This window comes from Vigna umbellata, chromosome 4 (assembly GCF_029865625.1).
Source record: "Vigna umbellata cultivar VRB3 chromosome 4, Vumbellata_1.0, whole genome shotgun sequence".
NCBI classification, from domain to species: domain Eukaryota; kingdom Viridiplantae; phylum Streptophyta; class Magnoliopsida; order Fabales; family Fabaceae; genus Vigna; species Vigna umbellata.
In genome coordinates, this window is record NC_142168.1 from 1042101 (window position 1) to 1114189 (window position 72089).

Sequence of the window (72089 nt, forward strand, 5' to 3'; positions counted from 1 at the left end):
TACTATTGGAAGAAAAATTGAGAAAAGTGGAGAACAAATCAACCTTAATTTAATTAGTGGGACACTTGTGTTGTGTGGAGAACATGGTTTTCGACAATATATTGAAATTACCTTAATTATGAAACAGAGAGGATATTTTCAGGTTTAAATAATAGGATGAATTTTCAATATACAGTATTTGGATTCATTGAATTGATTATTGGTGGTTTGGTAGAATAAGGTTGCTTTTTGAGTTTTCAAAGATTGTTAGCTTGTTTCAGGAAATAAATTCCGTCAATTCTGCATGGGATATTTATTTGCTTTAGGAAAAGAAAAGAGGATAACTTATTTGTAATAAAGATGGTAAATAGATTCAAAACTCACTATGGATATATGGATTTTATTAGACGAGTTGGGGTTAGAAAAAAATTACTTTTTTAAATGTGGATTAAATTGTAATTTGCTTATTTGATTTGGAGGTTAAATGAATTTGAACGAGGTTAAAAATGAGTGACAATTTTTTATTATTTTTTTATAAATATTTTATTGTAATTATTTGATATTTTTACCGTGTAAGTTGTTAATTTATTTTTTTTAAATAGTATAACGTTGTTAGATAATGTTGAAATAATTTGATTGATTGATTTATTTCCGTAGCTTGATAATGTTTATCTAGATAAACAATTTTATTAGTAATATAAAATAATGAATTGAATCAATTCATCTTAATAGTATATAGTAAATATATAAAATACATTAAAAAAAAAAATTTTTTTTAATGGAGTCAATCTACTAACTCTCGATTCATATTGAGTTGAGTTACAAATTTTTTTATTCATTCAAATATAAGCTGAATTAAGCCGATTCATTTATAACTTAATTTATGATAAGTTAATCCATATTGATTTTTTACATTCATATTTATAAAGTAATTTTTAAATATTTATTTTTAGTCAATTTTATATTGTATAATACAATATTAATTAAAAAAATTATAAAAAGTTACTAACAACAAACCAGTTATTGTTCAGAAGATTTGTTATAAATGATAAATTGTGGGGAACTATTCTCATATTATTGAGTATACTCTTACACACTTAGAATGATATTTGCGAGTACTTGATAATAAAAGTTGCAGTAATAAAACCTTAAAACCACTTTTCAAATAAAACCAAAATAAATAAATAATTTTATATATACGAATATTAAATAAAAATTAAGCAAATATAATTTTGTGACCTACCTTTTATCGTTCATCAAAACTTAGGTTCTCCTATAAAGATGTTGGAGAGTGATGTTTATTTCAAACAAACAAAAACATAAAGGGAATAACGATGAATATATTTTCTTTTATCTATAAATACAACCTATTTTCATGAGAAAAATAAACCGTTTATATAAAAATGTTTTCAGTTTTATTTTCTATATTATCTTTTAAAGTATTCCTGTTTATAAGATTCAATTTTTTTTTTCTACACTTGATGAATTTAACAAGTTATTTTATAAAATATATTTTTGGTATCTCACTCGGACTCTTTCTTGTTGTTGTTTGAATGAGATAGTTACGTTTGCTAAGGAGGAACATGTTTCTAAATCATCGTTTGGTTGTTTGAATAAACTTCTTGTTTGACTTTAAAGGTTCTTTATAACCTGAGCACTGACTGAGTAAAATAATTTGTTATGTATTATAAACTGATTTTTCTGTTCCTTCTCGAGTGATAAACTTTTAAATGTTTCACAATTATAATTGATATTCCACATTCATGTTCTGATTTGTCATCCAAACAATTAATTCTTCTAAAGCAATCAGCCCTATGTTACTTACGAGACATTATGACGTTCAAAGTGAAAAATAAAATAGAATTTTGACTATATTTGTTCTTGTCTTTGAAGTAACAATCCCAATTATTAATACCTAATGCGAATAAAATTTCTTTCACAATATATTTTACTTTTATTTCTTAAAATAATATTATTTAAAAAATAATACATATTTATTAATAATATAAATATTTTATACTATCATATAAAAAAGACTTAATTGCTTATTTGATCTCTACATTGAGAAGTTTTTTTCTATTTAGTATCCGCTTTTAAAACTACATGTATTACGTTCGTATGTGGTATGATTTGTATCAATCAACTCTTTTTTATTAAATGGACAGAAATATAGTTAATTCCATATTGACTTGGCTTTACTTTTTTTTTTCTTTTCTTTGCTCCTTCTGAAATCTTTTTCTCTTTCTTCTCTATTCCTCTCTCCTCTCAACATTAAAACCGTGACAAAAATTTTATATGGATGGTTGTTAATTTCTTTTTAGTATTACAGTTTCCAAATTTACAAATAAAATTTTGTTTTAATGTGTTATATATATTCTCTCTTGGTAAAATTGATTTGACCTTTCCTTAAAATAGATCTCTCTTAAAAATAAAATGAGAGTTTTCTTAGGACAATTTATATTATAATTTATATATGCTCTCAGTGGTACAATTTATATTTCAATTAATTAAGTATTTAAGACTGTAAAATTAATTAGTTACTCAATCTCAATAAATGATAATGACTCAGTTAATCAAAATATAGACATTTTAAATGCTTAATAGAAATTTTTTAATAAAAATTTAATTATAAGTATTTAAATTCATGAAAGAATTAAAATTTAACTAAGTTTTTTAATTTTTTATTTAAAATTAAATAAGTAATTATAACATAAGAGAATTTATGAAAAATATTTGATTAAAAGTATAAAGAATTGATGACTTAATATAACGATTTTTTTAATAGAGTTTCAGTTAAAAGTTATATTTTTTTTTATAAAATTATAATATGAGTATGCGTCATGAAAAAAGAAATAGGATTGCTTAGAAATGTAAGTATGAAAAATAATTTTGGAGAATAAGATCATGTGCAATTTATATTATCAAGACGAAAATAAACTTTGCATACTGTTTTGAATGACTATTCCTCTTATACATGTTAAGTGATGAAAACAAAAACATTTTTAATAGGTGAGTAGTGATGTGATTGATTGCTTTTCTTTTCCCAAAATTATAATATAGAAGTTTCTCTCTTGTGGTGTTATGTATATTCTTTTAATGAAATTAGTTAGAGATTCTAGATTTAATAGTGTAAAGAATCCAAGATGAAATTTAGTTATAAGAAAAAGTTGGACGTTGCAGGAAAATGATAGAAAAGAAAAAGTACAGATTCCTTCACCATAAATTCCTTCACCACATCAGTACGGAGTTTACTCTGTTTATGCGAATTTAAGGGAAGGAACTTGCTATAATTTTTACTCCTTTGGGATGCAATACATGCAGTTTTAAAAGCGAGTACTAAATAGAAAAATTCTCCCAACAAGGACAAGTAAACAATTAAATCTATAAAAATTGTCTCTTTAACAACAACTTTATTTGTTTTAAACTGATTTATCATAAAAATATAAATATATTTCAACTCTATTATTTAATATTTAATAAATTATTTATCTTAATTCTTAAATAAAACTATTAGTTTCTTACATTAAAATCTTCATATCAATTTCAAATTTAATATATCTATTAATAATACAAATTAATTACAATGTTATAATGTTATGTAAAAAAAAATTATGTAATAATTTTATCTCACAAACAATTGTTAATAAAAAAATTATATTTATCATTTTTATATTAAATTAAAAAAAAATTCTTATTGTTAAATATTTTTCATTTTTTTATTAAATAAAAAAATTAAACTGATATTATTTTATAAAAATATTACCATGAATATACATAAAACTTCATATAATATTTTTAATAATTGTATTTATAACAAAAATAAATTTAAAAGATTATAATTAATAATTCATTTCAAAAGTTTAAAATACATATTTATAATTAAAAAGTCATACTTTTTAATATTATAAATTTTGTTTTATATTCATTGGATGTGTTTATATATATTATCATTAAGTGAGTATATGAATATATATTATGATATTGATTAGACTAATCTAGACGAATATAAAAGAAATATTAGACAAAAATAACTTATATATAAAGTATTAATTATTTTTTCTATACTACTTTTTTATTTTTAATTCTATTCTTTTATGATTTTTAATTACTTAATAATTTCATTAAATTAAATTTAAAAAAATATATTTTACTTTTATTTCTTAATATAATATTATTTTAAAATGTAATATATATTTATTAATAAATCAAATTGTTTACCATATCATATAAAAGAATTTATCAAGTAATAATATATCTTAAAAAAATTGACAACAAAAAATTACATTTATTTTTTTATATTGAATTATAATATAAATATTTTTATTCTTGAATATTTTCCATATTTTTAGTATGAAAAGAATTAAAATTTATTATTTAATAAAAAATAGCATTAACTATATGTAACTAGAAATTAGTATAAGATTCTAAATAATTATATTTGAGACAAAATAAATTAAAATAGTGTGCTTAATAGTTAATATATATATATATTGTACGTGTACATGTACGTGTATGTGTTTGATACATATTAAATAAGTTTGTCTTATACTTGATTAAATGAGTATAACAATACATATTATATAAGTCTGAATATACACTGATTTGACGAGTCTAGTAATACATATTATACGAGTATAGCCATACATTGATTAAATAAGTATAACAATAGATATTAGATGTGTTTGTTGATGTATTGAATAAACAAGTCTAACAAATATATCAGACAAGTCTTTTCATATATTGATTACACAAATATAACATAAAAGATACACGAGTCTAACAATACGCATAAGATGAGATTGTTCATACACTAATTAGATCAGTATAACAAACAATATTAAAAAATACATTTCATACTTTAATTAGAAGAGTATAACAAACATTATTAGACAAGTCTAGGATTACATTGATTGGATTTGTAAAGTAAAAGATATTAGACAAGTCTATCATGTATTGATTATACGAGTCTAATAAGACACATTAGACAAATCATTCATTATTGATTACATGATTCTAGGAAGCTACATTAGACAAGTCTTTTCACATATAAATTAGTCTATTAATACACATTAGACAAGTTTGTTGATGCACTGATTAAATTAATATTGCAATACATGTTAAACAAATCTTTTCATACACTCATTAGATGAGTATAATGAAAAAAATTACACAAGTCTAACAATACACATTCGACAAGTTTGTTCATAGACTGATTAGACAAGTATAACAGAAAACATTAGATGAGTCATTCCATACCTTGAAGAAATGAGTGAGTCAGTCCATACATTGAATATACGGGTCTAAGAATACACATTATACGAATATGTCAACACAATAATTAGACGAGTTTTGCAATACACATTAGACAAATTTTTCTATATACTGATTAGATGAGTCTAAAATATAAATTAGACAAGTCTATTCATACACATATTAGACTTTATCCACTATCTGATAAGACGAGTCTTACAATATATATTATACATATTTGTTCATATATCGATTAGATGAGTCTAACAATATAAATTAGACAAATTTATCTATACACTAATTATACGAGTTTAGCAATACATATTATATCAGTTTATTCATACACTAATTTGTACTTTTAGATAATCTACTGTATATATTTTTGCATATTCTTTATATTTTTTTAATAGTGTACTCTATATTTTTGCACATGCTTTATCCTATGACTTTTACAAAGTTTATTATTTATATTTTTACAAACATATTGATTTTCTAAATCTATAAACCATTTCTCACGTTAATTTTACTTAAAATTAATTATAAATTTAATTTTTTTAACATCTAAATCTCTTTTAATAAATACATAAACAAACACCATACACCATACATAAGCACGAGTTTAAATCTTCTTCCTTTTAATATCAAATAACAATAATAAAATTATAATTATATGAATTTTAAAATTATATATGATTTCAAAAACAATTGTTAAACTATGACCACAAATTGTAACAAACAAACCAACTTACCAAAGGGTCAATAAAAAATATAGTTAAAGAGTAATTATAAGATATTACATTATTTTAATTTTACTAAACATGAAGTTAAAAAAATCTATTAACATTCCAACATATTTATTTCATTTCAAAATGTATTTTTTTATAAAGAATCTGTTTTCTATATATAATTGATTTTATAAACTTTCGAATTTGGGAATGATTGTAAATTTTTTATTTTGAATATAATTCTAATCAGAAATTTAATTTGCTAGAATAGAACTAAAATGATTTTTCAATCATTTTCAAATAACGTTACCTTGATTTTCAAAAAACAAAATCATTTTATTTGATGCAAATTGGACACTATATCATCGCAACTATTGAAATTATTATTACTATAATATATATATATATATATATATATATATATATATATATATATATATTAAACTAATTTAGAGGAAAAATTTCAATTATTATCATCATTAACTATTTAAATATCATATTATATTGAGTTAAGTGAGACAACATTTTACAAACAATAAAAGATTGTTTATAAAAAGGTTGGGAATTTTACATGAGAACAATTCTTATCATACAAATTAATTTTGGAAAAATATATTAGACTTAATTCACCTTTTAATATAATATCAGAATTTATTAGATTTATTATGAGTTATCGTATTCATATTTGACCACCTATAAATATTTCGTCATTTTATACATAAAATGGTGACGTCTCAATGGATGAGAGTGGATTAACAAGATATTATGGATTTTTCATGTAAATATCTTTTTTTCTTTTTTAAATTGACTGCACCCAATCAGCGATAAATTTCAACAAATTTAATTTATTTTGAAGTGAAATATGATTAGATTGTATACTCAAATTAGTTTTAATCACAAATTTCACATTAACATAGACGTGAAAAAAGATATTCTTAATAGGAAAAAACAAATCATCAAGATGATTTAAAACCCATAAGAAATGTTTAAACTTTTATTTCATTAAGCCAGGAAACAAGACGTTGGAATATTTTAACAAGAAAAGGTCTTAAGTACATGTAAGAGAAATTTGGTCTAAACACTGATGCTACGAATGAAAGGGTTGAAAATTGATAATGATAGTTTGAGGGTTGAAAGAAGATAAATTTGCAGAAAAGGTGTCGTATCGAAATTTGTAGAAATGCAGCAGCCAAAATGTTAGAGGACTAGGTGGAACAATTTGTCAACTTCCGGGTGTGTCTTTAAAAACTCTTTATAGTTTTTAAGGTTCAGTACCTTCATTTGTACGAATATCCCATCTCGGTCACGTGCTTTCACCTTGCAACTCATCCCATGTCAGATATCACTCATGCATTTAATTTTATTATAATAAAAACCCTTATACATTTGATGAATTAAATTGTTGCAATTCCAAACGCGCCAAAACGACATGGATAGTCAAAAACCCAATGATTACAACAAAATATTATATTATGTCCTTGTCATTGCTTCTTAAAACGAATACTTTAATAGATTGTGACCCGTTACGTAAGAAAGCGAAACCACGTTTACCATGATGATCAGGATCATTGCCATCTAGTGCAACTCTCTCTCCTTAATTTTGTTTTTTGGAGTGATTATGGTTATTTTCTACAATTCACACCATCGTCTTATTTTTATTTTAAAATAATAATAATAATAATAATAATTCAATTTATAACATTAAATAAAGACTTGGTGTAATCAAAATAATTTTGAGACTTTAAACTTATTTCATCATCACATAATTGTTATGAGGACTTTTCTTACTTATAATTGATCTTTTATTCTTGTTTAATGTATGATTTTTAATGTATGCACTTATTTGTGAATTGATGAATGGTGATTCGATAAATATAATAGATCTTTTAATTAATATAGAATACGATATTATATTAACAAATGAGTTTAAGATTAATTCATTATTATAAAATTGAATTGTAAGATAAGATGAAATTTACAAAATTAAAAATATTGACCTAAATTTATGAAACTAAAATAATTTTGTTTTAAATAAATATAAGAGAATAAGTTGATCCATAAATTTGAAATATTTCGAAAAAGTCTTTCTTTTACAACTATACAAACAAAATGATGGCGTCTCAAACATAATGGAAGGTTGAGGAGGGAAGTATAAGCAACACCATGGGCATTTAGTATTTGATAGTGGGAACGTTTCTTTCAATACACAGATGGAGAGAAACATAGAGAAGCTGGATTAAAATAGTTAGTGACGTTTTAGGAAGATAAGAATAATATTTGTGTGAAGAGCATGCGATGACATGAATGAATCCGAGGTAGGAAGTGATTGAGAGATTAAAATAATAAAACAACTTTTGAATCATGTTTCCATTTATTATTTGTCGGATCCTTGAAAAGGGAAGTCTAAAATTTGAATTATATTTAGACATGGACCCTGATAATTTGATACAAGACTAAATAATTATGCATATTAGATACAAACAAAGTTTCACATTAGATAAAATAAGAGATGAACATGTACACATAAAATACTTTTTTTTTAAAAGAGTTTTTGAAATGATAAAAAAAAACAAATGATATCAGAATTGTTAGTTCAGATTTAGTGATCAGACTCAAACGAGCACGTTCTCCATGATAATTTTTGTATAAAGAGGAAAGAAGCACATTATAAAATCTTATCCAGTTGAGAAGTTGGCAAGTACAAGCTCTGTTTTTGCGTCAACTCAATGTGGAATATGGGCACATAAATATTATTATAGATTGATATATGATAGTGTGTAATAGGAATATTGGAATGTCACTCGGAGGTAGCAATACAGCGTGAAAAGGTGAAGATGAGAGCCAGTTGGAAGGCAGAAAGGAGACACAAGCTGCAGAGTCTGTCACTACCAAACTGGAATTTAGCTAACTTTTTTATATTTCACTTTCACATGACCCTAAACCTAGCTCTCAAGTGCTCAAGCAACTAAACTTTTAAAATCTTACGATCGTATACCGTGGTTTGTACTTAGACACATAAAGAAATACTATTACTAGTAGACTTGATGAGTTTGTTTTTGACTCTCTGAAAAGGTGAGTCAAATGGGAAATAATGCATGGTGGCTGCTCCATAAAAATAATATGTTTGTATAATTGGGTGTGTGTGTGTTGTGTGCATGTATATAAGAAGGAAAGAGAGTTGGAACTGTGTCATTGCTTAGTAATTGGTGAGTAGGATGCAAAACGTTGGTGTGCAGGTTACGCAGAATCAACCAAAGTGGCCGCACACCGAAAAACCCTCTTCTCTCACTCGTCCATTTTGGAAATTGACTCATTCCTTCTTTAACTTATTTACTCATTCGTCACCATCACCATTTTCTGTTTCCTTCTTTCTCCTAACGTTTTACTTTGCTTCTTTCTCACCATTTTTTTCCTATTTCGATTACTTCCTTTTTTTTTTTTTTTTTTTTTTTTTTTTTTTTTTTTTTCATGCAAAATTTTAAAACATAAAATAGTTTATCTCGTAAATTATAAAATAAAAAAGTTATCTTAAAATTACAAAATATTCTAACTATTTTTCAATTAAAATGGTTAAAAATTATGACGACCTTTATGAATCATAAAACATTTATTTTAAGGATGTCACATTCTTTATCTCTTCTGTAATTTCTGCATTTTCTGTCATATCTTTCTACTAACTAGTTTTGTTTTTTTGCCTCCTAAAGGGACAACAAAATTTATATTCAATTACTTTTTTCTCTCTACGATATTTCTCTTTTCTTTGTCGATAAAACATTTTCAATTTAGCTCCCATTATGCGTGATATATTGTTTATTCGGCTACATTAGTCAAAATATGCTGACTCATGCATATAGAGAGTATTGGGAAAAAGACACGCATTATTGTACCAAAACAATGGCCCATGTCGTCTCTAAAATAAATATAAATGGTTTAAATATATTAAATCGTGAATTGAATCAAATTGTAAATTGAATTAGTATAATAGTGTATTTTCTATTTTACAATATTTGGATAATCCTTCAGAAAAATACCTATATATAAATGGATTATACATTTTAGTGTTTATATTTGTTTTCCAAATTTATTTTTTAAATATTTTTTAAATTAAAATAATTATTTTATTAATTTTACCATTTTTATCATTTATTTTAGTTTGATAGTTTCTTAAATTTAATTATTTTAATTATAAAACAATCTGTAAAATAAATAAAAAATATGTACAAAATTATAAAAATTACATACATTAAATTTCACATTTATAATAATAAAAATAATAATGATTTTATTATCTTTTATTATTATGAAATAATAGGACACATATTTTATATGTTTTCTGTAACATCCAAAAAATATAGTTTTAAACTATAGTTAAGGGTTCTTACATTTATAATAAAATAAAACAGTTATATGAATAAAATTTAACTTATACTTAAACTAAAATAACTACAAATTTAAAACTTTGAAGAAACTTATCCTACTACTATTACCAGTACAAATCGAACGTTCATACAAGCATCGTATTAGACCGAACGATCTTAAACTATTACAGAAATAGGTACAAGACCGAACAGTCTTACTCTAATAGAAACCAACCTCTTCTGCCAGCGCCTGCTCCAGAATACCTTATGCACACTCTGCTCACACCTACAGGGTGATAATTGCAAGGACAAAACGACCGAACGAACAACATGACAAGACAAGAAAATAAGGGTAAGCTAGTATAATTTAATTGACTATGTTAACATACAATTCAAATACCCACATAATACAATTATACATATACAGAAATCATAAAACATGTTATAACCGACCACTTTACACTGACTGTCCGGACTAATATGAATATAAGCTATGGTCGTTCGTGCACTCGTGGGTGGCAATCTGGAAAACCATCAGTATTACCGTAGCATGGAAAAACCCTTGAGCTTGCCACACAAGGTTAACCCGTTATACCTCACCTTAGGTCAAGGTAATACATACCGTCCAGGCTAGGGTCTCCTGCTATTCTCACCACATGCATCACCATTCTTTACTTGAGACTCAGTGACCATTAGAATTTCAGGATGAACGTCAATACTAAGCTTTTCCTATTCATACTTTTACCACAATACAACCAATCACTGAGACATTCCTCCTTGGAATTCTCTTTTAGATGCATAATATAATTTTCACATCATACTTTTTCATCCATCCCATCTTTAAATAAATATCACACGTAACAGTAAAACAATAACCCCACCTTTGAACACGACCGAACGTGAAAGATCAACATAACCTATGAACAAGACCGAACGAGAGAGCACTCCCAATATGAGAACATGACCGATCGGTCATTTAGAGAATAAGACTCAAGCAGGAGTCGAACACTTGGACTTATATCAAGCACTTATGATTTAGAACGAACAATATTGTCTTAGACCAAACACTATTAACTTAGTACAAGTACGATATTGAGCACTAGTATAAGAACGAGCGCTCATAAGAGACCACACAACTCAATAATACTGATCTTTAACACTATCATAAATACTAGTACCAAACCGAGCACTATATCGAACGAGCGTTGGTCCAAGACCAAGCACTTACCAAGAACGAGCGCTAGTACAAGACTGAACACTACTGAGACCGAGCGCTATCACTAGCATAATGGCTAGTACAAGACTGAGCGCTATCACTAGCCTAACGACTAGTACAAGACCGAGCGCTAGCACTATCATAAATAATAGTATAAAACCGAGAACTATATTGAACGAGCGTTGGTCCAAAACCAAACACTTATCAAGAAGGAGCGCTACTGAGATCGAACGCTTGGTCCAAGACCAAGCACTACTAAACTTAATAAACATGAAGGAATATATATATATATATACACACACACACACAATTACGCCACACTTATTTTTAATGAAAAATAACGATAACATCTACGACTTTACGTATTATAGAATACATTAGCTAAACTGTTTAGGAAACATAAAGAAGAACTATACTTAGACCGAACGCTTACTATTAAACCGAACAACACATAACCAAATTATCACTACGAAGCCTAATACCGCTAAGCCCAAATATATGACCAGACCGAGCGTTCTATACCGATCGATTTTCTACAAAACTTGCAGAACTTCTCAACCACTTCACAAATTTCATCCAAACCCAGAATATTGCATATAACAGTCCACACCCAAAATCACCGAACATCAAATAATTCAATTTCACATACATGCATGATCATCAAACAACAGTTTCATACATCAAAACTAAGTAATTAAATTAGCTAGCTTCCCTTACCTCTTAACGTGACCGAACGTTCACAGAGGCAGAATACGGGTTCACCACTATGGTTTCTTCTACCCTTAAAGCTCACCAATTTCAAAACTATACCAGAGTAAAGGACCAATACACTATCAGAATTAAATATGGGAAGGTGATCAACTCAAGCAGCCAAAAACTAGGCTTGCATGCACAGAAAAACCACTCGGCTGAGAGAGATGAACTTACTAGTCCAGAATCTGAAACTGATCGGAGGAAGGAAAGATGAGAATTTCTTAGAGAGAAGTAAGAGCTTTTTAGAGAAAAGAAGGAAAAAATGGTTTCAAAGATTTGGAGAAGAAAGTAAACATGCAGAAGTGGCGTGAACTTTTGAAAACCCAGAATTTTATTCCTACCGTCATTCGCGAACGTAATAAATCTTATATTGTAATAATCATTACCGTCTCAAATATTGCTACATATTTATATAGGACATAGTAGCTGTGACTGTGAGCTTATATCTATATTAAAATAATACTTACCTTGAAGAGTCTAATAATAAAAACAAAAGTATAAATATAATCAGTACTTATTTAATTATAATGCAAATATGATTTAAATAGATATTGTAATGACAAGTCTTAAATAGTTTTATTGAACCATACATTTAAATGTCTTTTGGATAAGATAGAAATATAATATCTTTTTGTAATGAACTATAATCATACTAAAGATTATTATTAATCGAAATAGTCTCACAGATAATTGAAGTTAATTACTTAATTAGATTTCTTAAGAGGTGAGAGAAAAGAAAACCTAAGGTGAATAAATTTATATAAAAAATAAAATATACTAAGGTCAAATGAGTAAGTGGATATTTTCTATTCATGCTTTTAATTTCTTATATATACAACAATTCAAGTGCTAATTGATTTCCAATTAGTCAATCCCAAGTTCCTACTCACTCGAAGACAGAAATAATGCAAAAATCATGTGGAACAAAATGTCCAATAACGGAGTTGAAATTGACATAGCGTAGCATACGGATTAGGAATTTGTCTAATTGAGAAAATCCCTCAGATTTTTCTAGATCATGTCAACAGAATGCCATTTTTTTCTGTGTTGATACGGGTATTAACTTGAATAATCGACACGTGTAAATTGTCTAAATTTCTGGCAGTCAAGTTGATTTTAATGAATTAATAAAATCACATCTAATTAAAAAATACTTTGACTAAGTGGTCAGATATTTGTTTAGACTACCAAATGCAGTTAACTTTTTTTGATCAATAAATATGTATTATTACAAAAGAAAAAAAAACCACTATCAATTTATTAAAATTTATTCTCCATATAACTTGAAGATACTTAATGTTCATGTATTATTTATTCATAGACCAAAATCTAATTTATTTAAGGAAAAGATTATATATGAAATTACATATCTTACAATATTGATTCTGCATGTGAGAATTCTGAAGAAGAGGGAACATAGTATGGGGTGTTGCTATGTGGTGCACATGGAGAAAGAAGAATAAAATTGTATTTGAGCGACAAGATTGATAGAGAAAATATACTAGAATAGATTATTTTCCGCACCTGGTTTTGAAGGAAGATATATAGAATTTGGATAAACACATTTTCACATTTCAATACAACTCAGGAAGTTGTCTGGGATGAAGAATTGAATAGAGAATTGTGTGTTGCTGAAATTTTTGATGAGGCAGCAAGGACTTTTTCAAGACTAGATGCACCAAAGATTTTAAGATATGGTTAAATGTAATCAACATTTAGTGAGAAAGTAAAACGGTAAATCAAAACAGAAAGTGTAGGGAGTGTTAAACTGATATAAAATAGAAAACATTTCACCATTTATCGTTTCGTACGTAAGCACATTTTTTATATTTATCTTAAAGTATATCTTAGCTTTATCATTGATTACGGAGACATTTTAACTTTTGCAGAGTAATGATCACCCATCATCATTATAATATATTCGAACACATCAATTTTGAAATGCATAGTTTCTCCATGTAAAGGGTTCTCCACCGTTTAGGTACAGAGGATAATCCAACTCCAAATATTCCTTCAATTTATGTGTAAATTATAAAAAATGCAAGTTTTCCAAAGAGAATGTGAGTTATTCAAGAGTGTAATTGGAATTTAAATTTAATTTAATTCTATAAAATCAATTTATGATAAAAAGATATATATATTTATTTATATATTACAAATTTATTTTATCTTTGATTCATACCGTTTTTAATCTACCTCACACACATACATATATGACAAAATATTAATAATGATTTAATAGTAACTAAAATAAGGTTTGTATTTATTCATTTATATAGTATATATTTATCTTATTCTTAATAAATATCAAATATACGATAGTGTAGAATAAAAATTTGATTTTGAGTGAAAATAAGCAAAGTAAACAATGTATAAGAAAATTCTAAAATCTTAATACTTGTAAATTTTTATTGAAAGTGGCATTATGATTCTGGATGGACTCTTGATTAGAAATTAAATGTATATCTCCCATTTCCATATTAAACTCTGAAGCATTTGTTGACCCAGTTTGTACTTTTGTGTAATTAATATTGCTTTGGAAAGAGATAAAGATCTAAAAGTCATAAAAGGATGAAATGGAATGTGATTAATTGATGACAGTAAAAAGTAGTGGTGTGATGATCGAAAGTTAGAAGTAGGTCAAGTTGCTTTGCTAGCAACAACGATCAACCACTCTTTGCTCTAGAATGTGGTAGCTGAGCCGCCTCAAAACACTTTTGCACGTAAAATAAAACTACTGAACAAGACTATTGTTCATTTGCGGAACTCTCAATATTAAGCAAAGCAAAACTCATTTAGAAGTAGTATCTGATGCGTATTTTATAGTAATAAGATTCTCCTTGTAATTTATTTGGCTACCAGAATGCAATGTATGTGTGTAACATATCTCGCAACTTGACATGCGCGCATGCTTTGGAGTTTCGACAGGAACAGAAGAACAATCTTAAAGTGATCATACGGAGAATATATGTAGAGTGAATAACCAACTCGATGATACGCAGAGACAAATAAAGGATAACAGCAAATTAATAGAATTAAAATATGTTAAAGATAGCAAAATCTAATCAGAAAATATCTTTTTTCGTCTCCTAGTCCACTTGCTAACTTTATCAATTATATATTCCATAAACTAAATCAACAGCACAAAAGTACATTCAAATAAAAAATAAAAACTCTTACACTTTACCTGTAATATGGAATACAATTCACCAAAGTTTGTTAATTTATTTACGTTAAGTAAAAAGTAACTATATAATAATGAAACTCCCATGGATAGCCTTAACTACGAGAGACTCTAATATATTAACAACTTTTTCATAAATTTTTTTTGACAATAAATCACGTATTAGTATTTTATTGGTTTGTTTAAATTTATTTTTTTAAAAATATGTGAAACAAATCAATTCAAAGTATTGTAAAAAATTGTTCAGAAAAATTGTTAAAAAATATTTTCCAAATATGAGTAACTAATTGTATATTCTTTTTTTCAATGATATAGGGAACACGCTTCCTCACTCACTAACCTTTTTATCTTGGCAAATCCAAATGGTAAAGAACATATATTGTTCAAATGTGATGGGTAACAACAAAACCTTTAATATTTTGGTTGGTTGAAGTGAGAAACATTTTTCTCACTGAGAAATTTAAATATATCAAAATATAAGATTTACAAAATTAAAATAACGAAAGTAATATGGCGAATCTTATCTGAAGAAAATGATTATATATTAGTATACATAATATAAAATATGATTGTATTATAATATGTAAAGAAAGGATAATTGTTTTTCTAAATTAGTATGTTGAGTTATATTTAAAGTCAATATTCTAAGATGAATTTCTCTCTATTTTCGTTTTCAATTTTATCGATGTAAAAGAGTACAAAAAAATAATATATTATTATTATTATATAAGCTATTTGATAATTATTTAATTGTAAGTAAATGGATAGATATAAGATAACTATCATACATTTTTATAACATACTAGTAAAATTTGCTTTAAAAATGAAATACTTCTATAAAATTATTAATAGTTTTCTACTTAGAAGTTTTCATTTGATAAATATTTAGTTGACATGGGTTTTATCTTCCATCGTCAGATAATATGTATGTTGTAAGGGTTCAATCTCGAATGAAATATTTTGATGACTGTCATTAGTGTGAAAACATTACTACTTGTGTAGGTTACTGTTCATTTCTTCACCTAACCTGACTTAACAATATAAGATGGATATGGTAAATATCACAATCAAAAATTATTTTTATGAAAAAAGAGAAAAATATTTTAAAATGTCAGCCATTAATTACTGGCTACCTACCAATTCAAGATTCATGGACGTAGCTAGGTGTGAGTCATTTCGCCCTCATAATTTCTCAGTTTGATCCTAATCCACTCGTTTTTCAGAAATATAAAAATTGGATACTCTATTCCATCTTGTATTAAGATGCCCCACATACATATTTATTTATTTTTGTAAAATTAAAAAAAAAACAAGAAAATTGCAAGCTCAACTTTATAATTTAAATTTTATAATAATCTAATTATTATAATTACGTTGTGGATGAGTATCTATGTCTCTAAATCTGATCTCCATCTTATCGTTGCTCTATTTTCAGAAATAAAACATGGATATTAGATTCCAACTAAAATTCAAGGTTGTTCCTGTCACGCGATACTCAATGTCAAAACAAGGTTGTGGCCATCTAAGTACAAACATATGGAACAATTTGTTTGTAACTTTGAAAGATCAATTTTCAAGTATAAAACCAAAACATACATTTAGGTATAGAGACTTATTATATGTCAGTATTTGCTATATTATATTTTATCTTCGCTTATCACTAACCGACACCATCTGTGTCCATATTTTTTAAGACGATTAATGGTGCATAACATGTTTGGACTGACTTTTCTGTAAGTTCTTTGAAAAAGAAAAATGAAAAATTCAAATTAATTTCTGTTAAAAGTAATTTATGCATGAATTAAATTGTAAAACCTTTCTTTAAATATTTATCTGTAACTTGCACAGAAGTTAATATTAATTTATGGAAAATTTAATTTTGATGTTTTCTTCTATTTTTTTCTCTTAAAATTATAGAAAATTTCGATTAAACGTACTTATATGTAGAATATTTATACTACTTACAATGTGAGTATGATGTATGTCTCTAAAATAATTTTTTATTTATTTATATAGGAAGAAGTACATTCAGTGAGAGTGGTAGGAATGATTAGAAAGAAGTACATGACAATTAGCATTTGGTGAAAACTAAAGAAAGGAAGAGAAAATGTGTAAGAATAAAGGTTGTTTAACTAAAAAAATAATAACTAAAAAAATTAATTATAACTAAAAAAAGAAATAGATGGAAAAAGGGAATGAAAATTAATAAATAACTAAAAAAATGTCATTATTTATAACTTTTGGATATTACATTGGCAATTATTCTCCTGGCCCTACTCAAATCGCCATCACTTTATTTTCTGGCCCAATGTTTAGGATATGATATACACTCCCCCTTCATGATAAACGCCGAATACAGTATAATTTCATCAAAGTAAGCCACATCACATGTATGTATGTAACTTGTATAAACAGTCATATACTTTTGTAATTTCAAGTAAATCATATACAAATTACATGAGTATGATTATAATAATATCTATTTAAATGAACAATAATACATATCACGAGTATATATATATATATATTGTATAACTATAGGTTAGGTGTTTCTATACATCAGTGATTTATACAACATAACGACGAAGATAATCCAAACGAGCTGAATGCTTGAGCTTCATAAGAGCCTTCATTTCGTGCTTTCTAACCATTTCCCTTGATATATTCAAGTTCCTAGCAATTTCTCCCAATGTTCTGTCACCCTTCCCATCAAGTCCAAATCTCTGTCTGATAACTAAGCTCTCCTTCGGCTTCAGGGAATCAAGCTAGCACAAAAATTATATGTCAGATTAGTTGACAGTGACAATATGGTGTAATCGAATCAGATATGTATAATAATATATTACTTGGACAAAGAAAAATAGATATGTTACTAATTCCCAACTGAAAAGGGTTCTATGGAAATTCTATATACTCTTCTTATGGATTAGAGTTTATTGAAAACCAAAAATATCAAATAGGAATGAGAATAAGATGACCTACACAAATTTGATTTTCAACAAATTTCAACAAATGAATACACATTCAAAGAAGTATACTGGAAAATGTATTTATAGCATTTCCCTTTCCTATGTTATAAAAGATACCAATAGTCTGGTGCCTATTAGTCAGGATCGTCACGAAGAGAAACCCGACAGGAATCATGAAAGAAATAAAAAATACTGTTGACAAGAATATGATTATCATACTTATTTGAACATATGGCAGTGTTAAAACTTGAGTTCTGAAAATTTTCAAATTTCATTTATTTCGCAGATTTCATTGAACAAATACAGTTATGATCATAGCATACTTCAACAGAATGAGAAATGTGGGATCAAATAATGTCTCAAGAGATTGAGTAGTTACCACATCATCAAGAGCAAGCCGTAGTAGAGCAGGTTGCTTACTATTATCACCATTAACACCATCATTATCAACGACCCCGTTAATGAACTCCTCTTGTGTAGTTATATGCCTCGAGTTCAGCGAAAGAATGGATTTTGATGCCTTCATTACGTCATGGTATCTTTCCGGAGATATTTTAGCTCTTTCTATTATTTCTTCCTCTGTTGGTGACCTCTGAAGCTCAATTGTTAACTCAGTTTTAGCTTTTTGGATTTCTGCTCGAACCTGCTCAAAAAGAAATGGAGAACTTACCCAAAGTTGAGACTTCAACACCTAAATTCTACTTAATTTTATATCCAAGCCTTTCTAAATATATTGTCTATATAAAACAATCCTGGATTATACCTTCAAGCAACCACAACAAAAATGGTTGATTAGGAATTACAATTTGTTGACATTGAAAACAAAGTATGATGATATATAACATGGAAATAAAAACTAAAGAAATAAAAGCCATGAACCATATGCTGCTAAACAAAACACTAATCACCATGAATAGTGAGAATGCATACCGATTCAAGTCCAAACGGAACGCGTGTGAAGCTTGAGAGGGTCATTGAACGAGTGATAGCATGTCTAATCCAAAATAAGCTATATGTTGACAGCCGAAATCTTCTGTTCGGTTCAAAGCGATCAATTGCTGTCATAAGCCCCTTAACTCCTGCCTGACAAAGATCTTGAAACCTAGAGCCACTTGCAAAATCTGAAAAATATTTGTTGATAACGAACAAGACAAGCCGGAGATTGTGCTGCAAGAGATATGATAAGTTACACAACAAACTGACAGTAATTTCATCTTCATACGTTGAATTTTTTTTCTACAGTCATGCCGTGAAAGAACTTAACAATTCGAATTACCTTTATGAGTTTGTTTCTTGCAGCTTGACCAACCTCCAATGCTTTCTTTACATGAGCAGTGTTCATGTTCGTTGCATCGGCTACTTCACTATCAGCAGGTTCTCTTTCTAGCTCTTTCTGTAAACCTTCTTTCACTTGAAGTATTGTCTGAAAAACAAACAATTATGACTTAATGTCTGCTACAGAAGCAAATTCTGAGTTTTCCTAACATCTTGAATTTGACAAAGTTATCTAAGAATGGAATTAAATCCTCGAACCCCTGCTACTTGGGAACCAAACAAATCTAAACTAATAGTTCAAGAAAAAAAAATCAAAGTATGGGGACAAAAACATTAGTTGTAATTTACTGATTACCTTCATAGGTTGCATCAATTTGAAAAGCCAAGCATGCTCTGAAGAAGAAAGAACGGGAGGTATTTTCATTCTTCTCCAGTCCATACCTACAAAATCAGTTGATGCGGAATAGTCCCGAATAAGTTCTTCAATCTTCTCAATCCTATTCTTTCTTTTATTTCGAGTGGGAACGACTTCATCCCCGTCTGAGTTCCTCTTTAATGAAATCCGCTCATCAAGATTCAACCGTTTAGCTTTCTTGTTCTGGTTTCTGACCACCCTATCGTCGTTTACATCCTTTTCTTCACAATCGTCAGCAATCTTCTTCCTTCTCCGGGAGATCCTTTTGATTTTACCATCTATACATTCTGCATTATCAGCATCAAAAGCAGGGCTGAGTTTGTAAATATTTTCAAGCATAGCAGCAGCTTCATTATAGTCGACATCCAAGGAAGAAGGAGAATTTTCCTCCGCAAAGGCAACTCTTTCTCTCTTAGGTAGTTTGTTAGCTTTCCCTATCTTTTTCTTCTGCGTCTTGGTGGTCGCAATGGGCACAGGGATTTTCTCTTGAGTTGCAATCAAAGCTGAGTCATTTTGTTTATCCCCTTTAAATGCTATAATCAAAGGTCTCTTCAGACGATTACAGGAAAAGTTTGTATTCAATCCCACTGGAGTCCTCGCAGCTGAGCTAGAAACAGTCACAACTCCCATACCAGGTTACCTAATAATCTGCGTTTAACAAGAAATGGCAAGTTTTTAATGCTAAAGATCTTACACCATCATTAACTTTGGTTCACAAGTAATCCTTACTGAGAATTATCAATCAGTTAGCACATTCTCATGATTAATCATTATACTACAGCTTAAAACATGTATACCAAAATAATAACATATGGACGAGTAAACTTACTGCTCTACCAACCATCAAAAACTTGCCACGATATGATATGATGAAACAAAAGTAATGGAATCAAATGAACAAGTAAATTAATATATGTTCAAAGACAGAGTGAGACCATAACGAAGAGTACCTTTGATCAGCGAGAAGCAAATGAATCCAGATAGAGGAATCTACAGAGAAAAGTTAAAGGATTTGAGTTTTTCTGTATTTAAAGCGAAATGCGTAATTAAGATGACCACAATTTTGGTCTCCGAAAAATCAACGGCCAGGAATTAGTGAGAGTAGAATATGCGGTTAGTGATGGGAACACGTTAGTGATGACGTGGCTAAGGTATGAAGAGGATTGTTCTGTGGAGCTTAAGGTTGACACGTGGATAGCTCCTTCTTGAGGCGAAAAAGATTTCGCCACTTTTTTGTGGGATCGAATTCAAGAGGCCTTTTATTGAATACGTAGCGCAATATCCACCATCATCCTTGCCATTTGCATTTTAACTCGTATATTTAAGTTCCATATTTACGAATAAGTTTTTTTTAAATTGTGAAATACAGAAAAAAAAAATGGAATTAAGAATACTCGACAAAAATAGGTCAAGAAGTTTATGATTCATCATGCTTGTCATCATGGAGCAAGAAACTTTATGAAAAATAATGACATTTTTCGAAGATAGTGTTTTGATATATATATATATATATATTTTCATGGTTCAATAGTTGTTTCTAATATCTTGAATTGAATTTTAGTAATATGGAAGTTTCGTTATAAGTATTTAGAGATCATAATGAACTAATCCAACAAAAACAATTTTGGCAGTATTAACAAAATTCAAAAGAAATTGTCAACATAAAAGGATAGAACATTGTCATTTGTAAGACGAATATGTTTTATAAAATCTGTTATAATTATTTTATCAATTTATTATTTCTCCATTTATAAAGTTCCAAAAGGAATATATAAGTTTATTAGGAAATTAAAAAAAAACTTTTTTTTTCATAAAATGAAGGTAGGAAAATAGCTTGAATAAAATGAAAGAGTTTACGTAAATAAAAAATAGGAAGAGACGTAAAAGTATTGAGTTCTTTAATAAAACTATATTAACCAAATGAAAATGGAGACCAGATAAATAAGAAAACGACCTCTATAAAGAAATTTTGGAATCAAAACATAAATCTTGGAGAGGCTTTTCGAGAAAAGTAAACATAGATTAATATGGTGAAAAAATTTAAAGAAGGTATGCGGGAAGGAGGGAAAAGGAGATAGTTTCACCAAAATATAAAATGGAAAAGTAGATTCAAAGCCTAAGATAAAATTATGGGAAGATACTTGATTAGGACAAGATATCATAAGCCTTAGGCTTATAAGACTATGAGAATTCCATAATTAAGAATAGAGTCATAAAAGTGTTTGGAAAATGAGAGAATGATGAATGAAAATGGAAGGTAACATGAAGAAGAGAATGGTTTGAGTGAAAATTGTCAAAAGTAGACGAATTTAAACAACAATAAAGAAGGAGGATTTGGAAAGATGAGAAAGATACATATTCTGTTAAATTTGGATATGAAAAATACAAAACACTTGTATTGAGGAAAACTCTTATTTGTACAAAATGTTATGGAGTGTAAAGATAACTGTCTCAACCAAATTTTTGCTTGGAGAACAATTATGAATAAAGTATCAACAATGACAAATCTTAGGAAGAGAGAAGTACAATTAAATGATTTGGAGAACAATCATGAATAAGGTACCGACAATGACAAATCTTAGGAAGAGAAGAGTACAATGAAATGATGTATCTTGTATATTGTATGGGTTGGAAGAAGGGTGTGTGAATTAAAATTATAAATAATATATGGGATTATAGGAATAATATAAGGTTTAGAGAAAGAAAAGTGGATGCAAATAAAATATTTACTTTTGACACAACTAAATGTTTGGTTTTAGATAAAACATAAAATTAATTGTTATTTTTTCTATTCTGATTGAATTCTTTGTCCAATTCAATACGTTCAATTTGTCACATAAAAATATAACCTTAACCACACGTTAGAGACTAGTAGGAAACACAAATCTCAATCTATAAAATTGGAGGTAAATATCTTTTTTCTGCATTCTAACCTGACTTGACTTTTAGTGTGAAGCTATGTTTGTTTTTAGTAGTAAATTTAGGATTAATATGAAACACAATATGGATGGTCCAACAATAACATACAGATACTAAAAAAGATACTAAAAAAAATGCAGTCATGCAACAACATGCTCCTTTCAAGCTACACCAGGAAGCAACAATGGAGAACAAAAGTTATCCAGTTATGACAAGTACTATAGGTTGATTTACATCAAGTACACAGATATCATAATTGGTTTTTGATGTAACCATGACTGCTTTACATTACATTAGATGTAACATGTGACTATAGTCTGTTTTGGTACCTTGAACATACAAGTAACTTCTAAATTTTAAGACTATATAATACTGTCTTGAAAGAAACAATGAGATTTCATTACAAATGTGTTGAATGCATATTTAGATATTTTATAATAGTGTTTAATATATATATATATATATATATATATATATATATATATATATATATATATTATTTATTGATAAAAAAAATCAGAATATAACCTGAAAAAGCCCTTGAATTAATCAACAGCGGAAAAATCTAGTTGTGATTCTTGGAAAGAATTCGATTCCAATGTTAGTAATTACTAACTGGTAATTTATTTTAAAAATTATTTATTATTTATTTTTTTATTTTGATAAATACTAAATTATATTATTTGTTAAATAGGAATAATTAATAAGTTATTATTAAAATTATTAAATTCTTACAATTTTTAATTTTGTTATCTCCACAGGAATGAACTACTTCTCCTATCTTTGTTCAAATTTAACGAAAAACAAATTACATTGTTCTTTTAAAAAATATTTGTGTTAAAAAATGTTAAATCTACATTTTATCTTTATAAAGTTTTGGTTTTTTGAACTATCATAATTCATACATTCTACTATATAAATTTGATAAAGGAGTACACATAAGTCAATTAAATAAAAAAATTAATTTTGGTTACTTTTACTATGTGTTAAATTAAATTTATTATATTTAATAAAAATATATAAAAGAAAAGTGGATACAACTTGTGTATATAAACTTTAGAATTAAAAAAAAAGAGACGTGTAGCTAATTTAACCTATTTTCTGCTAAAGATTTTATCATCATAATTCATTTTGGATTAATTTTAATTATAAAATACTTATGATATTGTACACTATATGATTCTTTTATTGAATAAAATTTGATTAAAATTAGATAAAAGATTGAAAGAACTAATTGTCACAATATATATCTTGAAACTATTAGAATAATGTTAATTTCCTGCTAATTTTGTCGTGGAACTTTTTTTTTGCAAGAAATTCCTGAGAAATTTTTTGCTGGTTCACATTTGCAAGAAATTTGTGACTATTTCTGTGAAAAATAATTTGCAGTAAACTCATAAATAACTCTGCTAAAAATAATCCGTTAAAAATCCTGGTAAACCTTTTTCCAAGATGTATTCAGCAGGAAAAAAATGTTAAATTTATTATAACTTGGTTAAATTTTGTTAAAGAGTATATTAGAGGCAGAATTTTATGAGCCTTGTATATTATAAAAGAAATTATCTTAATTAATGTTCTGTTGAGTTGATGGATTGAAATTCATTAAAATTATATCTAAATAATTGAATATGGCTATGTTAAACCTAAACTCGCATTCACATGCTCCTTCTTTTAGATGTTTCTAATTTAGGTATGTTGATTCTATCTTTTCTACTATCATCCGTTCCACTCCTTATTTTTCCCTTTCAAGATTTTTTGCTCTCTCCCGCGCCTCTATGATCTCTTCTCATGTACTTTCCTTATCTCCAGGTTCCAAATTATTTTCAAATTCATGCCTTATTTTACATGTTTTGTTGTGATTGTTTTCGTTAAGCACAATCATTTTGCAATATTATCTTTATGTTATGAGTGAGTTGAAGACGGTGCCTTCCACATGTTTGATGAAATGCAACACTAGGACCACTTCTCAGTTGAAGTGAAAATTGCTACGACCACAGTTAGTAGGTTGATGCATGACACCTAAGTGTTGGTATCCTTCGTACTTCGCCCGTGTTTGGTTTAAAAACATAATATAACATTTTGTGGAATTCATGTAGATAGAACATAATATATTTGTGGTTTCATTTTTACTGTCTTAAGTGACTAGGAATAATTAGATCTTATTGTTCAAGCTCAATATTGGAGGTTAAAGGTATTATAATAAAGGCCCACTGGTTTAAAGGCCCACGAGAGATAAAAATATCTCGTGTTTAGAACCTGAGCCAAGAAAGGCAGTGCTGGTCCGCGAGGAGAAGGAGCACGAGGCTCACTGGCAGCATTCAGGCATGGCTTCTGGAAGGAGAGAGAGCAGATCGGCGGAAAGGCTTTATCAGAAGGTATGAAAAAACTGAACTTTCATTATTACTGTATTGTGTAAGTTTCTATGATATTACAGGATGGGGAAAAACCCTAACCTTTAAATAAGTTAGGGAAAAGGGGGCGAAAACCAAACTCCTAACAGATTACTACTCCTAAGTAGTAATCCTAACAGATCTTACTAATAACAAACATCAATAGTACCAATAGGACAATACTAAAAGGTCTTTTTCAATTGATTTACTGTGTTAATATTTCATTGTTAAAAGTCTTTGTCGTTAGATATGTAAGATAGCATCAACATCATTAATTAGATTGCAACACTGGATTTCATATATTAAACGTAAAATACACTTTTAATGTAAGTGTAATGATCTAATTTTTTTAAATAAGGTTAATGGTCTACTTTTTTTTTTTTTATAACACGTGCATTTTCTACTATTTTGACTTGCAGGCGATTGTAGGTTTCAAGATCTGCCTCTTACATGAGGATCTGTGTCTTTCATTGAGGCTTTTCTAATGGTAATATCTCCTTCTCCTTTACCCTCTTATTCTCTCTGTCATGTGTTCTGATATCCTCTTCATTTATTTTCTATATTACTGATATTTCTGTCATTATCAATCTTTATAGCCTTACGATTTTTTAAAGTTTCTTTGTCAGTTTAAAATTAATATTTCGGACATTACCATTGTGTTTGCTTCTCCCACAGTGGTGAAGATTTTGAAATTTGTCATTGTTTCTGTTGAGAAATTAAGTTGCTTACGAAGTGTATGCTGAAATGCCTACATTCCTAATGTTGAATTATTGAGTCCTAGTTGGTTTCTGATGTACCGCAATGTAACCTTGCTAATGAAGAATATCCCTGGCAATCAGCCCTATGTGGGATCCACGTTGCCCAGGGTACAACGTATATATGTATGTCTTTTTTGCTAATATTTTTCAGTTTGTGTGTGTTCCCTCTAGCTTAGAATTCATAAACAATATCCGTCATAGTTTCTGAATAATAGGGCAGTTTGTAATGCTTTAGCTGTTTAATTTGTTTATAGCAGTGTATTTGTAATGGAGGAGTTAAGTTTGGAGATCAATCCTACCGTGATATATTCAAACCTGCAGTTTGGTGACCAAGATGGAATAGACTCTGATGGACTTCTTCAACATCCATTGGGGATTATGTGTGGAAATGATGGTGAAATTTATATCACATATAGACACAATCACAAGGTAGACAACTCACACCCAGGTAATTTTGAATTGCCATGGCTCTGCCATGCGATATATCTTATTGAAAACACTGACTGAATTATATAACTCACTAACGTATCTCAGTTCAAAAGGCTTTTTTGCTATGCAAAAGTACGGGGGAGGATTCTATATAGCCTTACCCTTGCATGTCAGAAACGCTATTTCTGGATTTGGATCCACGACCAGCTGAGTTATATATATGCACGCACGCACACACACCAAGAAAAGAACGAATTTTTAGAATAAGTTACATGTTCCTTTTGTCTTTGCATACATTTTCCAATTTCTGTCATTGCTGAAATTTCCAATTCTTGCTGGTCATCCGGCTGATTTCTATGAAAATTTGGGTGTCGGGCAGGTTTAAACTCTTTTAAACATTAATTAGATACTTATTTTAACCTTTTATGTCAAATTTTTCGAGGGTAGCCAATTCTTTTTCTACATACCTTATTAGGTCATATACGTGATTTAATTCTAAATACTATCGAATACTCAGATTTATGTCATCAAACTTATCTTGGAGCTTTGGAATCAAACATGATACACCTTACTCTGACACAATTTAATTAATTGAATGGTCAGACTTTAGTTCCATTATCCTCACTGACTGAATTTCCTATTCTCCTTCCTGTATGTTTTAAATTATCAAACTAAGAAGCTAGATCTTACTAGTAAAAGAGTTAACAACATTGCAGGAACTGGAAAAGCTGTAAAAGCTTAGGCTGGTAAAATGTTCTATGCCGTTTTAGATAACATGAATAATAATACATCTTTATAGACAAGTATTTAAACATGTGTATAAATTAAGTTGTATAAAATTTAATGTAATCCTGTTAACATTTACTTATGATTATTGATAACTTATTTTTCACTGATAGTAAAATATTTTTTTATTTAATCTTAATAGAACATATATCTTCAAATTTAATTGTAGGTCAAGTTAGACTTTTTAAAAAATACCTACAACATATAAAAACAAAATTAAATTTGCTTTTTAAACAAATAAGCGTGCCAAAATTCTGTCTCAGCTTACATTTATCTGTCCCTTATTACTACTATCTTAGTGTGAAGGGAATGTGTAACTATATAGATGAGTACAAATAAAAAGATTCCATCACTCCTAAATGTTTTTCTTTTCCAATCATCTATTTTATTGTTTCAACATAGAGTAAAGCTAAGAGATAAAGGATTATTTTTGTAAGTATTTTATATTTGGTATTTCTTGTTTTCATTATTTTTTTTTGGTTTTGCTTTTATAATAAATAAAAAGCATTATTTAAAATGAATCTAAGGGTGTATTCACTTTAGATGATTGATTTGGGAGAGAGTGAGTGAATGAATTTGAGAAAATTTGAGAATGAATTGAATTTTTTTATGAAAATTAGTGTAGAATTTGATTGATGTGATAGATAAACAAAATTGTTTAATTGGTAGAAATTAAAAATTATCAAAATGTTTCTAGTTATAAAAGTAATATAAAATAATAATTGTTGATGTTATATATAATTCTAAAAATATTTATAAGGAGAAAACAAATAAAAATTAATTTTAAATTTAAAAAATGGTAATATAGTAAAATGAAATAATTAGTTTTAGAATATAATATTTTTTAATATAATTCATTGTCTAGTGGTTTGTATTTTTTTGTTATTGTAATGAATTTAATATTTATGATGAAACAAATAATTAATCTAAGTTACAATATTACATGACTTAAAAAAGTGTTAACATAATAAGATACAAATATATTTCTCACAATTTATGATGAAGTTGTTTTAGTTAGGTTTGTAAGTAACCTATTTAAACAATATTGTATTATCATTTTTATTAGACATATTGTATAGAATGAATTTGAAAACAGAATCTCGAAGACCATTTGAATAAGTTATCATCTTGAATGATCATAGTCCTTAATAAATTATAATTTCTTCTAAAGTATGATTAGATAATTGAGTTGTGCCTATTAATAATGCATTTTGACGTTCCATGGCTTGTAGTTGTCTTTGAACAATTGCATATAGTCTTCTTGTTTTAGTATTTCCCTTTTCCAGTTTATTAATTATTTGAGAATTAGTCTAATTTACAATTCATTAAGGTGACATTCACAATAAATAAAAGTATGATAACTACAAGTAGAATTGAAATATAGTTAATGTAAGAAATTAAAGACATAAGTTAATGAAATATAATAAGTCATGTAATACAATTATCGAATAGTAAATAACTTAATTATCTAAATGGTGTAGAATTAAGTTAACATTATGGTTGAGGTTAACAAATTGTTGACTCATGTCGAGGGATAAGTTGGTCAAGTTATCCTCAATACGCTGAACCCGCTTTTGCATTTATTCCATATCCTGTATTCTGTGTTGTAATTCTTGTATGTCTTCCACATTTGAGTCATCATATTAGGATTTAAAGGATAGGAAGGAGGTTGCAAAAGGTGGTCATGTTGAAGACTATGATGTCGTGGTTGCTCTTTGTCTTCATTATCATAGATGTCGTGCTGCCAAACACTATTGAAGTTTACAATGTTCAACCTCTTCAAAAAATTAGTTGAAAAATGTTGTCTGATTCCAAATTAAGTGTTGGCATTTTGCATCAAGATGTACTCTACTATATTGTATGATTTTGGTTATCAAGATATCGAATGGTAAAGGTGTGTCTCCGACCATGTGTTTAAGCATATGTCACATGATGCAATGAGGTCAATTGATAGTTATATTATTTTTAAGCACTCATAACATAAAGATATATTTGTGTAATAATTTTACAAAATTTTCAGGTCATGGAGTCAATCTATGAATAATAACATATGCAGAAGTCTCATTAATATTCAAACAACTAACGGTTTTAACACGTTGACCATGCATTTCTAGTTTGACCATAATAATCAATGTCATCTCCTGATCATAGGGAAAGTCATATGGGATATTTGTAAAATACAATTTTTGTCCCTCGTACTTGAGATAAGTAATATTCAACCAATTAGATGAATTAAATCTAATTGTTCTCTTGTTTACCTCACTAAGAAGATATCCATTTGCGAAATCTTTAGATTTGAATAGAACGCTTTGATCAAATCTAATGTCACAAAATCTACCACTCCTTGAAATACAAGGTGATGTCGAAAATATAATTATGAGGTTGGAAATGATTCAAAATTCATAATTTTTGTAACCATTATATTTCTTGTGTAGAAATTAATAGTGTAGTGTTCCATTTGATGACTATTACTAAAGAAACGAAGCTAATCTAATACTTATGCAACAGATGGCCTTATATGTAAGAGCTTCTGTCTTAGTTGTTAGTTCTTTTTCTTTTTGACTTTTTTGTTCTTTTGGATGATGGTGATGCCATTTAGCAATAACACAAAAAATGTCATAAGAATAATTGAATATTAATAATAATATTTTAATTTAGAAAATGTCATAGCCATTATAAGAACATTGAACAATGGGTAAATACCAACAATATTAAATTACAATACAAATTCACCTAAGAACTAAGACTATTAAAGTGTTGTAAATGTTGTATTGCAAAATATTTGCTTCCTTAGATTGTGGGTGTATAAGACTCGGATGAATGCCAATTTTGTAGAATAGTTTTGGCCAAACCGTTATGTGCACAATAGCCTTCCAAGATTTCGTGCTTTTAGGTCTTTCGTAAGAAAGGATGTTGCCAATGTTTTTTTTTAATTTGCAACGTTTATATTTTGCTTACAACGTTTTAATTTATTAAAAAAATCTTTTTCTTAAAAAATCTTTTGGATCATGGGCTTGGTTCACCAGCTCTATAAATAGAGCACTTCATTCACTCCAAAAATATCATCAGAACCAAAAATATCATCAGAAACTAAGAGAAGATAAAATGAGAGAAGAATAGTTTCTAATGATGTTTTTGGAGTGAATGAAATGCTCTATTTATAGAGCTGGTGAACCAGATCCATGATAAAAAAGATTTAAAATATCTGTCAAAGTATCTTTTGAGAAAAAGATTTCTTTAATAAATTAAAAGGTTGTAAGGAAAATGTAAACGTTGCAAATTAAAAAAAGATGCGTTGGCATCATTTTTTCTTGCGGAAGACGTTGGAAGCACGAGACCTTGGGAGGCTACTATGCACATAATAGTTTGGTTAAAACCATTCCACAAAATTGACATCCATCCGATTCTTCTATGTCCACAATCTACAGAAGTAAATCTTTTGCAATACAACATTTACAACAATTTTTAAAAACCTTGAGGCAATGTGTTAATGGGTCTTTCATCTTTATATAGTGCTTTACTTTCTTATTTCTATCTAATGTGGGACTTAAACTCACTTTGATTCCCAGCATAAAGACACAGGTGGACTCAGTCATCATCTTACATAACTTATTCCATCTACGATGTGGGGACAATCTCATTAACCTTTTTGTGCAAGCATGATTTCCATAGAGGAAATCATAACATTGATCCATAAGGCTTTCATTTGAATTGTTCATCGCACTCAACATCTCCCATATGTCGCCCTCTGTGTATTGGAATGTAGGTTTGCGATGTAGGATATCTATTTGGTTACTGAGAATTTCATTTCTCTTCTCCATTACAATCACTTGTCGTTCAACCATGTTTGAAATTTTTTCAAAATGAATATTGGTACATCCCATCACATTCATGAAGCCATCTAGCCTGGTCGTCAATTTATCAAATTGGGCGCTATTACATCCACCATAGGTGTCTTCATCTACGATGCATGTGGGGGTAAAATGTCTCTGAATGGGACGGAAGACACAAACTGAATTTGTCCTGGATTATACTCGTCCATAACTAGAGGGGATGGTGGAGTGAGGGTTGTAAACCCTAGATAGATGAGCTCTTGAGGAATGTATTTCATGCTCTCATTAAGATCAACCTGTACACGAGTCTTCTACCGTTGTCGAGGTGCTTGCAGAGCAGTCTAAACTCCACTCCAGTAGCACAATCCGGTGCCCAAAGCTCCACCATTAGATCATATCTAATGATGTTAACCCTCCACTTGGCCACAACTGGCATTGCCTGAAATATAATGCAGAAACAATTCATAATTTAATAAAGTGTTCATATTTTGTATAACAAATTCACTTTTCAAGCATATGTAATTAATACCTTAATTAGGTCATCCTAAACTTTATCCTCTGCTTCAAATCTCATTATTATGTCATTTCAGACAAATCCACTCAATAACACAAAAAGGTCATGTAACAAACATCACTTGTCTTTCAAAACCTTTTATCGATTATTTACATTGTTTTTACTAATTGCAACATACCCAAATGTGTAAGGGTTATCAACAATATTACTGTAAGCTTGAGTTGTCCAACTTTCATCAACCCTATTCCCTAAATGTGGTTCCTCGAGCATGACATGCAAAAGTTGTGTGTCCATGTCCTCTGTCCATTTTATAAACTCTCTTGCACCACCAAACAACTTTATGACGACTCCTTACCTCTGTTCATTTTAAACATATTTCATAAACAAAATGGTAACAAGTTAAGTTTAAGTAATCATAAAACCAATTTCTTGTCATTACAAATAACATAGTCATACAAAACAATTAATTACAAGAACTAGTTTTGATAATCTCTCCACATTTGTTCTGTCCTTAATACTATTACCAAGCCGATAATCTTCGTCACGAACTTGAGGTGATGTTGTATGGTCTTGTAAGGTTATCTAATCCCTAATATTACTACACCACTTGAAAAGCACAATTATGACACCATATAGAGGCGTCAAATATCACCTTAAAGAATTTACACGTAAATGACCACATAATCCATGCGAGCTTTTTATCTACCGTCATTCATCCTTGAAAAATGTTATTGAAAGGACATTTGATGTGTTGAAAAAATGTTCTCTATCATTGCAAGTGACATTAAACCACATTATAGGTTGGAAACAATGACATCCATTATATTAGGTTGTTGTATCCTACATAACTTCTTTTGTGGCATGGATAATGATGTCTCATTATTTGATGAGGTTGATAATGAATTGAATGATTGGGAAGACCATACAACATTATCTCAAGTTCGTAAAGAAGATTATAGGCTTGGTAGTAGTATTAGGGATTCGATAACAAAACAAATGTGAAGAGATTACCAAAATTCGTAGTTCTTGTAATTGATTGTGTTGTATGACTATGTTATTTGTAATGAAGAGAAATTAGTTTTACGGTTATTTAAACTTAACTTGTTACCATTTTGTTTATGAAATATGTTTAAAATGAACAGGGGTAAGGGAGTCGCCGTGGAGTCGTCTAGTGGTGCAAGAGAGTTTAAAAAATGGACAGAGGATATAGACGCACGACTTTTGCATGCCATGCTCGAGGAATCACGTTTGGGGAATAAGGTTGATGGAAGTTGGACAACCCAAGCTTATAATAATATTATTGATAACGTTCACACCTGTGAGTATGTTGCAATTAGTAAAAACAATGTAAAAAATCGATAAAAGGTTTTGAAAGACAAGTGGTGTGAGGTACATGACCTCTTTGCATTATTGAGTGGATTTTTCTGGATGAAATAAACAATGAGATCTGAAGTGATGGATGAAGTTTGAGATGACCTAATTAAGGTAAGTGGATTTGTTATACAAAATATGAAGACTATTAAATTATGAATCGTTTTTGTATTATATATTTCAGGCAATGCCAATTGCAGCGAAGTGGAGGGTTAACACCATTAGGCACTATGATCTAATGATTGAGCTTTGGGCGACAGATTGTGTTATTGGGAGTGAAGTTTGAACTACTCAACAAGCACGTCGACAATGATAGAGGACTCATGTACAAGTTGATCTTAATGAGAGCATGAAATACATTCCTAAAGAGCTCATCTATCTAGGGTTTACAGCTCCAACACCATTCCCTCCAACTGTGGACGAGTATAGTCCATTACAAACTCAGTCTGTGACTTTTGTCCCATCCAGAGGCACTTCATCCTCACGTGGTTTGAAGAGGAAGGCACCGATTAATGATGTAATGGACGCTTAATTTGATAAATTGACGACTAGGCTAGATGACTTCATAGATGTTATGTGAACTAGCAATGTTCATTTTGAAAAAACTTCAAACATGGTTGAGCAACAAGTGATTGCTATAGAGTACTACTACATTCCAATACACATAAGGCAACATATAGAAGATGTTAAGTGCGATGAACATTTCATATGAAAGCCTTATGGATTAATGTTATGATTTCCTATGTGGAAATCCTGCTAGCACAAAAAAGTTGATGGAACTGTTTCCACATTGTAGATGGAATAAGTTATGTAAGATGATGATGGGAGGTGATTGAGTCCAACTGTGTCTTTAATAGTCTTAGTTCTATTAATATTTCAGCCTTAGGCGAATTTGTATTTTGCAATTTAATATTGTTGGTATTTAATATTGTGCAATGTTCTTGTAATGATTATGACATTTTCTGAATTAAATTGTTACTATTAATACTCAATTGTTCTTATGACATTTTCTATGTTATTTTTTATTTTGTTAAAGTTATTGCTAAATGACATCATTATCATCCAAAATGATACAAAAAAGTCGAAAGGGAAAAGAACCGACAATTGAGACATAAGTTTCTGCATATTCGAGGCCATATGTGACAAAAATATTAGATCAACATTGTTTTTTCAATGACAGCCATCATTTGGAACACTACGTTACTGACTTCTACACAAGAAATATTGTGGTTTCAAAAGTTAAGAAGTTTTAAATCATTTGCAACATCGGGGCTTATATTTTTAACAGGACCTTATATTTCAAGGAGTGATAGATTTTGTGACATTGGAACGACCCTTCCATCCATATTTGATCAAAGTGTTCTATTTAAATTTGTGAATTTCTGCAAATGGATATCTTCTTAGTGAGGTGAAGAAGAGAAGAATTAGATTGAAACCAAATGATTTGTTTAATGTTGTTCATCTCAAGTACAAGGGTCAGAAATTGTGTTTCACAAATATCCCATATGACTTTCTTTATGATCGGGAGATGACATTGACTATTATGGTCAGACCAGAGTTGCAGGGTCATCGGGTTAAAATGGTTGGATGTTTGAATATTAATGATAAACTTTTGCATTATGTTATTATGCATATGTTGACTCCACAACCTGAAAATTTTGTAAAGTTATTGCACGAGGATATCTTTATGTTATGGGTCCTTAAAAATAATATAGTTATCAATTGGTCTCATCACATCATGCAACATATGCTTAAATGTAAGGTTGGTGACACACTTTTATCATACGGTGTCTTGATAACCCAAATCATGTAATATAGTGGAGTACATCTTAATGTAGACGCCAACACTCAAATTGGGACCAAACAACATTTTTCAACTAATTATTTGAAGATGTTGAACATTGTAAACGTCAATGGTGTTTGACAACATGATGTCAGTGATGATGAAGATGAAGCGCAACCACAATATCACAATCCTCAACATGACCACCTTGTGTAACCTCTTCCATGTCCTTTAAATCCTAATATGATGACTCAAATGTGGGAGGGTGTACAAGACTTGCAACACAAAATGCAGGATATGGAACAAATACAAGGGCGAGTTCAGCGTATTGAAGATAACTTGGCCAACTTATCCCTCGACATGAACCGACAATTTGCTAACATAAACCATAATGTTAACTTAATTATGCATCTTTTAGATGATTAAGTTCTTTATATTAGATGACTGTATTACATGACTTATAATATTACATTAACTTATGTTTTTGATTTCTTACATTAACTATATTTGAATTCTACTTGTTTTGACAACAATGATCATATTTTTATTTATTATGAATGTCACCTTAATGAACTGTAAATAAGATGAATTATCGAATAATTGATGAATTGGAAAAGGAAAATATTGAACCAAAAAGACTGGGTGCAATTGTCGTACCATATGTTCCTACCTAATACTTAAAACTGTCCAAAAGTTATGAACCAATCCTACATTGGTCTTTACTTTCTCAACGAAATCTTCCCTCTATAATGTTTATTGCAACCAAATGCAGGTTAGCCTCCCTTTATAGGAAGTGACCATATTGTGATCCTTTGCTAATGACAAAGTTGATTAGGCCTTTTGGAAATACAGCCAAGTGAAAAATTAATAGACTGTGTGCAGTTAAGTTGCAGAATTATTCAATGACAACTACAAGCTATGGGGTGTTGAATTGATAACTGCAATTGTTAATAGCCACAACTCATTCATCTAATCATATTTTAGAAGAAATTGATAATTTATTAAGGAAAATGAACATTCAAGATGGTAACTTATGCAGACGGTGTTTCGAGTTTCTATCATCAAATCCATCATATACAAGACGTCTGATAGGAATGCTAATACAATAGTTTGATTAAGTTGTTTAAATACCTAATCGAAACAACTTCATAAAATATGAGAAATAATATTTATCTTATTATGTTTGCACTTTTTTTGTCATGTAATATTGTAACTTCGGTTAATTATTTATTTGACCATAAATATTAAATTTCACTTCAATAACAAATAAAAACACTTAGCAGGAAATTATATTAAAAAAATATTATATTTTAAAAATAATTATTTCAATTTACTAAATTTCATTATTTTTTATATTTTAGAAATTAATTTTTTTCTCTTTATAAACATTTTTACAATTATATATAACATTAAAAATTATCATTTTATATTACTTTTATAACTGGGAACATTTTGTTAATATTCAATTTCTACTAATTAAACAATTTTTTTTATCTGTTATATGGATCAAATCTTACATTATTTTTTATAAATTTTACTTTCAAATTCACTCTCACTTACCTTCAAATTCACTCATAAAAAGTAACAATCAATTCACTCTCATATATCTTCAAATCTATTCACTTATTCTTCCTCCGATTAATCTTCTAAGTGATCACATTCTTAATCTTTCTTTTAAGAAAAAGATAACACATGGTAATGATACAACACGTGCTTAGTACAGTACCATTGGATTTAGCTTTTAGTATATACGATGAGCATGTCGTTTCCAAAATTAAAAGCTTCATTCTTCTTGTGCTTAAATTGTTTATTTGAATTTTGTGATATTCCAGCTTTCATATTATAATTTTTAGAATTACTTTATTTTAAATAATTAATTCTAAAGTTGTGGTTTGATTATTTTACAATTACTTGGAGCTGATATGAAATTGTGCACGATATTTTGGTCAGAAGCAGATTATTGATGAGTTTAAACTTCCTAAAACTTTTCTGGACAAGTTTTATATTGAATTTTTATCTTTTAGTTATATTTTTAGTTAGGTTTAATAGCCAATTTAGTCCTCATTTTGGTTGAAAAATCTCAATTTAGTCCCTCGTTATAAAAGTGTTTTGAATTAGTCCTAACTTTTAAAATAGTGGGTCAGATTGGTCCTTTCTGTTAAATATAAGTTAACAAAATTAATGGATGATGATGTGACACAACTTAAAGCTAATGAGGGACAATCTAACACATCAGCTTTAAGCTGTGTCACATCATCATCGATTAATTTCGTTAACTTATATTTAACGAAAGGGACGAATCTGACCCACTATTTTAAAAGTTAGGACTAATGTAAAACACTTTTATAACGAGGGACTAAATTGAGATTTTTCAACCAAAGTGGGGACTAAATTGGCTATTAAACCTTTTAGTTACTAGTTTTAATTGTTAATCATTACACAAATGTGAAAATGACACTAATATTTGAGTTTATGGTTTTGTTTTTGTCCTTGAAAAAATATAGTGTTTCGGTGTACATTTTCCTGTGTGTCTTTGTTGCTCTTGACTGTCTGGGTTGCTTGCTGGTTGTCTGGGACGCGTGCTTTTCTCCAATCATTGTTGTTCTTCATACTCGCCAAAGGAGGGGGAGGTACCTGCAAAGATACTCCGACGCTCAAGTCAGATGTGAGTTATGGAGCTGAAGCTCTCAAGAGAATGATTACGATACTGCTCTGAAATATTATTCAGGATCTCTAGAGCATAAACAGAACGTAGAGAGAACGTCCCTGGACCTTGGCCCTGTTATTGTATTTATAAGCAAAATAAAAATAACCACCTTACCTAAAAATGTGGTTAGTGGCTTTAACTGTCTAAAATATCTAAGATATTTATGTTATTACATAAATATCCTTACTACATAACATGCCCCCCAAGTCCGAGTTAACCGTTCCGTTTTATGAACGTGGTAACTATAGGACTTATGAGTTTGAGGGAGGCTGTCTTCGTTGTAATTAGAGAGCGTGTGCCTGGTTATTGCTCAAGTGTGGACTGAACGTGTTAAAACAAGGATGACGAATTTGATGGACCAAAAGGAGGCGAAGACGAACGGCAAAAAGCTGGAGCAAGTGAGGCCGAACGTAAAGATACGTATGACCGAGCGGTCGAGGCCGAGTGGCATGTGAGGCCGATCATGACGACTGTTTGAACGTTCGACACATAGGTGGTCGAGTGGTCGAGTGGCATGTGAGACTGAGTGGTTGAAAGTAAAGGGAAGTCGAACGGCCGACTGTTTTGAACGCTCGTACACATGGGTTGTCGAGCGCTTAAAACCAAAAGGTTGAACAAATTGGAGGCCGAACGGCCAACTTCTTGAGCGCTCGTAAACATGGATTGCCGAGCGGTGTCTAAACGCTGGTCGTTGATATAAATTGACGAGCGCTCGTTGACATGGATGAACGAGCACTTCCTGAACGCTCGTTGAAGTGGAATGTCGAGCGATGTTGGGACGTTCGTTGACATGCATTGGCGGGCGCTTCTTGAACGCTCGTTGAAATGAATTGACGAGCGGCTCCAGAACGCTCGTTAAAATGAATGTCGAGCGATGTTTGGACGCTCGTTGACATTTGATTGCCGAACGGTAAGGCGAAACGACTGACTGAGTGGACGCTCGTTGACATTTGATTGTCGAGCGTTGAGGCCGAACGACGGGCTGAGTGGACGCTTGTTGACATTTGATTGTCGAGCGTTGAGGCGGAACGACTGACTGAGTGGACGCTCGTTGACATTTGTTTGTCGAGCGTTGAGGCGGAACGATTGACTGAGTGGACGCTCGTTGACATTTGTTTGTCGAGCGTTGAGGCGGAACGATTGACTGAGTGGACGCTCGTTGACATTTGTTTGTCGAGCGTTGAGACCAAATGACGAGCGCTTTCGATGTTGAACGACAGAATCTTTGAAAAGTTGATGTTTTTGGGTGAACATAAGCTAGGCTATGGGGATGGTCCCCTAGGTTTGATGGTCTGGGTGTTCTAGGGCGAACATCTACCAGCGGGAGTGTGTCCCTTTGTTCGATGCACCTGGGTGTTCTAGGGCGAACATCTACCAGCGGGAGTGTATCCCTTTATGCACCTGGGTGTTCTTGGGCGAACATGTACCGGGTTTAAGAGTGCTTCAGGATGAACGTCGCTCAGATGTCCGCTTTTACGTACAAGATATGCTTATCTGCACTGTAAGAAATAATATTAAACATATAGGTGAGACCGTTTGGTCAAGTTGCAAACCTGGTGACCGAACGTTCATTAGGCCGAATGCTGGATGCTTGAGGCAGAATGACCGAACGCTTCCTACGGGAGCTGTCGAACGTTAAGGAAGCTATTGCCCGAACGGCTGAATTTTTGAACGCTCGTACACAGGTATTGTCGAGCGCTTTAATCCGAATTGCGAGGACGAACGAACTGCTGTCTGAACGTTCGTCCACATTGAGTGTCGAGCGTTGGCGCTTGAATCCGAATGGCGAGGACGAACGTTATTCATTCCAGTGGTCGAACGCTTCGGAACCGAGTGGACGAACGTCGGGGACTGTTTGAACGTTCGTCCCATTGCTTGTCGATTGGTTTTCTGAACGCTCGTTGATATGGACCGTCGAGCGGTGTCCGAACGACCGTGGTGCTCGAACGCTGAAGTGATCGTGTTGATGTATTGTCGAGCAGCAGTGACCGAGCGTTCATGAGGAGCGAAGCGCGGAGCGTTCTAGACCGAAAGTTACTTACGAGCGAAGAGCCGAACGTTCTAGACCGAACGTCAGGGGACGCTCCATAATCGAGCATCATTTTGGTCGAATGATCGAACGCTAATTGAGCCGAACGATCGGTTAAGGACGACCGTATGTTGGATCCCTCGTGTTGAAGTTTGGTCGAGCGGTACGCAGTAAGAAAGGCGAGCGTTATCGTCGAGCGTTCGAATAAGAGGCCATACGGTCCATGGCCAGCTGCCGAACGTCGATGAGACGGATGGTCGAACGTTGTTGAGACCGAGAGAACGAACGTCATTGGCGTCGAGGAATGTTCGTAGGCATTGGCATCGAGGAATGCTCGTAGGCTTGGATTGTCGAGCGTCTTCGAAACCGAAGTCCGAACGTACACAAGGCTGAGTGCGGGACGTCTCAGGACGAACGTTAGAGAGATCGAGTGATCGGATGATGGCCGAATGATCAGTGAGTTAGTGTTGGGCCCTTGAGACCGAACGCCAATGATGAACGTAGGGACGAACGCTCGAAGCCGAACGTCCGTGAGATATAATGGCCGAACGATTTGCCCTAAGAGAACGAACGTCGTTGGCGTCAAGCGGCCGAATCCAAATGGAGCGTCGAGCAACGTGAGGACGGTTTGGACGCTCGACAAGTAGGTTGCAACGCTCGTAGCTATCGATTGTCGAGCGTCCCTGAAGCTGAAAGGCAGAGCGTTCGGCGAGGCGTAGTGCGGGACGTCTCAGGACGAACGTTAGAGAGATCGAGTGACCGAACGCACAGAGGTTGAACAAGAGCATCGCCGACGAAGTGACGAACGGTGTAGGCCGAACGTTTGGAACCGAACGTCAATGATGATCGAAGTTCCGAACGCTATTGAAACGAATGGCCGAATGGTTGAGGACATGGATGGCCGAACTTTGGTGACGGACCGAACGAACGTTGCTGACCGAGTGTGGAGGCCATGGATGGCCGAACGTTGTGACGGAGTGAACGAACGTTGGGGACTGAGTGGACGAACGTCGGGGATGGTTTTAACGTTCGTCCCATTGCTTGCCGAGCGACCTAAACCAAGTGGAGTGTCGAGCAGTGTTTGAACGCTCGTTGAACAGGATGGACGAGCGCTCGTTGAAATGGATGGACGACCGCTCGTTGAAATGGATGGACGAGCGCTCGTTGAAATTGTTTTACGAACGCTCGTCCATATATTGACTGTCGAGCGTTCGTCAACGAAGGCGAGGCCGATTGCTGGACGCTTGAAGCCGCACGTCCGTTATGTGAAATGGCCATTATGTGGAGGCAGAACCGAACGAGGCGTGGATAGAGCGAGTCTTGCGGAAGACGTGGAGAATGGGTCTGACAATGCGGCAGTCCTGGAGCGCCGAAAGGGCTCGTCATTGATTTGGGAATTTAGGGTTTTAGGTTTGCGGATTGTGCGATCTTGGTTAGAGTTTTTCTCGTTGGGGATTGGGGTTTGTGAAAATTGGGAAATTAGGGATTTCTGGTGTACCTCTGTATCCTTATGAGATGTCGCGCTTTTGAAGAAAAATACTGAAGGCCTGTTACAAAGATCTCTAAGATAATCTCTGGTGTTAAACATGAAATTGGCATTGACTTTTACTACCCCTCCTCCATGGAACAAAAGTTCTCTGCACCGAAAGGAGGTCAGGTACAAGTTCATTTCCTTGATAAACTTGGATAGCAAAACCCCAAGAAACAGAGAAATTCAAAGAATTTGACTGATCATAGCAGACGGTTTGCTGCAGGATACTGGCGGGATCTACATTTGCAGCGGCAACCAGATGTTCCAAAGCCTGTACTCTGTCCATGATGGCGAAGATGCTGCGCGGAGAGAACCTCGCACGCGAGAAAGGAGAAGGGTAAGAGCCCTGGTGAAGCCGACGATGGTCTTGACGGTGGGCACGCTGGCTGAGTTCGCCCAAGAAGCGATTCATGGAGGAGAAGGTTATCCCTCTTGTGCGTAAGGAGAAGAGAAAAAGGGGAGCCTGATTCCGTGGCCGACGACGAGCTCAACGAATGGTGGTGGTCCTGGCTTGGTGGCGATTTGGGAATCTAGGGTTCCCGTTGTTCTGCAATTTCTGGGGCAATTGGGAATTTGGGGAATTAGGAATTGTGGTTTTGATCTTTGCAGTAGCGGCGATGAAGGCGGCAGCCCTTTCATGACATTGTTGTATCTTCCAAATGGAAGGAAAGACTGGGATGACGACGTCGAGATTCAAAGAGGCAGTGGAAGAAGTTTTCTCTCATTTGTCCACCATCTTTGAGGGAGGTGAATGATGAATTTAAGCATGTTTTTGCACTGGATCTGACCCACAAAGGGGAGTGATTTCGTTGATGTCTACTGGCATCAATGGCTCACGGGGGAAGAAGGAGAGAAACCCGCTGGAGGCGTCATTCTATCTGGTAATGACAGTGGCGTCACGGCTTGCGGAGGAGAATCTTGGTGGCGATGCAGCGATTTGATGGAGTAGCTCTGTCCGAGAAAGTGATTCATCGAGGCCGAGTGCTCCTCTTGCGGTTTTTGTGAGATGACACTCGGCCCCACGGTGGGCGCCAAAATGTTTCGGTGTACATTTTCCTGTGTGTCTTTGTTGCTCTTGACTGTCTGGGTTGCTTGTTGGTTGTCTGGGACGCGTGCTTTTCTCCAATCATTGTTGTTCTTCATACTCGCCAAAGGAGGGGGAGGTACCTGCAAAGATACTCCGACGCTCAAGTCAGATGTGAGTTATGGAGCTGAAGCTCTCAANTTGAGTGCGATGAACAATTCAAATGAAAGCCTTATGGATCAATGTTATGATTTCCTCTATGGAAATCATGCTTGCACAAAAAGGTTAATGAGATTGTCCCCACATCGTAGATGGAATAAGTTATGTAAGATGATGACTGAGTCCACCTGTGTCTTTATGCTGGGAATCAAAGTGAGTTTAAGTCCCACATTAGATAGAAATAAGAAAGTAAAGCACTATATAAAGATGAAAGACCCATTAACACATTGCCTCAAGGTTTTTAAAAATTGTTGTAAATGTTGTATTGCAAAAGATTTACTTCTGTAGATTGTGGACATAGAAGAATCGGATGGATGTCAATTTTGTGGAATGGTTTTAACCAAACTATTATGTGCATAGTAGCCTCCCAAGGTCTCGTGCTTCCAACGTCTTCCGCAAGAAAAAATGATGCCAACGCATCTTTTTTTAATTTGCAACGTTTACATTTTCCTTACAACCTTTTAATTTATTAAAGAAATCTTTTTCTCAAAAGATACTTTGACAGATATTTTAAATCTTTTTTATCATGGATCTGGTTCACCAGCTCTATAAATAGAGCATTTCATTCACTCCAAAAACATCATTAGAAACTATTCTTCTCTCATTTTATCTTCTCTTAGTTTCTGATGATATTTTTGGTTCTGATGATATTTTTGGAGTGAATGAAGTGCTCTATTTATAGAGCTGGTGAACCAAGCCCATGATCCAAAAGATTTTTTAAGAAAAAGATTTTTTTAATAAATTAAAACGTTGTAAGCAAAATATAAACGTTGCAAATTAAAAAAAAAACATTGGCAACATCCTTTCTTACGAAAGACCCTAAAAGCACGAAATCTTGGAAGGCTATTGTGCACATAACGGTTTGGCCAAAACTATTCTACAAAATTGGCATTCATCCGAGTCTTATACACCCACAATCTAAGGAAGCAAATATTTTGCAATACAACATTTACAACACTTTAATAGTCTTAGTTCTTAGGTGAATTTGTATTGTAATTTAATATTGTTGGTATTTACAATTGTTCAATGTTCTTGTAATGGTTATGATATTTTCTAAATTAAAATATTATTATTAATATTCAATTATTCTTATGACATTTTTTGTGTTATTTTTTTTAGTTAAAGTTATTGCTAAATGGCATCACCATCATCCAAAAGAACAAAAAAGTCAAAAAGAAAAAGAACTAACAACTAAGACAGAAGCTCTTACATATATGGCCATCTGTTGCATAAGTATTAGATTAGCTTCGTTTCTTTAGTAATAGTCATCAAATGGAACACTACACTGTTAATTTCTACACAAGAAATATAATGGTTACAAAAATTATGAATTTTGAATCATTTCCAACCTCATAATTATATTTTCGACATCACCTTGTATTTCAAGGAGTAGTAGATTTTGTGACATTAGATTTGATCAAAGTGTTCTATTCAAAACTAAAGATTTCGCAAATGGATATCTTCTTAGTGAGATAAACAAGAGAACAATTAGATTTAATTCATCTGATTAGTTGAATATTGCTTATCTCAAGTACGAGGGACAAAAATTGTATTTTACAAATATCCCATATGACTTTCCCTATGATCAGGAGATGACATTGATTATTATGGTCAAACTAGAAATGCATGGTCAACGTGTTAAAACCGTTAGTTGTTTGAATATTAATGAGACTTCTGCATATGTTATTATTCATAGATTGACTTCATGACCTGAAAATTTTGTAAAATTATTACACAAATATATCTTTATGTTATGAGTGCTTAAAAATAATATAACTATCAATTGACCTCATTGTATCATGTGACATATGCTTAAACACATGGTCGGAGACACACCTTTACCATCCGATATCTTGATAACCAAAATCATACAATATAGTAGAATACATCTTGATGCAAATGCCAACACTTAATTTGGAATCAGACAACATTTTTCAACTAATTTTTTGAAGAAGTTGAACATTGTAAACTTCAATAGTGTTTGGCAGCACGACATCTATGATAATGAAGACAAAGAGCAACCACGACATCATAGTCTTCAACATGACCACCTTTTGCAACCTCCTTCCTATCCTTTAAATCCTAATATGATGACTCAAATGTGGAAGACATACAAGAATTACAACACAGAATACAGGATATGGAATAAATGCAAGAGCGGGTTCAGCGTATTGAGGATAACTTGACCAACTTATCCCTCAACATGAGTCGACAATTTGTTAACCTCAACCATAATGTTAACTTAATTCTACACCATTTAGATAATTAAGTTATTTACTTTTCGATAATTGTATTACATGACTTATTATATTTTATTAACTTATGTCTTTAATTTCTTACATTAACTATATTTCAATTCTACTTGTTTTCACAATAGTTATCATACTTTTATTTATTGTGAATGTCACCTTAATGAATTGTAAATTAGACTAATTCTCAAATAATTAATAAACTGGAAAAAGGAAATACTAAAACAAGAAGACTATATGCAACTGTTCAAAGACAACTACAAGCCATGGAACGTCGAAATGCATTATTAATAGGCACAACTCAATTATCTAATCATACTTTATAAGAAATTAATAATTTATTAAGGACTATGATCATTCAAGATGATAACTTATTCAAATGGTCCTTCGAGATTCTGTTTTCAAATTCATTCTATACAATATGTCTAATAAAAATGATAATACAATATTGTTTAAATAGGTTGCTTACAAACCTAACTAAAACAACTTCATCATAAATTATGAGAAATATATTTGTATCTTATTATGTTAACACTTTTTTTAAGTCATGTAATATTGTAACTTAGATTAATTATTTGTTTCATCATAAATATTAAATTCATTACAATAACAAAAAAATACAAACCACTAGACAATGAATTATATTAAAAAATATTATATTCTAAAACTAATTATTTCATTTTACTATATTACCATTTTTTAAATTTAAAATTAATTTTTATTTGTTTTCTCCTTATAAATATTTTTAGAATTATATATAACATCAACAATTATTATTTTATATTACTTTTATAACTAGAAACATTTTGATAATTTTTAATTTCTACCAATTAAACAATTTTGTTTATCTATCACATCAATCAAATTCTACACTAATTTTCATAAAAAAAATTCAATTCATTCTCAAATTTTCTCAAATTCATTCACTCACTCTCTCCCAAATCAATCATCTAAAGTGAATACACCCTTAAATTCATTTTAAATAATGCTTTTTATTTATTATAAAAGCAAAACCAAAAAAAATAATGAAAACAAGAAATACCAAATATAAAATACTTACAAAAATAATCCTTTATCTCTTAGCTTTACTCTATGTTGAAACAATAAAATAGATGATTGGAAAAGAAAAACATTTAGGAGTGATGGAATCTTTTTATTTGTACTCATCTATATAGTTACACATTCCCTTCACACTAAGATAGTAGTAATAAGGGACAGATAAATGTAAGCTGAGACAGAATTTTGGCACGCTTATTTGTTTAAAAAGCAAATTTAATTTTGTTTTTATATGTTGTAGGTATTTTTTAAAAAGTCTAACTTGACCTACAATTAAATTTGAAGATATATGTTCTATTAAGATTAAATAAAAAAATATTTTACTATCAGTGAAAAATAAGTTATCAATAATCATAAGTAAATGTTAACAGGATTACATTAAATTTTATACAACTTAATTTATACACATGTTTAAATACTTGTCTATAAAGATGTATTATTATTCATGTTATCTAAAACGGCATAGAACATTTTACCAGCCTAAGCTTTTACAGCCGTTCCAGCTTTGAAACCAGCTTTTCCAGTTCCTGCAATGTTGTTAACTCTTTTACTAGTAAGATCTAGCTTCTTAGTTTGATAATTTAAAACATACAGGAAGGAGAATAGGAAATTCAGTCAGTGAGGATAATGGAACTAAAGTCTGACCATTCAATTAATTAAATTGTGTCAGAGTAAGGTGTATCATGTTTGATTCCAAAGCTCCAAGATAAGTTTGATGACATAAATCTGAGTATTCGATAGTATTTAGAATTAAATCACGTATATGACCTAATAAGGTATGTAGAAAAAGAATTGGCTACCCTCGAAAAATTTGACATAAAAGGTTAAAATAAGTATCTAATTAATGTTTAAAAGAGTTTAAACCTGCCCGACACCCAAATTTTCATAGAAATCAGCCGGATGACCAGCAAGAATTGGAAATTTCAGCAATGACAGAAATTGGAAAATGTATGCAAAGACAAAAGGAACATGTAACTTATTCTAAAAATTCGTTCTTTTCTTGGTGTGTGTGCGTGCGTGCATATATATAACTCAGCTGGTCGTGGATCCAAATCCAGAAATAGCGTTTCTGACATGCAAGGGTAAGGCTATATAGAATCCTCCCCCGTACTTTTGCATAGCAAAAAAGCCTTTTGAACTGAGATACGTTAGTGAGTTATATAATTCAGTCAGTGTTTTCAATAAGATATATCGCATGGCAGAGCCATGGCAATTCAAAATTACCTGGGTGTGAGTTGTCTACCTTGTGATTGTGTCTATATGTGATATAAATTTCACCATCATTTCCACACATAATCCCCAATGGATGTTGAAGAAGTCCATCAGAGTCTATTCCATCTTGGTCACCAAACTGCAGGTTTGAATATATCACGGTAGGATTGATCTCCAAACTTAACTCCTCCATTACAAATACACTGCTATAAACAAATTAAACAGCTAAAGCATTACAAACTGCCCTATTATTCAGAAACTATGACGGATATTGTTTATGAATTCTAAGCTAGAGGGAACACACACAAACTGAAAAATATTAGCAAAAAAGACATACATATATACGTTGTACCCTGGGCAACGTGGATCCCACATAGGGCTGATTGCCAGGGATATTCTTCATTAGCAAGGTTACATTGCGGTACATCAGAAACCAACTAGGACTCAATAATTCAACATTAGGAATGTAGGCATTTCAGCATACACTTCGTAAGCAACTTAATTTCTCAACAGAAACAATGACAAATTTCAAAATCTTCACCACTGTGGGAGAAGCAAACACAATGGTAATGTCCGAAATATTAATTTTAAACTGACAAAGAAACTTTAAAAAATCGTAAGGCTATAAAGATTGATAATGACAGAAATATCAGTAATATAGAAAATAAATGAAGAGGATATCAGAACACATGACAGAGAGAATAAGAGGGTAAAGGAGAAGGAGATATTACCATTAGAAAAGCCTCAATGAAAGACACAGATCCTCATGTAAGAGGCAGATCTTGAAACCTACAATCGCCTGCAAGTCAAAATAGTAGAAAATGCACGTGTTATAAAAAAAAAAAAAAGTAGACCATTAACCTTATTTAAAAAAATTAGATCATTACACTTACATTAAAAGTGTATTTTACGTTTAATAATATGAAATCCAGTGTTGCAATCTAATTAATGATGTTGATGCTATCTTACATATCTAACGACAAAGACTTTTAACAATGAAATATTAACACAGTAAATCAATTGAAAAAGACCTTTTAGTATTGTCCTATTGGTACTATTGATGTTTGTTATTAGTAAGATCTGTTAGGATTACTACTTAGGAGTAGTAATCTGTTAGGAGTTTGGTTTTCGCCCCCTTTTCCCTAACTTATTTAAAGGTTAGGGTTTTTCCCCATCCTGTAATATCATAGAAACTTACACAATACAGTAATAATGAAAGTTCAGTTTTTTCATACCTTCTGATAAAGCCTTTCCGCCGATCTGCTCTCTCTCCTTCCAGAAGCCATGCCTGAATGCTGCCAGTGAGCCTCGTGCTCCTTCTCCTCGCGGACCAGCACTGCCTTTCTTGGCTCAGGTTCTAAACACGAGATATTTTTATCTCTCGTGGGCCTTTAAACCAGTGGGCCTTTATTATAATACCTTTAACCTCCAATATTGAGCTTGAACAATAAGATCTAATTATTCCTAGTCACTTAAGACAGTAAAAATGAAACCACAAATATATTATGTTCTATCTACATGAATTCCACAAAATGTTATATTATGTTTTTAAACCAAACACGGGCGAAGTACGAAGGATACCAACACTTAGGTGTCATGCATCAACCTACTAACTGTGGTCGTAGCAATTTTCACTTCAACTGAGAAGTGGTCCTAGTGTTGCATTTCATCAAACATGTGGAAGGCACCGTCTTCAACTCACTCATAACATAAAGATAATATTGCAAAATGATTGTGCTTAATGAAAACAATCACAACAAAAACATGTAAAATAAGGCATGAATTTGAAAATAATTTGGAACCTGGAGATAAGGAAAGTACATGAGAAGAGATCATAGAGGCGCGGGAGAGAGCAAAAAATCTTGAAAGGGAAAAATAAGGAGTGGAACGGATGATAGTAGAAAAGATAGAATCAACATACCTAAATTAGAAACATCTAAAAGAAGGAGCATGTGAATGCGAGTTTAGGTTTAACATAGCCATATTCAATTATTTAGATATAATTTTAATGAATTTCAATCCATCAACTCAACAGAACATTAATTAAGATAATTTCTTTTATAATATACAAGGCTCATAAAATTCTGCCTCTAATATACTCTTTAACAAAATTTAACCAAGTTATAATAAATTTAACATTTTTTTTCCTGCTGAATACATCTTGGAAAAAGGTTTACCAGGATTTTTAACGGATTATTTTTAGCAGAGTTATTTATGAGTTTACTGCAAATTATTTTTCACAGAAATAGTCACAAGAATTTCTTGCAAATGTGAACCAGCAAAAAATTTCTCAGGAATTTCTTGCAAAAAAAAAGTTCCACGACAAAATTAGCAGGAAATTAACATTATTCTAATAGTTTCAAGATATATATTGTGACAATTAGTTCTTTCAATCTTTTATCTAATTTTAATCAAATTTTATTCAATAAAAGAATCATATAGTGTACAATATCATAAGTATTTTATAATTAAAATTAATCCAAAATGAATTATGATGATAAAATCTTTAGCAGAAAATAGGTTAAATTAGCTACACGTCTCTTTTTTTTTAATTCTAAAGTTTATATACACAAGTTGTATCCACTTTTCTTTTATATATTTTTATTAAATATAATAAATTTAATTTAACACATAGTAAAAGTAACCAAAATTAATTTTTTTATTTAATTGACTTATGTGTACTCCTTTATCAAATTTATATAGTAGAATGTATGAATTATGATAGTTCAAAAAACCAAAACTTTATAAAGATAAAATGTAGATTTAACATTTTTTAACACAAATATTTTTTAAAAGAACAATGTAATTTGTTTTTCGTTAAATTTGAACAAAGATAGGAGAAGTAGTTCATTCCTGTGGAGATAACAAAATTAAAAATTGTAAGAATTTAATAATTTTAATAATAACTTATTAATTATTCCTATTTAACAAATAATATAATTTAGTATTTATCAAAATAAAAAAATAAATAATAAATAATTTTTAAAATAAATTACCAGTTAGTAATTACTAACATTGGAATCGAATTCTTTCCAAGAATCACAACTAGATTTTTCCGCTGTTGATTAATTCAAGGGCTTTTTCAGGTTATATTCTGATTTTTTTTATCAATAAATAATATATATATATATATATATATATATATATATATATATATATATATATTAAACACTATTATAAAATATCTAAATATGCATTCAACACATTTGTAATGAAATCTCATTGTTTCTTATCAAGACAGTATTATATGTTCAAGGTACCAAAACAGACTATAGTCACATGTTACATCTAATGTAATGTAAAGCAGTCATGGTTACATCAAAAACCAATTATGATATCTGTGTACTTGATGTAAATCAACCTATAGTACTTGTCATAACTGGATAACTTTTGTTCTCCATTGTTGCTTCCTGGTGTAGCTTGAAAGGAGCATGTTGTTGCATGACTGCATTTTTTTTAGTATCTTTTTTAGTATCTCTATGTTATTGTTGGACCATCCATATTGTGTTTCATATTAATCCTAAATTTACTACTAAAAACAAACATAGCTTCACACTAAAAGTCAAGTCAGGTTAGAATGCAGAAAAAAGATATTTACCTCCAATTTTATAGATTGAGATTTGTGTTTCCTACTAGTCTCTAACGTGTGGTTAAGGTTATATTTTTATGTGACAAATTGAACGTATTGAATTGGACAAAGAATTCAATCAGAATAGAAAAAATAACAATTAATTTTATGTTTTATCTAAAACCAAACATTTAGTTGTGTCAAAAGTAAATATTTTATTTGCATCCACTTTTCTTTCTCTAAACCTTATATTATTCCTATAATCCCATATATTATTTATAATTTTAATTCACACACCCTTCTTCCAACCCATACAATATACAAGATACATCATTTCATTGTACTCTTCTCTTCCTAAGATTTGTCATTGTCGGTACCTTATTCATGATTGTTCTCCAAATCATTTAATTGTACTTCTCTCTTCCTAAGATTTGTCATTGTTGATACTTTATTCATAATTGTTCTCCAAGCAAAAATTTGGTTGAGACAGTTATCTTTACACTCCATAACATTTTGTACAAATAAGAGTTTTCCTCAATACAAGTGTTTTGTATTTTTCATATCCAAATTTAACAGAATATGTATCTTTCTCATCTTTCCAAATCCTCCTTCTTTATTGTTGTTTAAATTCGTCTACTTTTGACAATTTTCACTCAAACCATTCTCTTCTTCATGTTACCTTCCATTTTCATTCATCATTCTCTCATTTTCCAAACACTTTTATGACTCTATTCTTAATTATGGAATTCTCATAGTCTTATAAGCCTAAGGCTTATGATATCTTGTCCTAATCAAGTATCTTCCCATAATTTTATCTTAGGCTTTGAATCTACTTTTCCATTTTATATTTTGGTGAAACTATCTCCTTTTCCCTCCTTCCCGCATACCTTCTTTAAATTTTTTCACCATATTAATCTATGTTTACTTTTCTCGAAAAGCCTCTCCAAGATTTATGTTTTGATTCCAAAATTTCTTTATAGAGGTCGTTTTCTTATTTATCTGGTCTCCATTTTCATTTGGTTAATATAGTTTTATTAAAGAACTCAATACTTTTACGTCTCTTCCTATTTTTTATTTACGTAAACTCTTTCATTTTATTCAAGCTATTTTCCTACCTTCATTTTATGAAAAAAAAAGTTTTTTTTTAATTTCCTAATAAACTTATATATTCCTTTTGGAACTTTATAAATGGAGAAATAATAAATTGATAAAATAATTATAACAGATTTTATAAAACATATTCGTCTTACAAATGACAATGTTCTATCCTTTTATGTTGACAATTTCTTTTGAATTTTGTTAATACTGCCAAAATTGTTTTTGTTGGATTAGTTCATTATGATCTCTAAATACTTATAACGAAACTTCCATATTACTAAAATTCAATTCAAGATATTAGAAACAACTATTGAACCATGAAAATATATATATATATATATATATCAAAACACTATCTTCGAAAAATGTCATTATTTTTCATAAAGTTTCTTGCTCCATGATGACAAGCATGATGAATCATAAACTTCTTGACCTATTTTTGTCGAGTATTCTTAATTCCATTTTTTTTTTCTGTATTTCACAATTTAAAAAAAACTTATTCGTAAATATGGAACTTAAATATACGAGTTAAAATGCAAATGGCAAGGATGATGGTGGATATTGCGCTACGTATTCAATAAAAGGCCTCTTGAATTCGATCCCACAAAAAAGTGGCGAAATCTTTTTCGCCTCAAGAAGGAGCTATCCACGTGTCAACCTTAAGCTCCACAGAACAATCCTCTTCATACCTTAGCCACGTCATCACTAACGTGTTCCCATCACTAACCGCATATTCTACTCTCACTAATTCCTGGCCGTTGATTTTTCGGAGACCAAAATTGTGGTCATCTTAATTACGCATTTCGCTTTAAATACAGAAAAACTCAAATCCTTTAACTTTTCTCTGTAGATTCCTCTATCTGGATTCATTTGCTTCTCGCTGATCAAAGGTACTCTTCGTTATGGTCTCACTCTGTCTTTGAACATATATTAATTTACTTGTTCATTTGATTCCATTACTTTTGTTTCATCATATCATATCGTGGCAAGTTTTTGATGGTTGGTAGAGCAGTAAGTTTACTCGTCCATATGTTATTATTTTGGTATACATGTTTTAAGCTGTAGTATAATGATTAATCATGAGAATGTGCTAACTGATTGATAATTCTCAGTAAGGATTACTTGTGAACCAAAGTTAATGATGGTGTAAGATCTTTAGCATTAAAAACTTGCCATTTCTTGTTAAACGCAGATTATTAGGTAACCTGGTATGGGAGTTGTGACTGTTTCTAGCTCAGCTGCGAGGACTCCAGTGGGATTGAATACAAACTTTTCCTGTAATCGTCTGAAGAGACCTTTGATTATAGCATTTAAAGGGGATAAACAAAATGACTCAGCTTTGATTGCAACTCAAGAGAAAATCCCTGTGCCCATTGCGACCACCAAGACGCAGAAGAAAAAGATAGGGAAAGCTAACAAACTACCTAAGAGAGAAAGAGTTGCCTTTGCGGAGGAAAATTCTCCTTCTTCCTTGGATGTCGACTATAATGAAGCTGCTGCTATGCTTGAAAATATTTACAAACTCAGCCCTGCTTTTGATGCTGATAATGCAGAATGTATAGATGGTAAAATCAAAAGGATCTCCCGGAGAAGGAAGAAGATTGCTGACGATTGTGAAGAAAAGGATGTAAACGACGATAGGGTGGTCAGAAACCAGAACAAGAAAGCTAAACGGTTGAATCTTGATGAGCGGATTTCATTAAAGAGGAACTCAGACGGGGATGAAGTCGTTCCCACTCGAAATAAAAGAAAGAATAGGATTGAGAAGATTGAAGAACTTATTCGGGACTATTCCGCATCAACTGATTTTGTAGGTATGGACTGGAGAAGAATGAAAATACCTCCCGTTCTTTCTTCTTCAGAGCATGCTTGGCTTTTCAAATTGATGCAACCTATGAAGGTAATCAGTAAATTACAACTAATGTTTTTGTCCCCATACTTTGATTTTTTTATTCTTGAACTATTAGTTTAGATTTGTTTGGTTCCCAAGTAGCAGGGGTTCGAGGATTTAATTCCATTCTTAGATAACTTTGTCAAATTCAAGATGTTAGGAAAACTCAGAATTTGCTTCTGTAGCAGACATTAAGTCATAATTGTTTGTTTTTCAGACAATACTTCAAGTGAAAGAAGGTTTACAGAAAGAGCTAGAAAGAGAACCTGCTGATAGTGAAGTAGCCGATGCAACGAACATGAACACTGCTCATGTAAAGAAAGCATTGGAGGTTGGTCAAGCTGCAAGAAACAAACTCATAAAGGTAATTCGAATTGTTAAGTTCTTTCACGGCATGACTGTAGAAAAAAAATTCAACGTATGAAGATGAAATTACTGTCAGTTTGTTGTGTAACTTATCATATCTCTTGCAGCACAATCTCCGGCTTGTCTTGTTCGTTATCAACAAATATTTTTCAGATTTTGCAAGTGGCTCTAGGTTTCAAGATCTTTGTCAGGCAGGAGTTAAGGGGCTTATGACAGCAATTGATCGCTTTGAACCGAACAGAAGATTTCGGCTGTCAACATATAGCTTATTTTGGATTAGACATGCTATCACTCGTTCAATGACCCTCTCAAGCTTCACACGCGTTCCGTTTGGACTTGAATCGGTATGCATTCTCACTATTCATGGTGATTAGTGTTTTGTTTAGCAGCATATGGTTCATGGCTTTTATTTCTTTAGTTTTTATTTCCATGTTATATATCATCATACTTTGTTTTCAATGTCAACAAATTGTAATTCCTAATCAACCATTTTTGTTGTGGTTGCTTGAAGGTATAATCCAGGATTGTTTTATATAGACAATATATTTAGAAAGGCTTGGATATAAAATTAAGTAGAATTTAGGTGTTGAAGTCTCAACTTTGGGTAAGTTCTCCATTTCTTTTTGAGCAGGTTCGAGCAGAAATCCAAAAAGCTAAAACTGAGTTAACAATTGAGCTTCAGAGGTCACCAACAGAGGAAGAAATAATAGAAAGAGCTAAAATATCTCCGGAAAGATACCATGACGTAATGAAGGCATCAAAATCCATTCTTTCGCTGAACTCGAGGCATATAACTACACAAGAGGAGTTCATTAACGGGGTCGTTGATAATGATGGTGTTAATGGTGATAATAGTAAGCAACCTGCTCTACTACGGCTTGCTCTTGATGATGTGGTAACTACTCAATCTCTTGAGACATTATTTGATCCCACATTTCTCATTCTGTTGAAGTATGCTATGATCATAACTGTATTTGTTCAATGAAATCTGCGAAATAAATGAAATTTGAAAATTTTCAGAACTCAAGTTTTAACACTGCCATATGTTCAAATAAGTATGATAATCATATTCTTGTCAACAGTATTTTTTATTTCTTTCATGATTCCTGTCGGGTTTCTCTTCGGTGACGATCCTGACTAATAGGCACCAGACTATTGGTATCTTTTATAACATAGGAAAGGGAAATGCTATAAATACATTTTCCAGTATACTTCTTTGAATGTGTATTCATTTGTTGAAATTTGTTGAAAATCAAATTTGTGTAGGTCATCTTATTCTCATTCCTATTTGATATTTTTGGTTTTCAATAAACTCTAATCCATAAGAAGAGTATATAGAATTTCCATAGAACCCTTTTCAGTTGGGAATTAGTAACATATCTATTTTTCTTTGTCCAAGTAATATATTATTATACATATCTGATTCGATTACACCATATTGTCACTGTCAACTAATCTGACATATAATTTTTGTGCTAGCTTGATTCCCTGAAGCCGAAGGAGAGCTTAGTTATCAGACAGAGATTTGGACTTGATGGGAAGGGTGACAGAACATTGGGAGAAATTGCTAGGAACTTGAATATATCAAGGGAAATGGTTAGAAAGCACGAAATGAAGGCTCTTATGAAGCTCAAGCATTCAGCTCGTTTGGATTATCTTCGTCGTTATGTTGTATAAATCACTGATGTATAGAAACACCTAACCTATAGTTATACAATATATATATATATATATATACTCGTGATATGTATTATTGTTCATTTAAATAGATATTATTATAATCATACTCATGTAATTTGTATATGATTTACTTGAAATTACAAAAGTATATGACTGTTTATACAAGTTACATACATACATGTGATGTGGCTTACTTTGATGAAATTATACTGTATTCGGCGTTTATCATGAAGGGGGAGTGTATATCATATCCTAAACATTGGGCCAGAAAATAAAGTGATGGCGATTTGAGTAGGGCCAGGAGAATAATTGCCAATGTAATATCCAAAAGTTATAAATAATGACATTTTTTTAGTTATTTATTAATTTTCATTCCCTTTTTCCATCTATTTCTTTTTTTAGTTATAATTAATTTTTTTAGTTATTATTTTTTTAGTTAAACAACCTTTATTCTTACACATTTTCTCTTCCTTTCTTTAGTTTTCACCAAATGCTAATTGTCATGTACTTCTTTCTAATCATTCCTACCACTCTCACTGAATGTACTTCTTCCTATATAAATAAATAAAAAATTATTTTAGAGACATACATCATACTCACATTGTAAGTAGTATAAATATTCTACATATAAGTACGTTTAATCGAAATTTTCTATAATTTTAAGAGAAAAAAATAGAAGAAAACATCAAAATTAAATTTTCCATAAATTAATATTAACTTCTGTGCAAGTTACAGATAAATATTTAAAGAAAGGTTTTACAATTTAATTCATGCATAAATTACTTTTAACAGAAATTAATTTGAATTTTTCATTTTTCTTTTTCAAAGAACTTACAGAAAAGTCAGTCCAAACATGTTATGCACCATTAATCGTCTTAAAAAATATGGACACAGATGGTGTCGGTTAGTGATAAGCGAAGATAAAATATAATATAGCAAATACTGACATATAATAAGTCTCTATACCTAAATGTATGTTTTGGTTTTATACTTGAAAATTGATCTTTCAAAGTTACAAACAAATTGTTCCATATGTTTGTACTTAGATGGCCACAACCTTGTTTTGACATTGAGTATCGCGTGACAGGAACAACCTTGAATTTTAGTTGGAATCTAATATCCATGTTTTATTTCTGAAAATAGAGCAACGATAAGATGGAGATCAGATTTAGAGACATAGATACTCATCCACAACGTAATTATAATAATTAGATTATTATAAAATTTAAATTATAAAGTTGAGCTTGCAATTTTCTTGTTTTTTTTTTAATTTTACAAAAATAAATAAATATGTATGTGGGGCATCTTAATACAAGATGGAATAGAGTATCCAATTTTTATATTTCTGAAAAACGAGTGGATTAGGATCAAACTGAGAAATTATGAGGGCGAAATGACTCACACCTAGCTACGTCCATGAATCTTGAATTGGTAGGTAGCCAGTAATTAATGGCTGACATTTTAAAATATTTTTCTCTTTTTTCATAAAAATAATTTTTGATTGTGATATTTACCATATCCATCTTATATTGTTAAGTCAGGTTAGGTGAAGAAATGAACAGTAACCTACACAAGTAGTAATGTTTTCACACTAATGACAGTCATCAAAATATTTCATTCGAGATTGAACCCTTACAACATACATATTATCTGACGATGGAAGATAAAACCCATGTCAACTAAATATTTATCAAATGAAAACTTCTAAGTAGAAAACTATTAATAATTTTATAGAAGTATTTCATTTTTAAAGCAAATTTTACTAGTATGTTATAAAAATGTATGATAGTTATCTTATATCTATCCATTTACTTACAATTAAATAATTATCAAATAGCTTATATAATAATAATAATATATTATTTTTTTGTACTCTTTTACATCGATAAAATTGAAAACGAAAATAGAGAGAAATTCAATAATAATTGATATAACAAATCTAGTTAAAATAGGTATTGATACCATCTTAGAATATTGACTTTAAATATAACTCAACATACTAATTTAGAAAAACAATTATCCTTTCTTTACATATTATAATACAATCATATTTTATATTATGTATACTAATATATAATCATTTTCTTCAGATAAGATTCGCCATATTACTTTCGTTATTTTAATTTTGTAAATCTTATATTTTGATATATTTAAATTTCTCAGTGAGAAAAATGTTTCTCACTTCAACCAACCAAAATATTAAAGGTTTTGTTGTTACCCATCACATTTGAACAATATATGTTCTTTACCATTTGGATTTGCCAAGATAAAAAGGTTAGTGAGTGAGGAAGCGTGTTCCCTATATCATTGAAAAAAAGAATATACAATTAGTTACTCATATTTGGAAAATATTTTTTAACAATTTTTCTGAACAATTTTTTACAATACTTTGAATTGATTTGTTTCACATATTTTTAAAAAAATAAATTTAAACAAACCAATAAAATACTAATACGTGATTTATTGTCAAAAAAAATTTATGAAAAAGTTGTTAATATATTAGAGTCTCTCGTAGTTAAGGCTATCCATGGGAGTTTCATTATTATATAGTTACTTTTTACTTAACGTAAATAAATTAACAAACTTTGGTGAATTGTATTCCATATTACAGGTAAAGTGTAAGAGTTTTTATTTTTTATTTGAATGTACTTTTGTGCTGTTGATTTAGTTTATGGAATATATAATTGATAAAGTTAGCAAGTGGACTAGGAGACGAAAAAAGATATTTTCTGATTAGATTTTGCTATCTTTAACATATTTTAATTCTATTAATTTGCTGTTATCCTTTATTTGTCTCTGCGTATCATCGAGTTGGTTATTCACTCTACATATATTCTCCGTATGATCACTTTAAGATTGTTCTTCTGTTCCTGTCGAAACTCCAAAGCATGCGCGCATGTCAAGTTGCGAGATATGTTACACACATACATTGCATTCTGGTAGCCAAATAAATTACAAGGAGAATCTTATTACTATAAAATACGCATCAGATACTACTTCTAAATGAGTTTTGCTTTGCTTAATATTGAGAGTTCCGCAAATGAACAATAGTCTTGTTCAGTAGTTTTATTTTACGTGCAAAAGTGTTTTGAGGCGGCTCAGCTACCACATTCTAGAGCAAAGAGTGGTTGATCGTTGTTGCTAGCAAAGCAACTTGACCTACTTCTAACTTTCGATCATCACACCACTACTTTTTACTGTCATCAATTAATCACATTCCATTTCATCCTTTTATGACTTTTAGATCTTTATCTCTTTCCAAAGCAATATTAATTACACAAAAGTACAAACTGGGTCAACAAATGCTTCAGAGTTTAATATGGAAATGGGAGATATACATTTAATTTCTAATCAAGAGTCCATCCAGAATCATAATGCCACTTTCAATAAAAATTTACAAGTATTAAGATTTTAGAATTTTCTTATACATTGTTTACTTTGCTTATTTTCACTCAAAATCAAATTTTTATTCTACACTATCGTATATTTGATATTTATTAAGAATAAGATAAATATATACTATATAAATGAATAAATACAAACCTTATTTTAGTTACTATTAAATCATTATTAATATTTTGTCATATATGTATGTGTGTGAGGTAGATTAAAAACGGTATGAATCAAAGATAAAATAAATTTGTAATATATAAATAAATATATATATCTTTTTATCATAAATTGATTTTATAGAATTAAATTAAATTTAAATTCCAATTACACTCTTGAATAACTCACATTCTCTTTGGAAAACTTGCATTTTTTATAATTTACACATAAATTGAAGGAATATTTGGAGTTGGATTATCCTCTGTACCTAAACGGTGGAGAACCCTTTACATGGAGAAACTATGCATTTCAAAATTGATGTGTTCGAATATATTATAATGATGATGGGTGATCATTACTCTGCAAAAGTTAAAATGTCTCCGTAATCAATGATAAAGCTAAGATATACTTTAAGATAAATATAAAAAATGTGCTTACGTACGAAACGATAAATGGTGAAATGTTTTCTATTTTATATCAGTTTAACACTCCCTACACTTTCTGTTTTGATTTACCGTTTTACTTTCTCACTAAATGTTGATTACATTTAACCATATCTTAAAATCTTTGGTGCATCTAGTCTTGAAAAAGTCCTTGCTGCCTCATCAAAAATTTCAGCAACACACAATTCTCTATTCAATTCTTCATCCCAGACAACTTCCTGAGTTGTATTGAAATGTGAAAATGTGTTTATCCAAATTCTATATATCTTCCTTCAAAACCAGGTGCGGAAAATAATCTATTCTAGTATATTTTCTCTATCAATCTTGTCGCTCAAATACAATTTTATTCTTCTTTCTCCATGTGCACCACATAGCAACACCCCATACTATGTTCCCTCTTCTTCAGAATTCTCACATGCAGAATCAATATTGTAAGATATGTAATTTCATATATAATCTTTTCCTTAAATAAATTAGATTTTGGTCTATGAATAAATAATACATGAACATTAAGTATCTTCAAGTTATATGGAGAATAAATTTTAATAAATTGATAGTGGTTTTTTTTTCTTTTGTAATAATACATATTTATTGATCAAAAAAAGTTAACTGCATTTGGTAGTCTAAACAAATATCTGACCACTTAGTCAAAGTATTTTTTAATTAGATGTGATTTTATTAATTCATTAAAATCAACTTGACTGCCAGAAATTTAGACAATTTACACGTGTCGATTATTCAAGTTAATACCCGTATCAACACAGAAAAAAATGGCATTCTGTTGACATGATCTAGAAAAATCTGAGGGATTTTCTCAATTAGACAAATTCCTAATCCGTATGCTACGCTATGTCAATTTCAACTCCGTTATTGGACATTTTGTTCCACATGATTTTTGCATTATTTCTGTCTTCGAGTGAGTAGGAACTTGGGATTGACTAATTGGAAATCAATTAGCACTTGAATTGTTGTATATATAAGAAATTAAAAGCATGAATAGAAAATATCCACTTACTCATTTGACCTTAGTATATTTTATTTTTTATATAAATTTATTCACCTTAGGTTTTCTTTTCTCTCACCTCTTAAGAAATCTAATTAAGTAATTAACTTCAATTATCTGTGAGACTATTTCGATTAATAATAATCTTTAGTATGATTATAGTTCATTACAAAAAGATATTATATTTCTATCTTATCCAAAAGACATTTAAATGTATGGTTCAATAAAACTATTTAAGACTTGTCATTACAATATCTATTTAAATCATATTTGCATTATAATTAAATAAGTACTGATTATTATTTATACTTTTGTTTTTATTATTAGACTCTTCAAGGTAAGTATTATTTTAATATAGATATAAGCTCACAGTCACAGCTACTATGTCCTATATAAATATGTAGCAATATTTGAGACGGTAATGATTATTACAATATAAGATTTATTACGTTCGCGAATGACGGTAGGAATAAAATTCTGGGTTTTCAAAAGTTCACGCCACTTCTGCATGTTTACTTTCTTCTCCAAATCTTTGAAACCATTTTTTCCTTCTTTTCTCTAAAAAGCTCTTACTTCTCTCTAAGAAATTCTCATCTTTCCTTCCTCCGATCAGTTTCAGATTCTGGACTAGTAAGTTCATCTCTCTCAGCCGAGTGGTTTTTCTGTGCATGCAAGCCTAGTTTTTGGCTGCTTGAGTTGATCACCTTCCCATATTTAATTCTGATAGTGTATTGGTCCTTTACTCTGGTATAGTTTTGAAATTGGTGAGCTTTAAGGGTAGAAGAAACCATAGTGGTGAACCCGTATTCTGCCTCTGTGAACGTTCGGTCACGTTAAGAGGTAAGGGAAGCTAGCTAATTTAATTACTTAGTTTTGATGTATGAAACTGTTGTTTGATGATCATGCATGTATGTGAAATTGAATTATTTGATGTTCGGTGATTTTGGGTGTGGACTGTTATATGCAATATTCTGGGTTTGGATGAAATTTGTGAAGTGGTTGAGAAGTTCTGCAAGTTTTGTAGAAAATCGATCGGTATAGAACGCTCGGTCTGGTCATATATTTGGGCTTAGCGGTATTAGGCTTCGTAGTGATAATTTGGTTATGTGTTGTTCGGTTTAATAGTAAGCGTTCGGTCTAAGTATAGTTCTTCTTTATGTTTCCTAAACAGTTTAGCTAATGTATTCTATAATACGTAAAGTCGTAGATGTTATCGTTATTTTTCATTAAAAATAAGTGTGGCGTAATTGTGTGTGTGTGTGTATATATATATATATATTCCTTCATGTTTATTAAGTTTAGTAGTGCTTGGTCTTGGACCAAGCGTTCGATCTCAGTAGCGCTCCTTCTTGATAAGTGTTTGGTTTTGGACCAACGCTCGTTCAATATAGTTCTCGGTTTTATACTATTATTTATGATAGTGCTAGCGCTCGGTCTTGTACTAGTCGTTAGGCTAGTGATAGCGCTCAGTCTTGTACTAGCCATTATGCTAGTGATAGCGCTCGGTCTCAGTAGTGTTCAGTCTTGTACTAGCGCTCGTTCTTGGTAAGTGCTTGGTCTTGGACCAACGCTCGTTCGATATAGTGCTCGGTTTGGTACTAGTATTTATGATAGTGTTAAAGATCAGTATTATTGAGTTGTGTGGTCTCTTATGAGCGCTCGTTCTTATACTAGTGCTCAATATCGTACTTGTACTAAGTTAATAGTGTTTGGTCTAAGACAATATTGTTCGTTCTAAATCATAAGTGCTTGATATAAGTCCAAGTGTTCGACTCCTGCTTGAGTCTTATTCTCTAAATGACCGATCGGTCATGTTCTCATATTGGGAGTGCTCTCTCGTTCGGTCTTGTTCATAGGTTATGTTGATCTTTCACGTTCGGTCGTGTTCAAAGGTGGGGTTATTGTTTTACTGTTACGTGTGATATTTATTTAAAGATGGGATGGATGAAAAAGTATGATGTGAAAATTATATTATGCATCTAAAAGAGAATTCCAAGGAGGAATGTCTCAGTGATTGGTTGTATTGTGGTAAAAGTATGAATAGGAAAAGCTTAGTATTGACGTTCATCCTGAAATTCTAATGGTCACTGAGTCTCAAGTAAAGAATGGTGATGCATGTGGTGAGAATAGCAGGAGACCCTAGCCTGGACGGTATGTATTACCTTGACCTAAGGTGAGGTATAACGGGTTAACCTTGTGTGGCAAGCTCAAGGGTTTTTCCATGCTACGGTAATACTGATGGTTTTCCAGATTGCCACCCACGAGTGCACGAACGACCATAGCTTATATTCATATTAGTCCGGACAGTCAGTGTAAAGTGGTCGGTTATAACATGTTTTATGATTTCTGTATATGTATAATTGTATTATGTGGGTATTTGAATTGTATGTTAACATAGTCAATTAAATTATACTAGCTTACCCTTATTTTCTTGTCTTGTCATGTTGTTCGTTCGGTCGTTTTGTCCTTGCAATTATCACCCTGTAGGTGTGAGCAGAGTGTGCATAAGGTATTCTGGAGCAGGCGCTGGCAGAAGAGGTTGGTTTCTATTAGAGTAAGACTGTTCGGTCTTGTACCTATTTCTGTAATAGTTTAAGATCGTTCGGTCTAATACGATGCTTGTATGAACGTTCGATTTGTACTGGTAATAGTAGTAGGATAAGTTTCTTCAAAGTTTTAAATTTGTAGTTATTTTAGTTTAAGTATAAGTTAAATTTTATTCATATAACTGTTTTATTTTATTATAAATGTAAGAACCCTTAACTATAGTTTAAAACTATATTTTTTGGATGTTACAGAAAACATATAAAATATGTGTCCTATTATTTCATAATAATAAAAGATAATAAAATCATTATTATTTTTATTATTATAAATGTGAAATTTAATGTATGTAATTTTTATAATTTTGTACATATTTTTTATTTATTTTACAGATTGTTTTATAATTAAAATAATTAAATTTAAGAAACTATCAAACTAAAATAAATGATAAAAATGGTAAAATTAATAAAATAATTATTTTAATTTAAAAAATATTTAAAAAATAAATTTGGAAAACAAATATAAACACTAAAATGTATAATCCATTTATATATAGGTATTTTTCTGAAGGATTATCCAAATATTGTAAAATAGAAAATACACTATTATACTAATTCAATTTACAATTTGATTCAATTCACGATTTAATATATTTAAACCATTTATATTTATTTTAGAGACGACATGGGCCATTGTTTTGGTACAATAATGCGTGTCTTTTTCCCAATACTCTCTATATGCATGAGTCAGCATATTTTGACTAATGTAGCCGAATAAACAATATATCACGCATAATGGGAGCTAAATTGAAAATGTTTTATCGACAAAGAAAAGAGAAATATCGTAGAGAGAAAAAAGTAATTGAATATAAATTTTGTTGTCCCTTTAGGAGGCAAAAAAACAAAACTAGTTAGTAGAAAGATATGACAGAAAATGCAGAAATTACAGAAGAGATAAAGAATGTGACATCCTTAAAATAAATGTTTTATGATTCATAAAGGTCGTCATAATTTTTAACCATTTTAATTGAAAAATAGTTAGAATATTTTGTAATTTTAAGATAACTTTTTTATTTTTATAATTTACGAGATAAACTATTTTATGTTTTAAAATTTTGCATAAAAAGGAAGTAATCGAAATAGGAAAAAAATGGTGAGAAAGAAGCAAAGTAAAACGTTAGGAGAAAGAAGGAAACAGAAAATGGTGATGGTGACGAATGAGTAAATAAGTTAAAGAAGGAATGAGTCAATTTCCAAAATGGACGAGTGAGAGAAGAGGGTTTTTCGGTGTGCGGCCACTTTGGTTGATTCTGCGTAACCTGCACACCAACGTTTTGCATCCTACTCACCAATTACTAAGCAATGACACAGTTCCAACTCTCTTTCCTTCTTATATACATGCACACAACACACACACACCCAATTATACAAACATATTATTTTTATGGAGCAGCCACCATGCATTATTTCCCATTTGACTCACCTTTTCAGAGAGTCAAAAACAAACTCATCAAGTCTACTAGTAATAGTATTTCTTTATGTGTCTAAGTACAAACCACGGTATACGATCGTAAGATTTTAAAAGTTTAGTTGCTTGAGCACTTGAGAGCTAGGTTTAGGGTCATGTGAAAGTGAAATATAAAAAAGTTAGCTAAATTCCAGTTTGGTAGTGACAGACTCTGCAGCTTGTGTCTCCTTTCTGCCTTCCAACTGGCTCTCATCTTCACCTTTTCACGCTGTATTGCTACCTCCGAGTGACATTCCAATATTCCTATTACACACTATCATATATCAATCTATAATAATATTTATGTGCCCATATTCCACATTGAGTTGACGCAAAAACAGAGCTTGTACTTGCCAACTTCTCAACTGGATAAGATTTTATAATGTGCTTCTTTCCTCTTTATACAAAAATTATCATAGCGAACGTGCTCGTTTGAGTCTGATCATTAAATCTGAACTAACAATTCTGATATTATTTGTTTTTTTTTATCATTTCAAAAAATCTCTTACCAAAAAAAAAAAGTATTTTATGTGTACATGTTCATCTCTTATTTTATCTAATATGAAATTTTGTTTGTATCTAATATGCATAATTATTTAGTCTTGTATCAAATTATCAGGGTCCATGTCTAAATATAATTCAAATTTTAGACTTCCCTTTTCAAGGATCCGACAAATAATAAATGGAAACATGATTCAAAAGTTGTTTTATTATTTTAATCTCTCAATCACTTCCTACCTCGGATTCATTCATGTCATCGCATGCTCTTCACACAAATATTATTCTTATCTTCCTAAAACGTCACTAACTATTTTAATCCAGCTTCTCTATGTTTCTCTCCATCTGTGTATTGAAAGAAACGTTCCCACTATCAAATACTAAATGCCCATGGTGTTGCTTATACTTCCCTCCTCAACCTTCCATTATGTTTGAGACGCCATCATTTTGTTTGTATAGTTGTAAAAGAAAGACTTTTTCGAAATATTTCAAATTTATGGATCAACTTATTCTCTTATTATTTATTTAAAACAAAATTATTTTAGTTTCATAAATTTAGGTCAATATTTTTAATTTTGTAAATTTCATCTTATCTTACAATTCAATTTTATAATAATGAATTAATCTTAAACTCATTTGTTAATATAATATCGTATTCTATATTAATTAAAAGATCTATTATATTTATCGAATCACCATTCATCAATTCACAAATAAGTGCATACATTAAAAATCATACATTAAACAAGAATAAAAGATCAATTATAAGTAAGAAAAGTCCTCATAACAATTATGTGATGATGAAATAAGTTTAAAGTCTCAAAATTATTTTGATTACACCAAGTCTTTATTTAATGTTATAAATTGAATTATTATTATTATTATTATTATTTTAAAATAAAAATAAGACGATGGTGTGAATTGTAGAAAATAACCATAATCACTCCAAAAAACAAAATTAAGGAGAGAGAGTTGCACTAGATGGCAATGATCCTGATCATCATGGTAAACGTGGTTTCGCTTTCTTACGTAACGGGTCACAATCTATTAAAGTATTCGTTTTAAGAAGCAATGACAAGGACATAATATAATATTTTGTTGTAATCATTGGGTTTTTGACTATCCATGTCGTTTTGGCGCGTTTGGAATTGCAACAATTTAATTCATCAAATGTATAAGGGTTTTTATTATAATAAAATTAAATGCATGAGTGATATCTGACATGGGATGAGTTGCAAGGTGAAAGCACGTGACCGAGATGGGATATTCGTACAAATGAAGGTACTGAACCTTAAAAACTATAAAGAGTTTTTAAAGACACACCCGGAAGTTGACAAATTGTTCCACCTAGTCCTCTAACATTTTGGCTGCTGCATTTCTACAAATTTCGATACGACACCTTTTCTGCAAATTTATCTTCTTTCAACCCTCAAACTATCATTATCAATTTTCAACCCTTTCATTCGTAGCATCAGTGTTTAGACCAAATTTCTCTTACATGTACTTAAGACCTTTTCTTGTTAAAATATTCCAACGTCTTGTTTCCTGGCTTAATGAAATAAAAGTTTAAACATTTCTTATGGGTTTTAAATCATCTTGATGATTTGTTTTTTCCTATTAAGAATATCTTTTTTCACGTCTATGTTAATGTGAAATTTGTGATTAAAACTAATTTGAGTATACAATCTAATCATATTTCACTTCAAAATAAATTAAATTTGTTGAAATTTATCGCTGATTGGGTGCAGTCAATTTAAAAAAGAAAAAAAGATATTTACATGAAAAATCCATAATATCTTGTTAATCCACTCTCATCCATTGAGACGTCACCATTTTATGTATAAAATGACGAAATATTTATAGGTGGTCAAATATGAATACGATAACTCATAATAAATCTAATAAATTCTGATATTATATTAAAAGGTGAATTAAGTCTAATATATTTTTCCAAAATTAATTTGTATGATAAGAATTGTTCTCATGTAAAATTCCCAACCTTTTTATAAACAATCTTTTATTGTTTGTAAAATGTTGTCTCACTTAACTCAATATAATATGATATTTAAATAGTTAATGATGATAATAATTGAAATTTTTCCTCTAAATTAGTTTAATATATATATATATATATATATATATATATATATATATATATATATATATTATAGTAATAATAATTTCAATAGTTGCGATGATATAGTGTCCAATTTGCATCAAATAAAATGATTTTGTTTTTTGAAAATCAAGGTAACGTTATTTGAAAATGATTGAAAAATCATTTTAGTTCTATTCTAGCAAATTAAATTTCTGATTAGAATTATATTCAAAATAAAAAATTTACAATCATTCCCAAATTCGAAAGTTTATAAAATCAATTATATATAGAAAACAGATTCTTTATAAAAAAATACATTTTGAAATGAAATAAATATGTTGGAATGTTAATAGATTTTTTTAACTTCATGTTTAGTAAAATTAAAATAATGTAATATCTTATAATTACTCTTTAACTATATTTTTTATTGACCCTTTGGTAAGTTGGTTTGTTTGTTACAATTTGTGGTCATAGTTTAACAATTGTTTTTGAAATCATATATAATTTTAAAATTCATATAATTATAATTTTATTATTGTTATTTGATATTAAAAGGAAGAAGATTTAAACTCGTGCTTATGTATGGTGTATGGTGTTTGTTTATGTATTTATTAAAAGAGATTTAGATGTTAAAAAAATTAAATTTATAATTAATTTTAAGTAAAATTAACGTGAGAAATGGTTTATAGATTTAGAAAATCAATATGTTTGTAAAAATATAAATAATAAACTTTGTAAAAGTCATAGGATAAAGCATGTGCAAAAATATAGAGTACACTATTAAAAAAATATAAAGAATATGCAAAAATATATACAGTAGATTATCTAAAAGTACAAATTAGTGTATGAATAAACTGATATAATATGTATTGCTAAACTCGTATAATTAGTGTATAGATAAATTTGTCTAATTTATATTGTTAGACTCATCTAATCGATATATGAACAAATATGTATAATATATATTGTAAGACTCGTCTTATCAGATAGTGGATAAAGTCTAATATGTGTATGAATAGACTTGTCTAATTTATATTTTAGACTCATCTAATCAGTATATAGAAAAATTTGTCTAATGTGTATTGCAAAACTCGTCTAATTATTGTGTTGACATATTCGTATAATGTGTATTCTTAGACCCGTATATTCAATGTATGGACTGACTCACTCATTTCTTCAAGGTATGGAATGACTCATCTAATGTTTTCTGTTATACTTGTCTAATCAGTCTATGAACAAACTTGTCGAATGTGTATTGTTAGACTTGTGTAATTTTTTTCATTATACTCATCTAATGAGTGTATGAAAAGATTTGTTTAACATGTATTGCAATATTAATTTAATCAGTGCATCAACAAACTTGTCTAATGTGTATTAATAGACTAATTTATATGTGAAAAGACTTGTCTAATGTAGCTTCCTAGAATCATGTAATCAATAATGAATGATTTGTCTAATGTGTCTTATTAGACTCGTATAATCAATACATGATAGACTTGTCTAATATCTTTTACTTTACAAATCCAATCAATGTAATCCTAGACTTGTCTAATAATGTTTGTTATACTCTTCTAATTAAAGTATGAAATGTATTTTTTAATATTGTTTGTTATACTGATCTAATTAGTGTATGAACAATCTCATCTTATGCGTATTGTTAGACTCGTGTATCTTTTATGTTATATTTGTGTAATCAATATATGAAAAGACTTGTCTGATATATATTGTTAGACTTGTTTATTCAATACATCAACAAACACATCTAATATCTATTGTTATACTTATTTAATCAATGTATGGCTATACTCGTATAATATGTATTACTAGACTCGTCAAATCAGTGTATATTCAGACTTATATAATATGTATTGTTATACTCATTTAATCAAGTATAAGACAAACTTATTTAATATGTATCAAACACATACACGTACATGTACACGTACAATATATATATATATTAACTATTAAGCACACTATTTTAATTTATTTTGTCTCAAATATAATTATTTAGAATCTTATACTAATTTCTAGTTACATATAGTTAATGCTATTTTTTATTAAATAATAAATTTTAATTCTTTTCATACTAAAAATATGGAAAATATTCAAGAATAAAAATATTTATATTATAATTCAATATAAAAAAATAAATGTAATTTTTTGTTGTCAATTTTTTTAAGAATATATTATTACTTGATAAATTCTTTTATATGATATGGTAAACAATTTGATTTATTAATAAATATATATTACATTTTAAAATAATATTATATTAAGAAATAAAAGTAAAATATATTTTTTTAAATTTAATTTAATGAAATTATTAAGTAATTAAAAATCATAAAAGAATAGAATTAAAAATAAAAAAGTAGTATAGAAAAAATAATTAATACTTTATATATAAGTTATTTTTGTCTAATATTTCTTTTATATTCGTCTAGATTAGTCTAATCAATATCATAATATATATTCATATACTCACTTAATGATAATATATATAAACACATCCAATGAATATAAAACAAAATTTATAATATTAAAAAGTATGACTTTTTAATTATAAATATGTATTTTAAACTTTTGAAATGAATTATTAATTATAATCTTTTAAATTTATTTTTGTTATAAATACAATTATTAAAAATATTATATGAAGTTTTATGTATATTCATGGTAATATTTTTATAAAATAATATCAGTTTAATTTTTTTATTTAATAAAAAAATGAAAAATATTTAACAATAAGAATTGTTTTTTTTAATTTAATATAAAAATGATAAATATAATTTTTTTATTAACAATTGTTTGTGAGATAAAATTATTACATAATTTTTTTTTACATAACATTATAACATTGTAATTAATTTGTATTATTAATAGATATATTAAATTTGAAATTGATATGAAGATTTTAATGTAAGAAACTAATAGTTTTATTTAAGAATTAAGATAAATAATTTATTAAATATTAAATAATAGAGTTGAAATATATTTATATTTTTATGATAAATCAGTTTAAAACAAATAAAGTTGTTGTTAAAGAGACAATTTTTATAGATTTAATTGTTTACTTGTCCTTGTTGGGAGAATTTTTCTATTTAGTACTCGCTTTTAAAACTGCATGTATTGCATCCCAAAGGAGTAAAAATTATAGCAAGTTCCTTCCCTTAAATTCGCATAAACAGAGTAAACTCCGTACTGATGTGGTGAAGGAATTTATGGTGAAGGAATCTGTACTTTTTCTTTTCTATCATTTTCCTGCAACGTCCAACTTTTTCTTATAACTAAATTTCATCTTGGATTCTTTACACTATTAAATCTAGAATCTCTAACTAATTTCATTAAAAGAATATACATAACACCACAAGAGAGAAACTTCTATATTATAATTTTGGGAAAAGAAAAGCAATCAATCACATCACTACTCACCTATTAAAAATGTTTTTGTTTTCATCACTTAACATGTATAAGAGGAATAGTCATTCAAAACAGTATGCAAAGTTTATTTTCGTCTTGATAATATAAATTGCACATGATCTTATTCTCCAAAATTATTTTTCATACTTACATTTCTAAGCAATCCTATTTCTTTTTTCATGACGCATACTCATATTATAATTTTATAAAAAAAAATATAACTTTTAACTGAAACTCTATTAAAAAAATCGTTATATTAAGTCATCAATTCTTTATACTTTTAATCAAATATTTTTCATAAATTCTCTTATGTTATAATTACTTATTTAATTTTAAATAAAAAATTAAAAAACTTAGTTAAATTTTAATTCTTTCATGAATTTAAATACTTATAATTAAATTTTTATTAAAAAATTTCTATTAAGCATTTAAAATGTCTATATTTTGATTAACTGAGTCATTATCATTTATTGAGATTGAGTAACTAATTAATTTTACAGTCTTAAATACTTAATTAATTGAAATATAAATTGTACCACTGAGAGCATATATAAATTATAATATAAATTGTCCTAAGAAAACTCTCATTTTATTTTTAAGAGAGATCTATTTTAAGGAAAGGTCAAATCAATTTTACCAAGAGAGAATATATATAACACATTAAAACAAAATTTTATTTGTAAATTTGGAAACTGTAATACTAAAAAGAAATTAACAACCATCCATATAAAATTTTTGTCACGGTTTTAATGTTGAGAGGAGAGAGGAATAGAGAAGAAAGAGAAAAAGATTTCAGAAGGAGCAAAGAAAAGAAAAAAAAAAAGTAAAGCCAAGTCAATATGGAATTAACTATATTTCTGTCCATTTAATCAAAAAAGAGTTGATTGATACAAATCATACCACATACGAACGTAATACATGTAGTTTTAAAAGCGGATACTAAATAGAAAAAAACTTCTCAATGTAGAGATCAAATAAGCAATTAAGTCTTTTTTATATGATAGTATAAAATATTTATATTATTAATAAATATGTATTATTTTTTTAAATAATATTATTTTAAGAAATAAAAGTAAAATATATTGTGAAAGAAATTTTATTCGCATTAGGTATTAATAATTGGGATTGTTACTTCAAAGACAAGAACAAATATAGTCAAAATTCTATTTTATTTTTCACTTTGAACGTCATAATGTCTCGTAAGTAACATAGGGCTGATTGCTTTAGAAGAATTAATTGTTTGGATGACAAATCAGAACATGAATGTGGAATATCAATTATAATTGTGAAACATTTAAAAGTTTATCACTCGAGAAGGAACAGAAAAATCAGTTTATAATACATAACAAATTATTTTACTCAGTCAGTGCTCAGGTTATAAAGAACCTTTAAAGTCAAACAAGAAGTTTATTCAAACAACCAAACGATGATTTAGAAACATGTTCCTCCTTAGCAAACGTAACTATCTCATTCAAACAACAACAAGAAAGA

The 72089-nt window shown here is 29.9% G+C and overlaps 2 protein-coding genes and 2 long non-coding RNA genes across 36 annotated transcripts; 2 read left to right on the plus strand and 2 right to left on the minus strand.

Moving 5' to 3' along the window:
* Positions 1-17668: 17668 nt before the first annotated feature.
* Positions 17669-21178, minus strand: LOC148198893 (RNA polymerase sigma factor sigE, chloroplastic/mitochondrial-like). Of its 2 annotated transcripts, none has more exons than XM_088111522.1 (6): positions 21075-21178; positions 20065-20772; positions 19711-19857; positions 19365-19601; positions 18814-19077; positions 17669-18230 (listed from the first exon to the last, which is right to left on the minus strand). In XM_088111522.1, the coding sequence occupies exons 2-6, from the start codon at positions 20752-20754 to the stop codon at positions 18033-18035; spliced, it is 1536 nt and encodes a 511-aa protein (XP_087967648.1). In that variant the 5' UTR covers positions 20755-20772; positions 21075-21178; the 3' UTR covers positions 17669-18032. The 2 variants fall into 2 exon arrangements, with proteins under 2 accessions (XP_087967648.1, XP_087967649.1); XM_088111523.1 differs by lacking the exon at positions 21075-21178 and adding an exon at positions 20954-21034.
* Positions 21179-24715: 3537 nt separating this feature from the next.
* On the plus strand, positions 24716-27154 carry LOC148198894 (uncharacterized). Of its 16 annotated transcripts, none has more exons than XR_015786146.1 (4): positions 24716-24733; positions 25215-25418; positions 25853-25920; positions 26449-27154. It is a non-coding gene; the product is annotated as an uncharacterized LOC148198894 (long non-coding RNA). The 16 variants fall into 16 exon arrangements; XR_015786150.1 differs by having other exon boundaries at positions 24719-24733; positions 25228-25418; XR_015786147.1 differs by lacking the exon at positions 24716-24733 and adding an exon at positions 24738-24852 and having other exon boundaries at positions 25235-25418.
* A 19277-nt stretch (positions 27155-46431) lies between these two features.
* On the minus strand, positions 46432-48871 carry LOC148198895 (uncharacterized). 16 transcript variants are annotated; one of them, XR_015785470.1, is made up of 4 exons: positions 48856-48871; positions 48170-48373; positions 47666-47733; positions 46432-47137 (listed from the first exon to the last, which is right to left on the minus strand). It is a non-coding gene; the product is annotated as an uncharacterized LOC148198895 (long non-coding RNA). The 16 variants fall into 16 exon arrangements; XR_015785474.1 differs by having other exon boundaries at positions 48170-48360; positions 48856-48870; XR_015785471.1 differs by lacking the exon at positions 48856-48871 and adding an exon at positions 48737-48851 and having other exon boundaries at positions 48170-48353.
* Positions 48872-52386: 3515 nt separating this feature from the next.
* Positions 52387-55706, plus strand: LOC148198896 (RNA polymerase sigma factor sigE, chloroplastic/mitochondrial-like). 2 transcript variants are annotated; one of them, XM_088111416.1, is made up of 6 exons: positions 52387-52490; positions 52793-53500; positions 53709-53855; positions 53965-54201; positions 54489-54752; positions 55337-55706. In XM_088111416.1, the coding sequence occupies exons 2-6, from the start codon at positions 52811-52813 to the stop codon at positions 55532-55534; spliced, it is 1536 nt and encodes a 511-aa protein (XP_087967542.1). In that variant the 5' UTR covers positions 52387-52490; positions 52793-52810; the 3' UTR covers positions 55535-55706. The 2 variants fall into 2 exon arrangements, with proteins under 2 accessions (XP_087967542.1, XP_087967543.1); XM_088111417.1 differs by lacking the exon at positions 52387-52490 and adding an exon at positions 52532-52611.
* Positions 55707-72089: the final 16383 nt, after the last annotated feature.

Excerpts from the sequence above, each read along its gene's own strand:
- LOC148198893 (XM_088111522.1), bottom strand. The coding sequence starts at position 20,754 with ATGGGAGTTGTGACTGTTTCTAGCTCAGCTGCGAGGACTCCAGTGGGA. Across the intron at positions 19,602-19,710 it reads CAAGAAACAAACTCATAAAG|CACAATCTCCGGCTTGTCTT; the intron begins GTAATTCGAATT and ends TATCTCTTGCAG. Across the intron at positions 18,231-18,813 it reads GGCTTGCTCTTGATGATGTG|CTTGATTCCCTGAAGCCGAA; the intron begins GTAACTACTCAA and ends TTTTTGTGCTAG.
- LOC148198896 (XM_088111416.1), top strand. The coding sequence starts at position 52,811 with ATGGGAGTTGTGACTGTTTCTAGCTCAGCTGCGAGGACTCCAGTGGGA. Across the intron at positions 53,501-53,708 it reads AATTGATGCAACCTATGAAG|ACAATACTTCAAGTGAAAGA; the intron begins GTAATCAGTAAA and ends TTTGTTTTTCAG. Across the intron at positions 53,856-53,964 it reads CAAGAAACAAACTCATAAAG|CACAATCTCCGGCTTGTCTT; the intron begins GTAATTCGAATT and ends TATCTCTTGCAG.